This window comes from Musa acuminata, chromosome BXJ2-3, assembly GCF_036884655.1.
Source record: "Musa acuminata AAA Group cultivar baxijiao chromosome BXJ2-3, Cavendish_Baxijiao_AAA, whole genome shotgun sequence".
Taxonomy (NCBI): domain Eukaryota; kingdom Viridiplantae; phylum Streptophyta; class Magnoliopsida; order Zingiberales; family Musaceae; genus Musa; species Musa acuminata.
Genome location: NC_088340.1, coordinates 27,642,947 through 27,713,992, shown reverse-complemented (window position 1 = coordinate 27,713,992; position 71,046 = coordinate 27,642,947). Strand labels below are relative to the sequence as shown.

At 44.5% G+C, this 71,046-nt stretch overlaps 5 protein-coding genes across 13 annotated transcripts; 3 read left to right on the top strand and 2 right to left on the bottom strand.

Moving 5' to 3' along the window:
• Positions 1-419: 419 nt before the first annotated feature.
• LOC135583180 (histone deacetylase 1-like) lies at positions 420-6,403 on the bottom strand. Of its 8 annotated transcripts, none has more exons than XR_010485205.1 (5): positions 5,714-6,403; positions 4,148-4,588; positions 3,362-3,625; positions 855-1,036; positions 420-768 (listed from the first exon to the last, which is right to left on the bottom strand). XR_010485205.1 is itself a non-coding variant. In XM_065099458.1 (5 exons), the coding sequence occupies exons 1-4, from the start codon at positions 6,242-6,244 to the stop codon at positions 962-964; spliced, it is 1,311 nt and encodes a 436-aa protein (XP_064955530.1). In that variant the 5' UTR covers positions 6,245-6,403; the 3' UTR covers positions 420-768; positions 951-961. The 8 variants fall into 8 exon arrangements, 5 of the variants coding, with proteins under 5 accessions (XP_064955530.1, XP_064955532.1, XP_064955533.1 ...); XR_010485206.1 differs by having other exon boundaries at positions 420-718; XR_010485207.1 differs by having other exon boundaries at positions 3,395-3,625.
• Positions 6,404-18,271: 11,868 nt separating this feature from the next.
• On the top strand, positions 18,272-24,187 carry LOC135607524 (protein IQ-DOMAIN 31-like). Its single transcript, XM_065099456.1, has 7 exons — positions 18,272-18,423; positions 18,880-19,006; positions 20,234-20,503; positions 20,708-20,911; positions 21,794-21,853; positions 22,461-23,451; positions 23,893-24,187. Exons 2-7 carry the CDS (start codon positions 18,920-18,922, stop codon positions 23,922-23,924), a joined length of 1,644 nt encoding a protein of 547 aa, XP_064955528.1. The 5' UTR covers positions 18,272-18,423; positions 18,880-18,919; the 3' UTR covers positions 23,925-24,187.
• A 425-nt stretch (positions 24,188-24,612) lies between these two features.
• LOC103972937 (uncharacterized) lies at positions 24,613-25,788 on the bottom strand. Of its 2 annotated transcripts, XM_018821200.2 has the most exons (4): positions 25,639-25,786; positions 25,201-25,537; positions 24,922-25,101; positions 24,613-24,841 (listed from the first exon to the last, which is right to left on the bottom strand). In XM_018821200.2, exons 1-4 carry the CDS (start codon positions 25,753-25,755, stop codon positions 24,702-24,704), a joined length of 774 nt encoding a protein of 257 aa, XP_018676745.2. In that variant the 5' UTR covers positions 25,756-25,786; the 3' UTR covers positions 24,613-24,701. The 2 variants fall into 2 exon arrangements, with proteins under 2 accessions (XP_018676745.2, XP_018676742.2); XM_018821197.2 differs by having other exon boundaries at positions 24,613-25,101; positions 25,639-25,788.
• Positions 25,789-31,745: 5,957 nt separating this feature from the next.
• Positions 31,746-33,005, top strand: LOC135607557 (uncharacterized). Its single transcript, XM_065099497.1, has 2 exons — positions 31,746-32,374; positions 32,459-33,005. Exons 1-2 carry the CDS (start codon positions 31,746-31,748, stop codon positions 33,003-33,005), a joined length of 1,176 nt encoding a protein of 391 aa, XP_064955569.1.
• A 9,575-nt stretch (positions 33,006-42,580) lies between these two features.
• Positions 42,581-44,044, top strand: LOC135606501 (transcription repressor OFP14-like). Its single transcript, XM_065097528.1, has one exon. The coding sequence runs from the start codon at positions 42,992-42,994 to the stop codon at positions 43,712-43,714; it is 723 nt and encodes a 240-aa protein (XP_064953600.1). The 5' UTR covers positions 42,581-42,991; the 3' UTR covers positions 43,715-44,044.
• The last annotated feature ends 27,002 nt before the right edge of the window (positions 44,045-71,046 follow it).

The window sequence follows — 71,046 nt, the reverse complement described above, 5'->3', positions numbered from 1 at the left end:
CTACTCTACAACTCCTCCTCAAGTCTCTCTCTACAGGAACACGAATACCACCGGCTAAAGATGAAATAAGAGGAGGAAAAAACACCCCATAAATTAACATTTTTTTTTCTGTAACAAATTCTATTACTTTTTTTTTTTTTTACTGAAATTCTACGTTTAGTTTTAAGTTTTTATGACTTACTGGGAGATTAAGTAGGTCAGTAATATGGCTTTATTAACACCTACACAAAACATACCTCTAGAATCTACGAGGAATAACATCCTTGCATCATATAAATGATGAATGAATGAATGAAAGAAAAAAGAATACCTAATGAAACAATTAAAAGCATTGTCGATATGAAAAGTTCAAGAAAATAACTTCTTGTGAGACGGAAGCAAGAACCAAATACTACATAAGAAATTTACATTTGCAATCATAACCATAATAATGATCATAAAGTTTTAATGATAATGCAATTTACACGCATGTTTGCAGCAAAATGTCAGGGAAACAAAAAAAACTTTGTAATCCACGAATTACAACAGTTCATTCAAGCATACGACTACTGCTTTAAACTAAGACTTCACGGGTAAAGCCTTCAAATCAAAAGAATGCACCAACGTTTTAACAGGGTACCTTTTTGCAACACGAATCAGGAGACACAGAAAAGCTCCGCGATGGCTCAAACAGATACTTCCATCATTAAAAAGGTCTTCATCTGTACGTCGGAATGTTCTAAATACATAGAGGTTAAAGCTGAATTACTGATTCTCAATTCCACATCCCTTGAAGAGAAGAAAGAAAGATTGTCATGATGCAAGCCTATTGTTCTAGTAACTTCCAAATTTCAAGACTGCACAAAAGCTCTTACATTTACAATGTTAAGCTGCAACTACTGAATTCTGAATGTTATTTGGAGGTCACCTTCGACTGAAAGTGATCCTATTGCCATAAAGAAGATGATTACCATGGGATTTCTCAAGATTCGGGCCTTTCATCCCTGTCAGAGTTATGATCATTTTTTTCATTTGTATCCTCCTGGTCCTCATTTTCCTGGATGAAAAAAAATAAAAAATAAATAAAATTTGATTAATCATGGATGCTGATAAGGGTTATGCAGTCATCAAACTTGCAAACATCTCTACATTGGGAATACAGCAGAAGAAATATGGTTTCGTTGATTATCGTTTTGCTTCCAAATTTTTTGTGTACAAGTCTGAAAAAGAGCTTACCTAATTTGTCAATATAAGCACCATGATAAATTTTAGCTTTATGTGTAGCTATTTGTCACTACACCTGATACAACATTTGTATAACTTGTTTTTTAATTTATGTATATACAACTTGTTATAAAATTTCCAGCATTTCTCGTTAGCCTCGATGAACCTTTTCCTAGATGTTAGCATTAGACTACCATAATCAACAAGATAATAAGCAAGTTGCAGATGCAATTTGTTGATACATAACAACATTATCTCATCCCTCGAGAAAGTTGGCCAACGCCAAACTAAATAATTTTCTATAAGCCAACTCCTACAAGCCAAAAGCTTATACTGAATTCGGTGCACCAGCTGGTAAAATCTTGTTGCTCCGCTAACAAGCAATTCACACATATTATGTCTTATCTTTGAAGCACTTTCATATAGCTTCCATTTGCTGCTACTTGACCCATATCTTGGTTCCTTGCCTACACTACATGAAGCATATGAAACCAGGTGATGGCAGGTGCATCATCCAACTGGTACTGAATATCAGATTCTGTATGATAATTATAATTAAGTAATTATCTACTCTTAGTGATAATTACTTAATTATAATTAGTTCTCAGAGTTGGGAGTTCCATTTCGTACATGGATCCATTTTAATAAATGACTAATATACTTGTAATAACAAGTATCAATTTATCCATTTATTCCAATGCCATATTTCAGTGATTGCTCACAGTTTCTACGGTTAGAATCAAACAATGATTATCATACCATATTAATGAGACAGCATGTGCTGCAATATGCAGGCTGTCATGCTTATGTCAAGTTTGAAAGTGCCCAGGCGCAATGCTGGTACCCCATTAATAAAGTTTATGCAGACCGGCAAGGGCAGATGACTAATGCCAGAATACTTGTGCCACGCCAGCCAGCATGACCAACTCTTTAGATCTCTATATATACCATGCTGGAGAAAGTGAATTTCAAGCTTAAGAATACCAGTGACAATTAAAACTAGAGACAAGACCACAAAGAATAAAAAGAGGAAAAAGGATTAAGAATGCAAATGAATAAAAAAACATTTTATTGCTCAGAAACTAAACTTCAGATGTAATTTCAGTGGCGCATCATCTAGTTATACCGTTCAACGCTACAAACAAAAAAGTTGCATGTATGTCTTGTTGCTTGCGGAGAGCCCTCAGATGCATGATTCAGTCATACATCACTCAAACAATTTTTAAAAAAAATCCCAAAAAAAAAAATGAAAGCTACTTTTCAAAGACCATACCAATCCTGATTTGTTGAAGATCTAACATGTGGTAGTCCGCACTACTATGTTAAACAAGCTCTGTGATAGCTATAATAAGCCAAAATATCCTTGTAACTTTTAAATTAATGGCACATGCTCCCAAGTGTTCTACAAGACTAGTTCCGAGTTCCAACATAGGCAAAAAGTTGCTTCTTAAAGATCAAAAATTTGACAGAAGGATTATCATAAAGTATTGTAACATACAAATTAAACATCAGTTTTGGTGAACATCCAGTAAAGGAAACAAATTCGAAGTTTAATTTTGTAACTTTTTATGAGTTAATAGTGACTTCTGGACCATCAAAGGAAGCCAGCAAAAAGTTGCCAAAATTAGAGATAGCCACTAGTCTGTGGTTGACACCATCATCATAATAACTGATCCTAAATTTTAGATTGAATTAGTACTAACATGAGACTGCTTTATACGATGTTGTTGACAAACCACAATAATGCGTCAGAAATTTTGCATTTCCTGATTCTCAAATGGATGAAACCTTGATATAAAGATCTCAATGGCATACAAAAATATACATCAATACATCAATCAATTTATGCTTGCAGATTTATTCATAGAAACAGGAAAACTGACAACATAACAATAAGTCTACAATAGCAAAATCAAGTTTAATCGTGGCATAGCGAATTACTTGGTTGGCATGAAATACGTGGGAATCATATCATAATGGTCAAAGAAAGTTGAGAGTTCCAATATTTCAATTAATATTTCACTTTGATCCATTCAGAATAAAGAATGATGAGATACTACAGAACACAAGACTAGTGAAAATCGATCACATCAAATCAACAGTCAATAGGTCTTGGTTATTCCAAGAAAATGTAATTATTTTTTGAGCCCAATCATACCGCAAGCTGGAAACATTGGGAGAAGAACAGTACCTCCTCGAGATCCATATCAGTCGGTCGTTCCTGAAACTGAACACCTGGAACATGTTGGAGCTTTGAAAGATATTCTAGTAGTTTTACCTTTATGTCATCCAACGACTTGCGTGAATTCTTGTTTTCCATGTTACTTGTTGCAACATGGATATTATAGTCTGGGGCGAAATACCCAATGTATTCATGATCAGGCACCTTATCCTCCACTTCAACACCAAGGGCAACTCCTGTCTGCTCCAAAGTTGAAAAACTAAATGTGATTAGAAATTAGTCAGAAGAATTTATTGAGTTGGGAAGACACTGCATGTTACATTCACAGAATTTTTTTTTAACACTTTCAAAAGTAAAAGAGGTTAAACATTAGCTAACCAGACCTTTCTAAATAGTTTTAACAAGGGCGATGCAGACAGGCAACGGCACAATGAGTGAAGGTTATGCTCATTAAATTAGAAAACGTAACAATATCCAAAAGAAGAAGTATTCATCAAATGTCAAGCATGACATGAAACTAATGACAGAATTAACTAAAACATCGACATTCTCAGCAACAAGCATACCATGACAAGAAATTTAAAACATGACTGCTTCAGATGCAAACAACAAACCGATCCACTTTAGGGACACATGGAAGATAGCTATCAGAATTATAAAAGTCTGTGACGGAAGGCTGCACAAGGCACCTGGTAAAAGCTATGATTGATGAATATGCAAGGAAACTAAGTAGTTAAACGGCACAAGATACATCCTTTATACCTCGTAGCACCAGCAGCGAGCAACATTACGTATTGTATACCCACCACCACCAAGCAGCATCAGTGGCACATTAAAAGATCTCATATATCTTACACACTCTCCATGGCCTCTGACAGAAAGGTTGAAACAACCCAACCTGTCTCCAGATAAGGAGTCAGCACCACACTGAAGTACCACAGCATCAGGCCTGAAAACTTCCATGACCTTTGCCATGATAGGTTTGAAAAGATAATGGTAGCTTTCATCATCAATTCCATCATCCAAAGGGACATTTAATGCATAATATTTTCCTTTACCATATCCAATATCACGTATATCCCCAGTCCCAGGAAAATAATCACCAAATTTATGGAATGAGACCGTCATTACTCTATCTGTTGTGTAAAAGGCCTCCTCTACCCCATCTCCATGGTGAATATCAATGTCTACATAGAGAACACGCTGCAACCAGATAAGAAATGAACATGTCACTGAAGAAGAGTGGAATAAAAGAAGACGGAGTACACTAAGATAGAACTCGAAATGAACATGAGCAACTGCAGCTTGTCAATCAAATGCACCATATCAAACCATCAATAAACTCATCCCAGATCATATTGATCCAAATATATAACAATGGTGAACTGGGTTTTGTGATTACTGATTATTTTGTGAGGCTCCTTCCTCGGTAACTGTTATGTAATCTGCACTACTCAAAAAGGGCTGGGATTTCACAAACATTTAATTTATTTAAGATGAATAAACTCATCTTGGATCATATCGATCCAAATATATGTTAACGGTGAACTGGGTTTTGTGTTACTGATTATTTTGTTAGACTCCTTGGTAACTGCTAAGTAAGCAGCACCATTCACAAAGGACTGGGGATTTAACAAACACATTTTATGTAAGAGGAAGCTGCTTATGGTGTCTAAAAGGCCAGAAGGATTTCACGATGTACTTGTCTGTCATTTGGTCAAACGTGTGCAATTGCAGCTCCAGGATTGGTACGAGTTAAATCTGGCAAAAATTCCTAAGCAGCAATTCGAGAATATAAGTGCATATATTTCTTCAAACGCTTGTGTTGTACGAGAACCCTAATCTCAAGAGCAAACAAAGCAATTCAAGAAAATCTTCTCAAGTCAATAGCGCGATTTAGGGAAGGTAATAATGTCAAAAATATCAGAACTGAATCTAGATGCAAAAACAGAGGAACCTCTCAAAGGATTGCTGATTGAAACAAGGAAAGCAACATCACCTCGATCTAATCCCAAGATCAAAGGAAGAAAAATCTTTGCATGATACGAGAATGTGAAAAAAAACCAAGTCAAGCCAGAAGCAGTAAGTCCCTTGGGGGTCATTGTTCTTAGTAGACGGTATGTCGATGAAGCCATCGTTACGGTCATATTTTGTTGACAACATCTATTTGCTCAAAGGAAAATAGAGAAGATATTGGATTGAGGCAGCACAAAAAGGTGCGATCATTCAAAGGTAAGAAGAAAACCAGTAAATAGAAAAAGGAAGGTGAGGAAAAGGAAAAGGTGCTCGACGGATGGATCGAGAGCGAGGAGAGAAGCAGGGGCTCACGTCGTGGTGCTCGAGGAGAGTGAGGATGGCGAGGACGATATCGTTAACATAGCAGAAGCCGGAAGCCTCGCAGCGCTTGGCGTGGTGGAGGCCACCGGACCAGTTGATGGCGATGTCGGCGTGGCCGCGGTTGAGCTCCTTGGCGGCGCCTACGGAGGCGCCAGCATAGACCTGGCAGAACTCGTACAGGCGGTCGAAGACCGGGCAGTCGTCGCAGACGTTGAAGCGGCGGAGGGCGCCGGGGTCGCTCAGGGCCTCAGGGTTGGCGGAGCGGAGGAAGGCGACGTAGTCGTCGGCGTGGAAGCGACGGAGGATGCGGTCGTCAGCAGGGGAGGGGCGGAGGACCCGCATGCCCCCGAGGAGGCCGTAGCGCTCGAGGAGGGCATGGGTCATCCGGATCCGGTGGGGCTTCATCGGGTGACCCTGCCCGTAGTAGTAGTTGCCCACCTCCGAGTCGTAGAAGTAGCACACCCTCCGCTTCGTCGCGGCCGCCCCCGCGACCGAGGGCAGCGAGTTGCCACCGCCGTCCATGTGCCCGCTGGCCAGCTTCGATGCTTCGGACCCCCACCCGCTAGAAGAGGAGGGGGGAGAAGGGCCGGGTTTCAGTTAGTATCCTCGTGGAGGAGACGGGAGAATGACAGGGGCGGAGGCGAGTCGAGGAGAGAGAGAGAGAGAGGGAGCGAGAGAGAGAGGGAGACACGTCTGTTTATTTATAGAGAATGGAGGGTTTTAGTTTAATTTTGCTTCATAAACAATTAGCAATTGGATGTTCGGAGGATGGAATGGGGGTTCGGTAAAAGGCTTCGTCTTGGGAAAACCTGTGGTTTCCAAACGGCGTATTCTGAAACTAATAACAATATAAAATATAAAGGGTAATAAAATGAGAACTTATTAGTCTTGCAGTGTCTGTCAGTATTCCTAAGCACATCGGAGGGAGTTCATAGTTTCAAATACGACGGAATAATTCTCAATAAAAGAGGCAAAAAAGAAATATATATCTATTTTCATCATCCCTGCCTCCATTGCCATCTACGGTGCCAATACAGTTTTAAGTTGCACACGAGTCTGAGTCTCTCGCACGTGTGGATTGGCTCGCACGTCAAAAAATTGACGATGCCAAAAAGGTGTCACGCAAACACGCGCGGCTGCGAATGCTGCAGTCGCAGAATCAGATACATTGAAAGGACGTTCGGATTTGGGCCCTTTTCCACACGCTAATGATCGAGACCAATCTTCCTCCACTCACCACGCGGGCTTGGCCCGCACTACAATCTCAATTGCCCGTTTTGCTTCTAACAGGTTTGTGTTGTTTCCTCCGCGGCATGATTGACACGAGCGAGATAAACCCTATTCTCTTACGAAAATTTATAATTACAAAAATAAGCACCACTTTTCCCGAAACACAACCCAATCTGATTTCTATCGCATTTTCTTTCAAGCCATGATTCTTTAATAAAAACCAAAACTTAGCTTTAACTTTTTTTAGATATATTAGACCATCAAAATCTATAATAATGTAATGCAACAAGTAATTAAAATTATAGAATCAGGGAATCGCATCCACGCCGCTATTATACTCCCTACTCTTCCGCATGGCACTCGCCGTAATGCTATGAGGTTAGACAAACTGATAACCAAAAACTTTCTGAGATCCGGCAACATGACGTGGTGGGACCCTTTGTCATCTTTTGCGGGGGTTGGTACCGAACAGTAAGACGATGTGGGCTCGGCCCCGTGCCACCCCAATCCGTTAATCCTCGTCTATGGGCTCTTTTCCATTGCAAATAGGTGGTGGTGGCTTCGTTTGCAATCGGAGTTGGTCCTCGTCATGTTTGCTCAATTTACAACATCAATTACCGACTCATCATGTACAGTATCATTGTGGTCTTAGTGTTGAAGATGGAGTGATCATCTGTGATCAACTCTCTCCCCAAAAATACTCTCCCCCAAAATCCATCAATCTTAGTCGGTCCTATGAAAGGATAGGAAGAGAGGAGAAAGGATCTACTCCTTGCATATTCCACAGCGATCTTGGATTAAAGACGCTTGCAGCGATCTTAGATTAAAGACGGTGCTTGGATCAAAGACGGTACTTAGCAGATCAAATGGGATCTCTGAACAGATGGCATCGAAAGGTACGCATCGTAATAATTAGATCTATGCATTTAATTCTGATCCTAGCATAAAAGTTATTTTCGTATTTTTGATATGACATAATTATAGATTTTATGCTTATATTTGGTATCAAAGCCCGATTTTTTAGATCAAATGCATTAGATCTGTAAATTTATTACGATGCATAAATTACTTTCATCTTCCAAGAATTGCTAAGCAGCAATGGTCACCATCGATCTCGCTGCGAATCTGCGACTACGCCGGATAGCATGCGCATCACAGAACTCGTCCCGTACACGGGCATCACAGAACCCGTCCATGCCATGGTCGACTACGTAGGCTGGAAATGCCATAGGCAGCCGCGCACAGGCAGCGGCCGCACGCAGGCAGAGAACCCCAGCGGCGGCTGTGCATGCGGGAAGGCCGCGCCCATGCAACGACAGCACGCAAGTAGTGGTAGCCCCGCGACAATAGCGTTGTGGCGGCAACGGCCGTGTGCAGGCTAGAACTGCCGCCGGCAGCCGTGTATAAGCGACAGCCCGCAGAGGCGACAGTCGCGCACAGGCGACTGTGCCACAGGCACCAGTGGCAGCGCCGCACGCGCTAGGGTTCTTTGCATAATTATGGTTTTGCCCTCGAGGCTAGGGTTTTATAAAATTATAGTTTTGTCCTTTGTAAATTTCATAATTTTAGTTGATGTGCTGTCAATATATTTATGGTTTTGCCCTCGCGTCTAATTTCTATCAAATTACAGTTCTGCCATTCGCATATTTCCGATTTATATCCTTTCAAATATTTACGATTTTTTCAAAATTGAGAAATTTAGTTTATATTCTCAATTATAAAATTAATAAATATGATTTATTATAATTATGATTAATTTTAATCATGATTATATTTTTGATTATTTGATTGGATTTAATTTTATAAAAAAACTATAAATTATGGTTCACTTTATAGTTTTCTCATATGAATTATTGATTATACATGTGGTAAATAAAATTAAAATCTAATTATTATTTTTAGAATTTTATTTACTTATTCACATGTATATATATATATATATATAATTATGAAATAATATATACCTTTCACATGAATGCATGATTTATATGAATTATTGATTATATATATAGTAAATAAAATTAAAAAATCTAATTATTATTTTTAGAATTTTATTTACTTATTCACATATATATATATATATATATATATATATGAAATTATGAAATAATATTTACCTTTCACATGAAGGCATGATTTATATGTTATCATGATTATCATATGAGTTTTCTTATTGATTAATATTTAATAATTATTATTGTTATTTATTATTGAATTATTTAGCATTAATGTTTAATAATAATTATTATTATTTATTATTGAACTACTTAACATTAATGTTTAATAATTATTATTATTATTTATTATTAAATTACTTAGCATTAATGTTTAATAATAATTATTATTATTTATTATTAAATTACTTACATTAATATTCAATAATTATTATTGTTATTTATTATTAAACTGCTTAGCATTAATATTCAATAATTATTATGGTTATTTTATTATTGAATTGCTTAACAAAAATTAAAGAAATTGATGAATATTATTTGTAATTCATCTCCCTAAGTTTTATCTGACAAGTAGCTGCCAAAGTGGCCTAGAATGATAGACTTTTGTGATATGAATTACAATAAAAGTTTTATCATTTATAGGATATTTTATATTTTATTTTATATTATTGTATTAATCTTGTAGCCACCAAAGTGACTTAGACTAATGACTTATAAAATAATATTAAGGAATTAGTCCTAAATAATATTAAGGAAATAATATTCATAATGACACATATAATTAGAAGATTTAGATAATCCCAAAGAAGAATCTAATTCAAATAATTATGTGATGGGGTAGGATGATGCTGTTTTTGGATATCCTTGCAATTTAGGGTTATATACCCAAAGGTAACAACACTATTCCATAATGATGGTATCAGTCCTCCATAAATATTCTTGAGTGAATACTAGATATGTCAATATTTCACCCAAAGGTGTAATATAGATGATATCAATAGTTCATCAATTTTTGATAAACTCAAAGCATTAATGTTGTTCTATATTTTTTGCAGTGGTATTTCCGCATATACATTCTTATGCATCTAGTGTCCCTGTACTATCTAGATCAAATTATTCAGAATGGTTAGAGCATGTGCAATTCACACTGGGTGTATTAGATCTTGATTTAGCATTACTTATTGAAAAGCCTACAGATTTGACTGATGAAAGTACTGTAGAATAAGTTAATGAAATGAAGACTTGGGAAAGATATGATAGGCTTAGTTTAATATTCATAAGAATTACAATTGCAAATAACATAAAGACTTCATTACCGATTGCAACTAACGCAAAGGAATATTTAAAAGTTATTGAAGATAGATTTAAATCTGTTGATAAGTCATTGGCTGGCACATTAATGAAAGAACTGACTATGGCTCAGTATGATGGTACTCGATGAATTCAGGATCACATCCTCAATATGGCTGACAAAGCTACAAAACTTAAAACATTAGGCAAGAATGTTGATGAGTCTTTCCTCATATAATTTATTCTCAATTATCTTCATTCTCAATATGATGGTACTCGATGAATTCAGGATCACATCCTCAATATGGCTGACAAAGCTACAAAACTTAAAACATTAGGCAAGAATGTTGATGAGTCTTTCCTCATATAATTTATTCTCAATTATCTTCATTCTCAATTTGGCCCATTCAAGATTCACTATAATACAAATAAGGATAAGTGGGACTTGAATAAGTTGACTAGCATGTGTGTTCAGGAAGAATTGAGATTAAGACAGGAAAGTTCATATAATATTATGGCTACTACTCAAGGAGCTGGTAATAAGAAAAGAAAATTGAAGCATTATCAATCAAAGAAACTTATTGGGTCTGGAAATATTAAACGGACTAATGAAAAGAAGGCCTTTATTGTAAACCGCTTCTTTTGTGGCAAGAAAGGACATGTGAAGAAGGATTGCATTAAACGTAAGACTTGGTTCCAAAAGAAAGGTATTAACTCGACCTTTGTATATTTCGAATCAAACATTACAAAAGTTCCTTCTAACACTTGGTAGATTGATTCTGGTACTTTAACTCATGTTACAAATAACATGCAGGGATTTCTTTCAATTCGAAAACCAAAAGACAATGAAAGATTCATCATTATGGGAAATCATCTTAAAGCGAAAGTGATATCAATGGGAATTTATCGTCTACGCTTAGAGACGGTTCACTTGATGGATCTTGTTGACACATATTATGTCCTTACAATTTCTAAAAATTTGGTTTCTCTTTATAGAATTGATGAGTTAGGATATTGTCTTTCTTTTGGTAGTGACAAACTCAGTATATTTTATGATTCAATAAAAGTTGGTTATGAAATTCTATGTGATGGTTTGTACAGAATTAATTTGGATCTTGAGTTTGCGAAGACATTAATGACCTTGCAATCAAGTGCTGGATTGAAACATAGTTTTAATAATAAAAGATCTTCTATATTGTGGCATAAACGATTGGGGCATATCTCCAAGGAAAGAATGAAGGATAATATTTTGGAACATTTAGACTTCACTGATTTTGATGTTTGTATAGATTGCATTAAGATAAAGCAAACTAAACATATAAAGAAAAATACCATAAGAAGTAAAGAACTCATTGAGATTATTCATACTGATATCTGCGAACCACTCCATATTCTTTATTTTAGTGGAGAAAAATATTTCATCACATTTATAGATGATCTGTCTAGAAATGACTATGTTTATCTAATACATAAAAAGTCTCATGCTGTTGATACTCTTGAAGTGTACATAAATGAGGTTGAGAGACAATTAGATAGAAAAGTTAAAATTGTCAAATTTAACAGAGGTGATGAATTTTCTGGCAGATATGATGGATCTGGTCAGAATATTGGCCCTTTTGCTAGATTCCTAGAACAACGGGGTATTTGTGCTCAATATATATTACCAGGTGTGCCATAGCAGAATGGTGTTGTTGAAAGGCGAAATCATACTCTAATGGACATGGTTAAGAGCATAATGAATTATTCCTCTGTACCTGAGTCGATGTGGGGTGAAGCTCTTAGGACAACTATGTACATTTTGAACATGGTTCCTAGTAAATTAGTTTTATCGACTCCATTTGAGTTATGGACTGATAGGAAGCCCAGTCTAAGACATTTACATATTTGGGGGTGTCTACAGAGATAAGAGTATTCAATCCATATGAAAAGAAATAGGATCCAAGAACTATTTCAGGATATTTTAATAGTTATCCAGAAAAATCCAAGGGATACAGATTTTATTGCCCTAATCATAGTATGAGAATAGTAGAATCTGGTAATGCAAAATTCCTAGAAAATGGTGAAATCAATGGGAGTGAAAAATCTCGAAAGATTAATTTTGATATCGAGGAGATTCAAGTTAATTCTCCCATATCATCCCCTATTCGAGAAATTATTATTTCTCAAATCAATGAGAGTATTGATGAGGGTGAACAATAAAATAACATCGAAGAAGTCTCACATAATGTTGATGTCATCGCTGATGATCTTGTAGAACAATCACAATTGACAGATTTGAGAATATCTCAAAGAAAAAGGAAACATGTTATTTCTGATGATTATGTGGTATATCTACAAGAATCATATTATGATATAAGAATAAAAAGAGGACCCTTATCGTTTTCATAAGCCATAAAAAGTAATGATTCTGAAAAATGATATGATGCAATGAAAGAAGAGTTAAAATCAATAGTCCAGAATGGTGTTTGAGATCTCGTTGAATTGCCCAATGATTGTAAAAGAGTTGGTTATAAATGGGTCTTTAAGATAAAACGTGACTCAACGGGTAATATCGAACGATATAAAGCCAGACTTATGGCCAAAGGTTTTTCTCAAAAGGAAGGCATCGACTATAATGAGACTTTTTCTCCAGTTTCAAGAAAGGACTCATTAAGAATCATCATGATATTAGTAGCTCATTATGATATTGAGTTGCATCAGATAGACATGAAAACAGCATTTTTGAATGGGGATCTGGATGAGGAAATCTATATGGAACAACCTGAAGGATTCATGGAAAAGAGAAAAGAAAATTGGGCTTGTAAACTTAAGAAATCCATTTATAGCCTTAAATAAGCTTCCAGACAATGGTATATAAAATTTTATAATACCATTACTTCCTTCAAATTTAAGGAAAATACTATTGATCAGTGTATATACCTGAAGGTAAGTGGGAGCAAGTTTATTATATTGGTTTTATATGTGGGTGATATTTTACTTGCCAGTAGTGATCTTGGTTTATTACATAAAACCAAGATATTTCTCAACAAGAACTTTAAGATGGTTGATATGAATGAGGCAGCCTATGTTATTAGCATTGAGATATTCAGGGATAGATCTCAAGGATTATTATGATTATCTCAGAAATGATATATTGATTGTATCTTGGAGAGATTTAATATACAGCTTTGCTCAGCCAATGATGTACCTATTGCTAGAGGTGAATAATTCAGTTAAAACCAGTGCCCAAGAAATGACTTAGAAAAGAATCAAATAAAGAATATTCCTTATGGGTGTGTAGTTGGAAGTCTATTATATGCTCAAACCTGTACAAGACCAAACATCAGTTTTGTAGTTGCAATATTGGGAAGATACCAAAGCAACCCAGGAATGGAACATTGGAAAGTAACAAAGAAAGTAATAAGATATCTGCAAAAGACGAAATTGTTGAATCTCGTATTTTGATGATGAAACCACTTGATATATGTTTATGATTTAATCTGTGTTTTGAGTGACGCATGATGCTTCGATTAGGATGAAACAATTAAAACAGGAAAATCATGTTGTGAGGAACATGTTAGAAGATTGGACGTCAGGCCGGTGGATCGGTCGACGTATCGACAGAAGGCTTCGGGCCGTGGACTCGGGCTTCGGGCCGTGGACTCGGGCATCGGGCCAAGAAGAGCAGGTATTGTGCCAAGGATATCGGAGTTGCGGAGTCAACTGGCTGATTGGGCAATAGGCTGCAGGAGAGGACGATGCGTCGAAGAATCAGACGAAGCGTCGAGGGACCAATGACATGCCGGACAACTTGGTTAATTACTTAGGATTAATTGTCTCTATCGAAGTTTTGTTTTAAGTGTGCAGGATTAACTACGATAAAAGTAAGACATACAGCAGGAGTTGCGTCGGAGTCAAGACAATGATCACATTGGGAGTTCGAGAGTTCGACGGAAGTTCGGACAGTCGTCGGAGGTTTTGCAGGAATAGATCCGAGAAGTCCATAAGCTTGCCAAAGAAGCTCGTCGGAACTCGCCAAGTGGATCGTCGCAAGTCTAGGAGTTTGCCGGAAGTCCGCAGGAGCATCACCGAGGGTTCATCGGATGATCGACGGAAGTTCGCCGGAAGCTCGCCGGAAGAAGCGATTGACGCACCGGAGCAAGTTGCAGTAAATGTCTTAGGGAATATCGTAGTTAGCACAATGATTAAGTTGGAAATGGGAGGTGATCCCATTAACTTAATCTTGGGACAATTGGGCCCTTGAAAAACCCAAATTGGGCCGAATGGAACAACCCATTCGGACCCTGATTTCTACCAGGCGGTTGAACCGCCCAAGGCAGGAGGTTGCACCGCCTGAGCTCAGTTTCCGAGCGAGACTGGGAGGTGCAACTGCTCCAGCCAGGAGGTGACACCGCCTGGGCTCAGTCTCCGAGCGAGACTGGGCGGTGCAACCTCCCTTGATAGGAGGTGGCATCGCTTGAGCTCGGTGTTCGAGCTCTGCTAGGCGGTGCAACCGCCTCAGTCAGGAGGTGCAACCGCCTGAGCTCGGTCTTCGAGCTCTGGCAGGAGGTGCAACCGCCCCTGATAGGAGGTGGCATCGCCCAGAGGCTCAGTCTTCGAGCTCTGCCAGGCCGTGCAACCGCTCCAGTCAGGAGGTGCAACTGCCTGATCCCGGAATTTCGGGAATTGACAGTTTTGAGCTCCAAATTTGAACTGGGTTGGGGCCTATAAATACCCCACCCCTTCAGCACTGAAAGGGCATGAACTTACACCGAAATCTTGATCTTTTTATATGATTCTTAGAGCTCAAAATTGTTATAAAGGCCAAAAGTTTTTCTCCCTCTTTTCTTCCAAGTTCTGAGTTGTAAAGAGAGGAGAGAAAATTCTGTAAGGGTTGTCTCCTAAGCCCATCAAAAGGAGTGAAACTGTAAAAGGGTGGTTGGACTTCGCCTATTGAAGGAAGGCCTCTAGTTGACGTCGGTGACCTCGTCGGTGGAGGAAGCCAAAAGTGGAGTAGGTCAAGATTGACCGAACCACTCTAAATCTCGGTTTGCATTTACTTTAAGCATATTATCTTTACTGCAAACCTCCTCTAAAGCTTACTGCTTTCTGCGCATATACGATCGGGTTTCAAGCTTTGCACTTTCCGAATCAGCATTTAGACGTAAATCTGTTTTTTCGTACGATCATCATATTTCAGTTTGCGTTTACGTTTTGATTTCTATCATAACTGCAAACTGCCTTTATATCCTTACTTAAACTGCATCTCGCCTAATCAAGTGATTTACGAATCAGCATTTAGACATAAATCAGTTTTTTCGTACGAACGTCGTATTTCAGTTTGCGTTTATATTCTGGTTTTCATCATAACTGCAAACTGCCTTCATAGATTGACTTTAACATCATCTCGTTTGATCTTAAGTTAAAGTCATCTTAGAATCGCCTTTCACACCGAAATCGTTTTTATCGTTGGAACGTTTTTTATCGTTGAAAGATTTCCGCTGTACTAATTCACGCCCTCTTAGTGCTCTTGATCCTAACAGAAAGATTATATGCTCACATACAGGAGATCAGATCAGCTTGAAGTGATAGGATATTCAGATGCTGATATTGCAAATTGCCTCGACAGTAGGAAGTCCACTTCAGGATTTGTATTTATATTAGTCGGTGGGGTAATTTCTTGGAAAAGTATAAAGTAATCGCTTATTATATCATCAACAATGGAAGCTGAATTTGTGGCATGCTTTGAGGCCACAAATCAAGCTTTATGGCTGTAAAATTTCATCTCGGGACTTGGTGTGGTCGACTCAATTGTCAAGCCGTTGAAGATATTTTGTGATAACACCGCAGCAGTTTTCTTCTCTAATAATGACAAGTACTCTAGTGGTTCTAAGCACATTGAGATAAAGTACTTGGTGGTTAGAGAAAAAGTCAAAAAACAACAAGTGTCAATTGAGAACTTGAGCACCACTATGATGATTGTTGATCCATTGACAAAAGCCTTATAGTGTAAAATATTCAAAGAACATGTTCTTAGAATGAGGCTTATGAGCAAGTCATAAAGGATATGGTGATATATGTTTACGTGGATTATATTATTGACATTCTTCTTGCTTAATTAAAGTTATCTGTTTCTGTTATCCTGTTTATATTTATATTTATGCATATTATGGTTAAATGTAATAACAGGATTTATAGGAGTCATTATGGACTATATTAAGAAAGACTAACAATGTTGTGGTAAATAAAAGGGAGTATGTCATTGATGAAATATAACTGCTATGACCCGCATTGATAGTTGGACTTAATATAGTATTATTATGTTTATTGGACTTATTGGCTTATTTTAAAATATGACCATGTATAAAATATTTTTCAAAATTCTTTGAAATCTAATTAGGTAAAATTATTTTCAAACAAATTTTGTTTTGTTTATTTTGATTTTGAATATCTTTTTTATATCTTATCAGGCCAAGTGGGAGAATGTTAGGTTTTTGTGGTCAAGTGGGTCCTGTAAAAGGATAGGAAGAGAGGAGAAAGGAGAAAGGATATACTCTTTGCATATTCCATAGTGATCTTAGATTAAAGACGGTGTTTGCAACGATTTTGGATTAAAGACGGTGTTTGAATCAAAGACGATGCTTAGCAAATCAAATGGGATCTCTAAACAGATCTATGCATTTGATTCCGATTCTAGCATAAAAGTTATTTTTATATTTTTGATATGATATAATTATAGATTTTATGCTTATAATAATACCAACATCAACCTAATGCAGCTAATGATGAGGCAAAAAGGGACATCACTCGAGGCCTATATCTTCATCTTCTTCAACGAGAACCAGAATCCAGGGCCACCCTTCAAGCACAATTATAACCCTTTTTAAGCCCTACGACACCCCAACCTACCAAATTATATATATCGACCTACCAACTTGTCATTTATTCTTGTAGAAAGAATTTATCCAATTAGAAAGATGAAGAATGGATGATAAAATCTCATGCAGTAACAACGGTGATAATAGGACGAAAGATAACCCAGACGAGGAGGATGATAGGGCTTCTTGAGATGGCAACGCGATCGAATGACGATGAGGAAGGGGGATAGATAGGACAACGAGATGGTGGTGGGGGAGGGGAATGGTGGGGCCTTTTTGAGTGGAGGCGGCTAGGCAAGGAAATATAATAGAAACTCAAGTTTTTTTAGTTTGCTAAAAGTATTTATTATTTTTTTGTGTTTCCGTTTTAGCCGCCAAATACTGATGAGAACGAGTTGCCGAGTTTGTTATTACCCTTAATAATGAATGAGCTACTAGCTATTTTGATGGGTCTTTAGAACGAGTCGTAATGTTTTGCAAGATAGCAATCAACGTGGTGAGTAGCCAAAGTTGTTCAGAGCCAGGCTGCACCACTATTGGGGAACCACATCAACAACCACCTTAATGACATATATATATATATATATATATATATATAGCTGACATTAACGGCCTTTATATCCCTATACACGCATATATCATTATTGTTAGCTGGGTCTTCACGCACGAAAACGACACTTCACTTGGTACTGCCGTGCTGACCTGTCGTTGCAGCAAGTGACAAATCATTCTTCTCTTCTGGCATCGCCCCACTCGCCCTAAACGCCACACCGGGATGGAAGTGGGATCCACCCCACCACCGCGTCGACTGCGTGGCGAAGAGTCTGCCACGTGGACGGGTCGAGTTAGGAGTGTGGGTCCCACTCGAAGTAGTTACCGCTGTGTTTGGCCAGTGGGAAGGGCTGTCCGTCGGCAATACGTTAGGCTCAGCCGTCTTTGATCGACCACCAAACTGCTCTAATTATTCCCTTTCGGGCCAAGTGTTCGTGGGACCCAACTACAAAAACCAATAATTGTCCGACATGTCACCCGATAAGATATTTCCTGCCTGAGTGGAAGTAGCATGGAAGTGTGCTTCCGTTTCTTCGCTGTCATACCCTTTTTTTTTTTTATCTTTGTTAATTTTTTTGGCTCTCCTTAAATAAGAAAAAGAGTGTGTTTTGTTTTAACGTGAGGAATTACAAGCTATCCACCAAATCTTATCCGATCCAACGGTTCTTTTCAGTCTGCACCATGTCTCCCTCTTTTCCTTTTTTTTAAGTTGCCTTTTCGTTCCCCTCTTTGCTCTTGGGATGGTAGAGGAGCGAAGGTAGTAGAAAGAGAACTGAGGTGGGTGCTCCTGCTGCCCTCGTCGCAGGAGATTTCTCCGGTGAGTCCTGCCAGATCCGTCGGAGATTTTTTATCCCTTTCGATCCGCGTGCCTTTTGTTGTCGGACGGCTTGCGGCTTCTCGGTGAATGTTGCTCGGTTTCTAGGCTGAATACTTTACCGCTGACATCGAGATTAGGGTTGGGTTTAAGTTCCTCTTCTTTTTATTTTCCTCGAAATAGCCTCCGTGCTTGCTGGCTTTCAATTGAATCTGGGTTTCCCTATATGGGAAGCTTCGTGGACGCAATGCGGCCAGTCTGAGTGCTGGGCAGAGATCTGCTTGGGTCACTTGATCGACTACTTATGCTCGACTCTTTGAGCTTTCTCGTGTTTCGAATTTTGTCGTCAGATCTCGCTAGTTTTTCCCGTTCCAAGTAAAATCGCCTATTACCTCGGAGCATTTTGGAAATTTTCATCAATGATATCACTCTAGCGCACTGATCTGGGTTCATGCACAGGGTGTCCGCGATCTAAGGTCAGGATCTTGGGTCTTGGACCATGGGGAAATCTCCTGGAAGGTGGATCAAAACACTTCTCTTTGGAAAGAAAACCAGATCCCAATCTACCAAAGGCTGGGATGCTTCGGTACGCTTATATTACCCGCATTCATTTTGACTGTGTGTGAATCGTTCTCTCTTTTGTTTCTTTTATATGAAGGTGTTTGAGGATGGCATGATGAGGATCTCTGAATAGTATATAATAGAAGAAAGAAAGAAAGAAAGTATAATTATCTTCATAGTTAACAGTGTAAAAGTCCTCCACTAAGAAGTGCCAGGACAATCTTGTGATTATGAACTTTGCATTTCTCATTGCCGATTCTTAACTACGATGGCTTATGCTTAGAACATAAATATCAATAAATCCAACAGTAATTTCCTTGTACCCAGTGACTTGGGCATAAACCTTACCCAACTTTTTAAATTAACCAAGACCAGTCAATTGAGAACTGGCCACTGCATTATCAGAAAGACTAACCACACTGATCTTGCAGTAAAGTGGCCCAATGGGGAATTGTCTCTCTTGTGTTATTGATTAATGATTTTGTCAGTATAATCTCTAATTGGTAAAAGATATTGCCATCTATACCTCTTAATTATCTCTGCCTATCTGGTAGTCGATGTTGGCAGCATCAGAAGCGCATTTCTCATCAGTCACACCATCTTGTTAAATTCATGGATATTACCAGCATGCCTAATACTTAGTTCTTTTGAAAGTTTACTGTTTGTGGTCCACCAGAAAGAGCCCATAAATTATTTGTGCAGTTAATCTTCTTTTTCTGGTTGCTAATTGCCAATATCGAATGCTACTTTAAATGTATAATGCAACCTCGTAGAAAAAGTAGGTATGGTTCTTTTCGGAAAACCTTACTCTTATCTTTGCAATTAAAGCATATATGCTCATCATTTTGCTATAAGTTCTCCCTGGACTTTTCATAAATATAAAAAGGAACAAGAATCCAATGCCATGGCCGAAGAGAGAAGGGGCAAAAGAAAGATGTTAACATTGTTTTGTTATATATATCCGTTTTGTCTTATATTCATATTAAGTTTCATTTTTCACCAAGGCCTTGGCCTAGCGGATGTTTCCCTTCTTCATATTGAAGAGGTGCCTAAATATTATGCCTAGATTATTCTTTAAACCCACCATTCTCAGAAAAAGTAAGTAATTATTTTTGTTCTCAGTTTCCTTCTGTAATTGTATTGTGTAAAGGCTCATTTTTTAAAACAGGGGGTGTATCAAGCTTCAGCTTACTTCTCCTATTTTACTTTTCAAGTATAGAAACCTAAATGACATTCAATTTGCTACCTGCAGAAGGCTGCTAATGAGAAAGGCTTCGATGGTGGAAAAGGAGAAACTATATTAGCTGTGCATTCCCCAGTGATCTCTGAACCAATATCAATAAGTGGAGTTATCTCAACATCAGATAAAGGAGAATCATCAAATATAGGTGGTAATGCACCGGTTATTTCACATGTTAGTCAAGGAGTCATGGGACTCAGCACACTGAGTGATGCAAATGCAAACAATGGCATAGAAGAGCAGGCAGCAATAAAGGCACAAGCAGCCTTCCGTGGTTATCTGGTAACCTTTTGTAACTTTTATATCTTAGTACATGTTTGCATATTATTGGATAGACGCACTGTGATTTGTTCAGCACTGCTTGACACTACTATAAAAATAATTGCCAACAGAATCTTAGGGCTTTTACATTCCTTAATATAGATGACATTTCCCAAATGAATAGCCTACTTCACGATAGATGATTATAGCGTCTATTTGGTGCAGGCACGCAGGGCTTTTCGTGCATTGAAGGGTATTATTAGGTTGCAGGCGCTAATACGTGGGCATCTGGTGAGAAGACAAGCTGTTGCAACTCTACATGCTATGGAGGGAATTGTCAAGTTACAAGCGGTAGCTCGTGGAAGAAGAGTTAGACGTTCCATTAACAACCTTAAAGTCACTTCAAAATTTAGTCAGTTGAAGACTGCAGTAATTGCCATACCCATTGGCTGTTTTTTCACTGAGCATATCCTGGCTTTCTAATTATTCTTGCATTGTTATCTCCATTTAGCTAAAATTCCTTGTTTATCTTGGTTCTCTGTGGATAGAAAATATACTGTTTTTCGTAGTGAGTCAAACTAGAAGTTCTTTGCTGAATATGCAATGCATAAACTGCTGAAACAGATGCCAATTTTAATAATGAAGACAGATTCTGATTCTTTTTTCTGGTTTCTTATCATTTAGGAGGTACTAGTGCTCTAATGTGTGAGAATAAGGTATGAGTGTTAGATGCAAATCGAATCTGAGCATGTTCAAAAATTGATCTTGAATCTGGTAGTAAATGTTCTGAAATTCATATTAGAATTCTGCCAGTGAGTCTTAGTTTAAACACAGATTCCAAGACAGATGTCCATGAGGTCTCACTAATTTTTAGAATTCTTGTTCTTGAAAATTTGCTCTGATCCATAATGGAACAATTTTATACTGAGATAACCATTGCTAGAATTACCAATATTCTTATTTGTTGAATCTTTTTCATGAGGTTGATATGTCCTTTCTTGTCTAAATTGTTGGTTATTATTATCCAAGTATGATGGTTCCAGCGTAAATTCGAAGTACAACTTTTAAATTATTGGTTATTATTATCCAACTTTGATGGTTTCTGTTTGAAATTTAACTTTTTCTGTGTTCTTTTATTTTTGCAAACTTGCAGTCTGTATTTGATGATCTTTGTGTGAGATTCTCAGGCTACCAAAAGTACTTAATTCCTTAAAACATAGATATGGAATCTTGTTCTTCACATCATTTCCATATGTTCTTGTTCAGTAACTTCTCACTTGATATTAAGAATGCTTGCTCAACTTTTTTCAGGGTCCTATCACACAGGATGATTGGAAAATGAAATATTCGTCAAATGCATTTATTGCAAAGGTATGTTTGTTCTTTCTAACTTCTCTAGAGCAATTTTTACCAATGGATCTTTGTTTGGCTCAACCATAGCCTTCATCATATTAATTATGGATATGGCATTTTGACTACTCGTGTTTGTTGAGTAAGACACGTGACTGTTTTGTGCAAGGCCTCTGCCGCCCTGTCCCATATACTAGGGTGGTGACTGATGCATTGGGCAAAACATACACCCATAAGGACTGTTCAGTTTAGTTTGCAAAATTCCTGTATGTACCGGTGCAGTTTCACCAGGATTATACATTTCTAATAAAATCTCTTAGAAGTATCGTTGCTAATGTATAACGCGTAAGCCATGACTTTAGTTATTCTCTTAGAGTCTACCTATTTCTTGCTACTTATAACTCAAATGAGTATAATGGCATCCTGTCCACATGAAGTACTATTACCTATTTATAATTTGAACATAAATATATAGGAGATAACTACCTGGTTGTATATTTGGAATGGCAATATTTGCACAGCTATATGCATAGTATGTTAGCTAACATTGGATTCAGTTTCTTGTATTTCTGTTAGAAGTTCAGCTACCAAAATACTTCTGTACTTATGCTTCTTTCATCTTCTCTAGCTTCTCGCATCATCACTGCTTGCAAAGCCTCTGCAAATTCAGTATGATAAAGGAGACCCCAATTCAGTCTTCAGTTGGTTAGGGAGATGGTCATCCACCAGTTTTTGGCAGCCAAATTCCAAGTCAAAAAAGGCTATTGTTCCGAAAGGACAGACAAAACGGGGCAACTGCACTATGGATACTGAATCTGGGAAAACAAGGCACAGCATTCGTACAAGTCCTGCTTCTAATGTTGGAGCTGGTCAAACAAATCCCAGCTATGAACCTGAGAAAACAAAACGGAACCTAAAGAAGGTGCCCACTTCTGCTGAATCAGTTCAGGAACATCTACAGTCTGAGCTTGAAAGGGTAAAACACAACTTAAGAAAGATATCTACTGCAGTAAATGATACTTCTGAGCTACCAGATGTTGAAACTCAGAAATCAAATCTAAGTTCTAAAAAGGTGGATGCTGGTTTATCTGAGAATCTAGGCCATGGAAGTGAAGAATCCATTGAAAAACCAAAGAAAGATAATTCTCCAACTCCAACTTTGGAGACTTTTGTTGAAACTGCTCTAGAGACTGTCATAGCAGGACCAGTTGATTTGCTGCTTGATGACAAGTCTACAAATGAGTTACAATTGTTGCAGCAGATTGATAACGTAGAGAACCATGTAGCCGTGGGTGGGGAGCTAAGCTTAAAGGAAGAACAATTCTGCCATGAAAACCAGAAAATCAGCAAGCGGAGGTCTTCCTTCTCTACCAAATCAGAGTATGCAGAAAACGGAATGTCAAATACTCCTGTGCTTCCAAGCTATATGGCAGCTACTGAATCTGCTAAGGCGAAACTGCGGGGACAGATATCACAGAGGTTTGTATCAGAGTCAATTGACAAAAATGGCTTTACCCGTCGTCATTCTCTGCCATCTGCCGATGGCAAGATGAGTTCGCCTAGGACAAAGCGACTAATCCAGACTGGTGGCAAGGGGGGGATCGGTAGAGATGTAAATGGTATGAAATTAAGCCCTTATCTTTTAGTTAGTGTATTGTTTAGAACTCATTAACTTGTCATTTCTTTTCAAAACAAGAAAAAGGAAAAAGAAGTCAAAACGAGAATGACTTGAATGATACGTAAATGGTATGATAAAAAGGAATGATATGTAATAAGTCATGCGAAGAGGCCATGTGACTTGAATTAAAATTTGAAACTCTACTTTCAGCTTGAACAACGAAGTATAATCTAAAGTCAAAGTGAGAATAAATACCTGCAACTCCACATAGGACTCGATCATTTTTTATGGTCATGGGGACTATTTATACGATAGATCATCTTTCTTGAATTCATTTCTATCGTTGCGAATCTCATGAATTTTTTTGCTCTAGTTCATTAATTATAATTTTTTGCTCTATTTCATTTCATTTCATTGTTTTTGTAATATTTGATGAATGCAGAGAGGGCAATTCAGGTGGGGTGGAGGCGGTGATCATCTTGTGGGATTTCAAATAGACCAACGAGACATAAATTTGTAGCTTATGTAGATTTTCTTCTTTGAACTGTTCCATCGTGTTATAAAAACCCTGGTGTGTTGTAAACCTGTGCACGGTCTGTTTGGATGCAGCCATGTCATTTGTTGTGTATATCCAACGCATGCCGGATTTGGTTTCTTCCAGCTCTGAACTTTGTTGTTGTATTAGACGTGTCAATCATGTTTGTGTGATTGTTCATTTGATAGGAATAATTGCTCTATATGGTTGTCTAATGCATGAACTAAATGGGTCATTCGTTTGGTCTGATCAAGCTCGTCTGGTGACTTGTTAGACGGTCACAAATTGTTCAAGAGATGTTCCATATTTGCTAGCAGTCTTTGGGTCCTCAGGTAACATCCACCACCATCATTTTCTTATCATCAAACTTTGCAAGGAATTGGTACGAAAGTAATGTTAAATCAACTTGTGCGATACTTTTTTCTTTTATTCTTATTTGTTACCTTTATTGGTTTCTTAAATCTGTGTCACCCCTCTGTTGTCAATAAATTTGTCTGCAACAACTAAACCTGGTGCTTCAGCCTGACCCCCTTTCTTGGTTCGGGGTGGAGCTCCTTCCTCGTGGCAGCCAGGAGAGAGAAAGATGAACTACTGTCACCTAATCAACTAAGGGAAAACTCGATCAAATTCATAACTGTCTCAATGTAATATTTTCCTTTTTTTTAATTGTCTGAATATTCAGGCTAAACGATGATGGAACTGAAAAAGTAGAGCCATCACCGGAAGTCTGGGTGTACCTCCTCCTCCGCTAACAGCCTCTGGATATCACCTTCTTCCAGGTACTCGCTCGATTTTGACGAACCACTCTTCCCCTGCAGCGCCGCCGCGACCTTCCCACCTCCCATCTCGGTACTCTCTGCATCGGTGGGATCTGATGAATTAGACCTTCCTCAATAAACTCGAGTATCGCAATCGACAAGTCAGATGCCTCCTTGCCTTCAAGAGCAGCTTGCAATCGTTTCCTCTTCGCGAGTGATGGCTTGAAGCCGAAGCAATTGTCGGTTCCCGCAGCGGATAATTGGGCCCGTCGGGTGCAATTAGGGATCGAGGAACGCCTCGACTTCTCTGGAGGCAGTTCCGTCGCTAGCGCCGATTCGAGCGGAAGAAAACGTTGTTCTTGAAAAAGGGGGGAAAACAAAAAAAGAAAAGAAAAGAGGAGAAACCAGACACAGCGCGAGAGTTATATAGCAAAGAGATTCATTCACGAGTACCAACCTCCTCCTCCTTTTGCATCGTCATCATCTGTCTCCTCGTGGGTTGGATCCAAGTATTTGGACCAATCCGTCCTCTTCTTCGCCGTGGAGAAGGGAGAACCGTGGGCGACGGCTTCCCGAGCGTCCGGCGCGGCGGACAAAGCGCGGGGGCCGTCCGATCGGGGTGGGACGGGATCGGAGCCGTGGGATCCGATGTCCGCCCGGGCCATGTTGAAGGCCTGGACGAAGCTGCGGAGGTCGCTGGCGACGTGGCCGCGCGCGTGGATCCGCCGCACCGACTGCCTCTGGTTGCAGACGGAGCACACCCAGTTGTTGCCGCTCTTCTTCTGCTGCTTCACCTGCTCCGACCGGCGGCGGCACAGAACGATACAATGATCCGAACACAGGCACGTACAGAGAGAAGAGAGTGAAAAGAGGAGGAGGGCTCGTACTCTCCTACCTGCATCGTGGAGCACCGGCAGCATTGGACGGCGATGAAGAGCGTCGCCATGTGGGTTGTTGGGTAGGAGGGACGCCGTTGAATCCGCCGGAAGAAAGGCACGAAATCTGAATCCATTTTCAAATTTTGGCGCCCGCTAACTTAGTTTTACCCTTTAATTGACTCAGGGCATCAATTTTTTTATACTATTATTATTATTATTATTATTATTATTATTATTGATAGGGGTAAAAATAAATAGGACATGACACATCGGATTTGACGTAGCACCGCCCAACGTCAGCCACCCCTGGGCGGCACACTGCCCCAGGGGGCGAGCATTAATACCAACGTAACGTGCACCCTCGCTCACCATATCCAGACGACCTCATCATCTGACCCCGCACGACCGGACGAGGCAGAGGAAGGCGTCGACTAAGGCTCGCCATACCCTGCTGACACGGACTTAGCTGGTTTTGCCTAAGTCGTGCGGCACCCTCGCGCGTCCGTCCGCAAAGGTCAGCCTCCCCGAAGCCTCTCATTGTCCCTTAGGACCAACAAAAGAGAGAACGGGTTAAAGAGAACACCTCAATCGAGATCCACAAGCAAACATGTCCGAAAAACACTTCATTGACAATGCAAATTACAAACAGACTTTACAAGCTCTGAACAGTGGCACAACAAAGGGTAAAATGGTCCATTACAGACCGAAAAGCTCTCGCACGTGTCCACATGACACAACCTTTATTTACAAGCCTAAAGAGGCCACCAACCCAACTAAAATGAGACTATTATGCCTTCGGCCGCCCCTCTACATGTTGTACAGGGCATGAACATGCCAAAAGACACGGACATACATAAGCATTACATCAAACACCCTGTTTCGAAGTTTGTTCGTGACATTCTCCCCCACTTATCCCTTCGACGTCCTCGTCGAAGCCTTTGTGAACACTGCAACTCTTCGCCTTTGTTGAGTCTTCAATCTTCTGCTCTAGCTGCAATACGCCTCCTGGCTCCCAGCTGCTCTCCGCTGCTGTTTTTGAGTAGTTGAACCTTTGATCCGCCATGCTGCTTCAACTCGCCAATGACTCTGACTCTGGTGTGGGGTTGGCTGAGTTGTGTTGATCCTCGTTGATTCCTGCGGATCCACCAAATGAAGGAAAAGACCATTCATACTGCGCCAGTTTCTCAAAATTTCCACATGCTGCTTTAACTAGGTGGATGCTTGTTGGAGCTTTAACGAGCATCGCCTCGCAAACTTCTGAAGTTTTGGGTCCTTCCTCCACAAAATCTGCTCATTGACTCTTCTTTCAGTTAGTTGTCACATCCAAGTAGGTTCGCATCACTTCCGCTTTCGATTGGCATTTCGTTGGGAAATGAAGCGGACAATCTACTCTCAATAGCACTGATCACCGTTGGTGAGGATTTGACAACTATTGTCTTCCATTATCCTCGAAGGGTCTTTGAACTTGTGCAGAGCTCCTCTGCTGGATAGATAAGAGAATTGGGGTACTCGGTTTCGCCCATTCTCTTAAGAGTTGAGAAGGCAAAGGTTACTTGACTTCGCCCGCCTCCTCGAGGTTGTACTTCATGCATCGAGCTGGTTACTAGCCTTCGCCTGCTCTTTGCTCACACTTCTGAAGCACTTGAAGTGTTTGCACTCCTTGCGTTGAGTTAGCTACTGTGATTCACCTTCTTAATGCCATCGAACTTCTGGAATGTGGGAAGTTTTCACCCCAACTTGGAGTAATTCTCTGATAGATGAGGTCGCCTCTGGGATTGTACCGTCTTCTCCATCAACTCTGCCGCCTACTCCACTGAGTAGCAAAGGTACAGCACCGCGTACTGCCTGCTTCGTTCCTTGGTCGTGCACTCTTGCATGACCCGAAGTCCTTCACTTACGGCTATCTTGATGAGAAACTTGTTGACACCGGTCTTACGAAGTTCCTCGGCCTCTGCCCTTCAGCCTTGTCTTAGTACTTGGAGATTGCCTCTGCATGCTCCACCTCCTCGGCCCCTTTCACGACCAAGCGCTCTCCCTCCATGAGAGCAAGGGATCAATGACTTTCACGGAAGTCCCGCCTCTACGGTACCATGGCACTGCCATGCCCATGGCACTACTATCCGTCGCCTCGCCTCTGAATCCCTTTTCTTCACGATCAGTAGATATGTCTCCGTGGCACTCCTCTAAGTCCACCTCCATTATAACTAATCCTTGATTTTTGGGTAGCTAAGTCCCTTTGGACTCGTCGTCGCTTCCTCGCCCCTTTCGACCCCCCCTGCTTCAACACCTCTGTGTTCTCCAAGCAGTCTGTTTGGTCGATGGAGAGACAGACTGCAACTCCCATGCATGGCCTCTGCCATCACATTGTAGGGTTTGCACCGATTCTGTTCTCCTTAGCTTCCTTGGTAGCAACGTTCGCTTACTCGACCTTGTCCCCTGACTTGTCGGGCTCCCTTGAGCGAATATGAGCTCTGGAGCAGTCCAACTCTCCAGCTGCTTCGATCATACCTCTGCATGATCAAATTCCTCCCATGGAACTCACTAGTACTTGCATTCGAACTTTTCCCTTGGTGGAACCCAGCCCCCATATGCTGATGACCAAGGCTTTCATCCGAAGCAAAATTCGATGCACGCACGGAAGACCCGCCTCTACGGTACCATGGCCTTCACTCCTTGAATCCATAGCCCTTCTTGCCGTCGTGTTGTTCACCGAAGTGGAGCTTCCAGTAGCTCCCGATCATACCTCCATATGATCCCGTCCCTCCCGGGACTATGTCATGTGTGTCGCATTGCCACGAACTGTTCCACCACGATCCGCTGCACCATGTCGCCTCCTGGTGACATCTCTATTGCATTCTGATCCTTGTGGAATAAACTTGAATTGTGAACCCTCCATGTGTGGCCTCTGCCAATACATCGCAGGGTCTCCTCCACATTCGATTTTGTTCGCTCCTTTGGCAATCGACTTTCATCCACCCACTCTTGGGTCACACCTAGATGAAGCACCGCTCTAGGACAGTCGACGCTCCCGAAGTCCACCGACTTCACTGTAATTTATGCACCATTGTCTGGATCCTGGGCCTCTGCCCCTACCAGCACAATCTCCGCTGCACACCGCTTCCTTCATAGCAACTCAAATGGCAACACTATGGCATATTCTTCAAGAGTACCCGCCTCTGCGTCCTCTTGCCCCGTGCTAAGACCTTCTGAACTCAACTTCGCCTCCGCAAATTGAGTCGCCTTAGTTCCTTCATCAAATGCTCCTCCGAGATAAGGTGCATGTGCCCCGAAGCTCCCTTCGTCTTTGGCACCATGCAAGATGAGTCCGCTCCGTCAGAATGAAAGACCCATGGAACAACATGATCCTAGTCTTGCCTCTACAAGAGTTCATGTCCTTGACCTCTGTCTAAGGAAAGCACTGTGCCTCTGCTCCATGTTCCAACTTCTATGCTGGCTCCCTTCATGCGGCTTGGGTACTTTGCCAAGTTACACCCAAGTTGCTCCGCTCCTTGTTTTTTGCATTGAGTCGATGGTGGCCCTCGCGCCCACCATTCCACGGGTCAGCCCTCCCTTGAGTCCGATCTCCATATCGACTCTAAGTGTGCCTTCATTTAAGTTGCTTCAGGTCGCTCCCCCACTTAATCTCGCAATGCATCCACCAATGCATTCTCTCGAGCGAGATCATGCGACAACTCCTCGCTGCTTGCTCGGTCCATTGAGCTTCGTGGAGTTGTTGTTTGTGAGGTACTCCTCCTCAACATGTGAGGTCCGTCTCACATGATTCTCCCTCTGAAGAGCCGAGACTTATCCCTCCTGGATAACTGTCCCGTTGGAGCAACATCTCTCTTCGTTTCTGAGACCACCATCCCATTGGACTACTCCGATCTGCTGAACAAACTGTGCATTGTTCTGCCTCTTGCAAACGCACTTGCTAGATTACGCCTCCACGTCAATACAGCCACCACTGCACCCCTCAAGGCCTAGCAACATGCTGAACTCGTTGCACACTTCAGCCTCCTCCGGACGTATCCTTTGCATGCCGAAGAGAGTTTCAATGCTCCATGGCGCCGAGTTTCAGTCGCCTTGGGATGGCCACGAACAGTCCGTCGTCCACATACAAGCCCATGCATGAGTACCGAATTCTTCGAGTTAGCAATTCCCCTCACCTTTGTGAGCTTTGCAAAACTCTTTCGGTCGCTGAGCAACTCATTCCACCTTGCCTAGTCTCTTCCTTTGCCAAGCGCCTCGCTTGCCTTGAGCACCATCAAGTATAGTTGTCAACGTTGAGCCGTAGCTCAAACTCAGCCATCCCAACCTTTGTGCGCTCCACATTCTTCCAAGCTTGCATGTTCTCGTGGTGCCTCTTGCGCGAAGGGTTGGCCATTCCTCTGAATGCCAAACTCAGATGCCCGCTCCTCTGAGCGACTCCTTTTCCCTACATCTCCATGCCTGTTTTCCCCCAAACGGTCGCGCGTGTGCTGACTGCCCTCAACGCAGCCCCGCTAGGTCCCCCACGTTTGCATACTAAGTGTTTTTTATGAGTGCTTGTCCTGCTCTGATACCATATGACACGAACTTAGCTGGTTTTGCCTAAGTCGTGCGGCACCCTCGCGCATCCGTCCGCAAAGGTCAGCCTCCCCGAAGCCTCCCATTGTCCCTTAGGACCAACAAAAGAGAGAACGGGTTAAAGAGAACGCCTCAATCGAGATCCACAAGCAAACATGTCCGAAAAACACTTCATTGACAATGCAAATTACAAACAGACTTTACAAGCTCTGAATAGTGGCACAACAAAGGGTAAAATGGTCCATTACAGACCGAAAAGCTCTCGCACGTGTTCACATGACACAACCTTTATTTACAAGCCTAAAGAGGCCACCAACCCAACTAAAATGGGACTATTATGCCTTCAGCCGCCCCTCTACATGTTGTACAGGGCATGAACATGCCAAAAGACACGGACATACATAAGCATTACATCAAACACCCTGTTTCGAAGTTTGTCCGTGACACTGCGGCAGCTCAGCCTTCCACGCAACGCCCACGACGACGACGGACGCGATCAGGTGCACGGCCCTGCCCCGGCAGGATGGCGCATCAGATAACATCGAACTCACCTATAAATACCCTTGGGCTCCAAACGAGCAAGGTAAGCACAAAAAGGCACGATTTCACCCAAAGTTCCTCTCCTCATCACTGACTTGATCGTTGGAGGGGTCGGGCCGAATCGCCGACCCGACCTGTGCGCAAGTACTCGATCAAAGCCGATCCGACTCGACGGCGCAAAGCATTCTAGGTAGATCCCCCGTAATTGACCACCCCAAGACCCCGAGAGGAGCCTCGCCTGATCCTGGTCGTTCGGACCCCTGAACCAGCCGCGTCGACCCCAAGGCGACGGCTAAAAAAGTTACTTACCGTAACATATTTGCGCTAGAAGGAGGGCGATCGAATGTCGAGCGATCAGCGAACCCGCTTGGGCGAGCCCTCGGTCGTCGGGCTCCCCACCCCGGGGGAACACCCCCCGCACGATGAAACTCGCGACGAGCGCCCCGCAGCGGCGTCAGAACGTTACTGGCAATTGTTCAATGACCCAGGCCTGTCACCTCCCAACGGCGTACCCACTGGCCCGTCGCCGGTGTCCCCCGAGGCCTTTCACGACCTCGCTCATCAAGTCCGAGCCCTGACGAGCATGGTGCAGACCATCATCTCGATCGTCTCCCAGCGGACCCCTCCGCATACAACTCGGCCTTCGCAGCAACAGGAAACCCTCGTCCAACCTCACGTACCCCTTCCCGAACTCCCTGGCACGCCTCGGAACCCGATAACTCGGCCCGGGAGCCGGGAGGCGGAAGACACGGCCAGCCGCCCCGAGCGCGGGGTTCCGTCTGCCGACTCTACAAACGCCCTACAAGCTCAGCTGCGCCTCATCAATCAAAGACTCGACGAAGTACAATAGGAAGTCCATAAGTCGAAAGGAGAGCTCGGGGTAGACGGACAGCAAGGATCCCCCTTCACCCCCGAGATCCAAGATCAGGCGATCCCGTCACACTTCCGCCTCCCCTCGCTGGACGCATATGACGGCGCCGCGGACCCAGCAGACCATGTGGCCGCTTTCCACGCTCAGATGGCGCTATACGGGACTTTCGATGCCTTGATGTGCAGGGCGTTCCCGACAACACTGCGGGGTCCGGCCCGCGCGTGGTACAGCAGTATGAAGGCCGGGACCGTCGCCTCCTTCGACCAACTCGCTAAGGATTTCGAGCTTAACTTCTTGGCTTACGCCCGACCAAAGCCGTCCATGGCATTGCTCCTCGGGCTCAACCAGAAGGAGGACGAACCCCTCTCCCATTTTGTGAACCGCTTTACGACGCAAATCCGCGGACTGTCGGATGCTCACCCCTCTCTCTTGATGCAGGCATTCATGACAGGCCTGCGGCTCTCTAGGTTCTTCTGGTCGCTCGTGGAGCGGCCCCCCGCTGCGATCCCAGAAATGCTCCAGCGTGCCGGTCAATTCATCGCCGCGGAGACTTGGATGGCTGGGAAGCGAGAGGAGCACAAAAAGGTCAAATCGGAGCCGCCCCGACAGCAACAACCCGCCGCCTCCCGGCGAAGGTTGGACAGACCCGACCCAAGGTCTCCTCTTTCCGCCTTGATTTCATCCCGAACTGAAATATTCCTACACGAGAAGGGGAAGGGGCTACTCAAGGACCCTCACCCGATGAGGAGCCCGTGGGAGCTCGCAGACCGTTCGAGGTATTGCCGATTCCATCGGCAGCACGGACACGACACCGAGTAGTGCCGCGAGTTAAAGAGGCAAATCGAGGAGCTCATCCTCAGAGGTCACCTCGGCCAGTACCTCCGACCGAACAAAGAGCAGTCGCCTCGCCCGGAGGGACCCGTCGAGCGACACATCGATGTGATAGCCGGGGGTCCCGCATCAGGGGGAGGCTCCACGTCGGGCAAAAAGGCGTATGCCCGAGCCGCTCCCGACGAAGCCTCGGGACACGAGCCCGAGCCCGAGATTACCTTCCCAACCGGAGCTGCCAAGCGACCCGACCACAACGACGCCCTAGTGATATCGGCCAGGGTAGCCAACGCGCAGGTGAGAAGGATCATGGTCGACACGGGGAGCTCGGCCGATATACTTTACTTCGACGCCTTCCAGAAGCTGGGCTTGGCCAGGGAGAACCTGAGCCCGATGTGCTCAGCGCTCACCGGGTTCACGGGAGATTCAATATCATCCCTGGGGGCTATTACTCTACCCTTGACTCTGGGGACCCCACCGAGGTCGAAGACGGTGATGACCACTTTCACAACGCCATACTCGGTCGACCGACCCTCAATAAGGCCAGAGCCGTCGTCTCAACCTACTACCAAACCATGAAGTTCCCGACTCGTGCTGGAGTCGGAGAAGTTACGGGAAGCCCCCGAGAGTCCAGGCGGTGCTACCTGACCGCCGTTTCTTTGCACAAGAGGGCCAGGACCGAGCCACCACTGGAAGATCCGCGGGAAGCAAAAAAGATGGCTCCTCATCCCGAGCCGAGCGAGTCCACCGTTGACATTCCTTTGCAAATTGCTCGGCAAGACCAGACAGTCAAGATCGGATCAGAACTGCCCGAGCGGGAACAGGAGCAGCTCGTTGGTCTCCTACGGGAAAATGCCGACGTCTTCGCCTGGTCCCCATCAGACATGACGGGCGTCGACCCAGAGGTCGCAGAACATCATCTCAACATCCCACCTGACGCTCGCCCCGTGAAGCAAAAACCCAGGCGCCAGGCCCCTGACCGACAATGCGCCATACAAGAGGAGGTGGGCCGACTCTTAGCAGCAGGCTTCGTAGAAGAAGCCAAATATCCACAATGGCTGTCCAATGTAGTCCTCGTGAAAAATCACAATGGAAGCTGGAGGATGTGCGTTGACTACACCAGCCTCAACGATGCATGCCCTAAAGACTGCTACCCCCTCCCAAAAATCGACCAACTGGTCGACGCCACAGCCGGGCACGCACGCCTCTCTTTTATGGACGCCTATTTGGGATACAACCAGATCAGGATAGCGCCCGAAGACAGAGAACATACGGCTTTCCTCACCGACCAAGGGGTATACTTCTACAAAGTCATGCCATTCGGGCTGAAAAATGCTGGGGCCACATACCAAAGAACGGTGAACAAGATGTTCGCCCATCAGATCGGGAGGAACATGGAAGTCTACGTGGACGATATGATTGTGAAAAGCCAAGGGGCTGGAACGCACCTTGCCGACCTGGCCGAGGCGTTCGCCACACTACGCAAGTTTGGCATGCGACTCAACCCCACAAAATGCGCTTTCGGCGTCACCTCCGACAAATTCCTTGGGTTCATCGTACACGAAAGAGGAATCGACACCAATCCCGAGAAGATGCAGGCGATAATCAACATGCAGTCCCCCCGGACGATTAAAGACCTGCAACAACTTAACGGAAGGCTTGTCGCCCTGTCTCGCTTCCTCGCTCGATCGGGCGATCGCTGCCTCCCATTCTTCAAGGCGCTCAAAAACCCGAAGAACTTCCGATGGACATTAGAATGCGAGGAGGCTTTCAAGCAAGTAAAGCAACACCTGGCCAGCCTCCCCCGGCTCGCCTCTATCTCCCCCGGCGAGAAGCTGGGCCTCTATTTGGAGGCCTCACCGCACGCAGTCAGCTCTGTCCTGATCAAGAAAAGCTCCGGCCAACAACTCCCGGTCTACTATGTCAGCCATGTCCTGGGTGGACCCGAGGAGCGTTACCCGCCGATAGAAAAACTCGCGCTCGCCCTGGTGCTCTCGGCTCGGAAGACGGCTCCTCAAATGGGCGGTGGAGCTTGGCGAGCATGATATAAGATACGTGCCCAGGACCGCCATCAAGGCCCAAGCAGTAGCCGACTTCATCGCGGAGTTAACTCAGACGGAGGACAGAAGTCTCGAGCAAACCCCCGAAGCTTGGACCCTACACGTGGACGGCTCGGCCAACTCAAGGGGTGCCGGCGCGGGACTGGTTCTCCTCGCCCCTGACGGACACTCGTTCGAGCGCTCCCTCCGCTTCGGGTTTAAAGCCACCAACAACGAGGCGGAGTACGAGGCACTCCTAGTAGGACTAAGGCTGGCCCTCGAGATGCAGGTGGCCGCAATACGCGTCCTCACCGACTCGCAGCTCGTGGCCAAGCAGCTCAGCGGAGGATACGAAGCTTGGGACGCAACCATGGCGAAATACCTGGCATGGGTAAGGGACCTAACCGCCAAGTTCCCTTACTTCACGTTGTCTAATATTCCGAGGGAGGAGAACGAGCGAGCCGATGCGCTAGCTAAGTTGGCGTCAAAGCCGACCTCCGAAGCATGGCCAGAGGTTGAGGAGCTTCCTGCTTGCGCCATTGAAGTGGCGGCTACGACCCCAGGCAGTGCGCTGATCACGTGGGTACAGGAGCTGCTGCGCTTCAAGCGGGATGGAACCCTTCCCCTCGACGAAGTCGCGGCTCGGCGCTTGCGCCGTACGCACGCGTGGTACACCGAGGAGAGCGGGTGGCTTTACAGACGGTCCTTCACCTATCCCCTCCTACGGTGCTTGGAGCCTGACGAAGCCCAGACGGTCCTGGCCGAAACCCACGAGGGGGTTTGCGGCGAACACATTGGCGGGCGGACCTTGGCACACAAAACACTTCGCCAAGGCTACTACCGGCCGACCATGTGCCGGGACGCGAAAGCTTACGTATAGCGGTGCGGTTCGTGCCAGCAACACGCCCGCGCACCCCGACAGCCCGCGGTCCCACTCAGACCCATCGATTGCGCGTGGCCGTTCGCGCAGTGGGGCTTGGACCTGCTCGGACCCTTCCCACCGGCTTCGGGGCAGCGTAAATACATAATCGTAGGAGTAGACTACTTCACGAAGTGGGTCGAGGCCGAGCCGCTGGCGACAATCACGGAACATCAGATGGAAAAGTTCGTGTGGAAAAACCTGGTGACTCGGTTCGGGTTGCCCAAGGCCATTATTACGGACAACGGACCTCAGTTCGCCGGTAGAAGATTCCGGGAGTTCTGTGCCGGTCATGGCATCCAACTAAGGTTCAGTTCGGTGGCCCACCCTCAAACGAACGGGCTGGCGGAGGTAACCAACCGATCCATCTTGGACGGACTCAAAAGAAGAGTGTCCGCAGCCCGATCGGCCTGGACGGACGAGCTCCCCAGCGTACTGTGGTCACTGCGCACCACTCCCAAGGCCGCGACCGGAGAGTCCCCGTACAGCTTGACGTTCGAGACCGAAGCTGTCTTGCCGCCCGAGATGGCTGTCGCCACCCTTCGGACAAGGAGCTATGACGAGGAAATCTCGAACGAGGGACTTTGTGCCAGCCTCGACGTGCTCGAGGAGCGACGCGCCGACGCGCACCTAAAAGCCCTCTCTTACCAGAGAGCCGTCGCGAGGGTCTATAATAGAAAGGTACGACCCCGACCGATCAAGTTAGGTGATCTAGTCCTGCGAAAGGCCGAGGTTAGTGAGCCGACCCGAGCGAGGGGCAAGCTAGCCCCCAAGTGGGAGGGACCTTATCGAGTCACCGAAATGGTCCGACCTGGTACTTACCGGCTCACGACAATGAACGACTCTTCCCTTACCGAGAACCTGGAATGTCTGGAACCTTAAGAAGTTTTTTGTTTGAAGTAAAGAAACCTTTTTCGGAGGAAGCGTTTCGCCCGGAAGAGAAGAAGGCAGTAGTCGGGAGAAGAAAAAAGTTTTCTTTTGCATAGAGAGCAAGCCCCCTTACGAGACTCGACTTGCAAAAAATCAAGAAGTTTTGCGTCTGAAACAAAGAAGCCTTTTTCGTTTAAAAAAGGGAGAATTTTTTCCGAAGGAAAGAACCTTTTTGCTTAGGAAAAGAAGGAGACAAAACGAAAGAAGTCTTTCCTTTTATTGAAGAAAGCAAGTCAACTTACAGGACCCGACTTACAAAAACAGACCGGCAAAAACAAAGTACAAGGACCCCCTCTTCTCACTGGGAGGCTCAGGGCTCCTCCAGGCGATCGTCGAAGGGGACCTCCTCGGGCATGTCCACCCCCTGGTCCTCGGGGTGAGGAGCGAAGGGATTCTCCTCCACCTCGAGACCAGGGTGGCGAGCGCGGAAGCGGGACGTGGCGACTCGGTATCCATATTCGAAGGATACCCATCCCGTTCGCGTCAGCCCGAGCTCGAACCCCTCCGACCTCTTGTATGCCTCGAGGAGCTCCTTGTCTTTTGCGGGCCGAAGTCGGGCCTCCTCCACCAACGCCTCCGAGGCCGTCCTGGCTTCAGCCTTCGCCTCCTCCAGCTTTTTGCTGAGGGTGCTCACCTCTGCCTTCACCAGGCGAAGCTCGGTCCGCTCCACCCTTATCGTCTTTTAGAGCCCCTCGTTCGCCTTCTTGGAGGCCTCGAGCTCCGACCGAAGGCGCGCCACCTCCGCTTCAAGATCCGCCGCCCGCTGCTCGGCAGCCGCCACGGCCTCCGGACCTCCTCGACCTAGCGATGGAGCTCAGCTTTGCGGTTGACAAGGCCCCCAATGACGCGGCCGGCGTCGCGCACCCTGTCCATCAGGGCCATCGCATAATGAAGCACCTGTGATGGGAAAGAACGGGTTAAAAAGGGGGGCAGCATCAGGCAAACAAGACTAGCCAAAACAAAAGGAGAAGTACTTACCCAGATCAAGGACTGGGCGGACTTGTTAAGCAACGCCTCCGAGGGCAGCACATATAAATCCCGAGCCATGTCAGGATGAAGCGCGCCTCGGAGGAACGTCGCGGTGGGGTCCCCTCCGGCCCACACCCTGTCCCCCCGGGACAAACCGCCCCAGCGGGCGACTAGGGGGTCGTTGGGTCTCCCGGGCAAAGCCTCCCCCACTAGTCGAGTCAGGAACGGCTCCCCGTCCCCGGCTGGTAGCTGACACAAATCACGTACGGAGGTCGACCGCGAATCCTTCCCAGCCGCACGCCGGCTAGGTCCAGGCTCGCCCCGACGGGGTCCTTCCTCAGCCCCTTTGAAGGCGCCGCCTTCGCCTTCTTCCGAGGGCGCCCGACCTCGACCTCCAGAGGTGCGTCCTTCGTGCCGAGCTGCAAGTTGGTCGGCAACGCTGGAAGAGAAGCCTGCGAGTCGGCCGGGGGTGCTGAAGGAGGGGCTTGCGGCACGTCGCTTCCGAGGAGAGACCGGAGGTTCACCATTTCTGCGAAGGATGAGAAAAGCGTCAGCAGCTAGGAAGAACCACACGAATACCCGAACCAAACGACAGCTAACGTACCCAGAGGCATCGGGCTGAGGCCCGCCTCGACCAGCCACTCCTCGGTCATGTTCCGGAGGGCCTGAGACCTGGGGAGAATCTCCCTGAGCCTCCCCAGGTCGAGGCACTCTGCTTCGCCCAAACATGGGGTGGTGTTGTCGATCGTCCTCGCGGACCAACGAACTCCGAAACCCCAGTCCTGCGCACGGCTGACGTAAAAGAACCTCCCCTTCCACCCTTTATTATTAGAAGGGGCCCCCCCAACTCGGAAGCCCTTCCGGGCAGACAAAAAATAACCCCCCGAACCCTTGGTGAGGCGATAACAGGAGAGAAAAAGATGGAGGGTGGGGGCGATATTGGAATAGTGGCATTCCCCCAAGAACACCACCAAGTAACGCCAGGAGTTTGACGCCACTTGGGATGGCGAAATCCGCCAGAAGGACAAACAGGACACAATAGGGGGATGCAGGGGGAGGCGCAGACCCGCCTCCAGGGCATCTAGGGTTAAGGCGAAGCCCTTCGAGACCGGGTCATACGCCCGTTGTCCCAGCTCAGGCGCACCAAGAACGTAGTCCCCCGGGATGCCATAGCGCTCCCGGAGTCCGACCAGCGACGACGCACTCATAGAGGAGTCCTGATCATGCGGCCACATTAAGGCCTCAAGGGCCCGTACAACCTCCCCATCAGAGGACTCAACAAGGGGCGGGAGAGGACTTCCCTCCCTAACTCCGGAGGAATGGACAGAAGAGGAGGAGGGAGAGGACACCATCCTAACTGACCTTAACTGGGGAGGGTGCTACAGGAGGGTAAAGCGACGCTGGAGGCGAGGAGGGCGACCGGAAGAAAGACGGCGAGACCGGAAGAAGATACTCAGCAATGAAAGACGGAGGTGAAGCCAGGCGCCCGCTATTTGAAGGGGACGTCCCGCCGGAACTAGCGACCCTTCGCCTCGCGAGAAGTGGGCGGCGGCCCACTCGCATGCGCGCGTAACCGTCGCGTCGCATCGGAAAATGCCCAAAAGCGCTCCGCCTTAATGAAGGCCTGACGTGGCAACCCCGCCAAAATAGCAGCGTCCAGATGCCTCGAGACCGGCACCCCAAGACGTGCGGCGGAAGCAATCGACTCCCCCTCAGGAGAGAAATTAAACGCGCAGCTCATCGACCCCCGCCGCCGTTGAACTGGAGTGCACGCCCCCCGAGACCACACCTGCGCGGTAACCCGCCTGTGTCGTGCTCCTCGGCCCTCGGCTGCACGCCTCCCGAGACCATGCCTGCGCGGTAACCCGCCTGCGTCGTGCTCCTCGGCCCTCGGCTGCACGCCTCCCGAGACCACGCCTGCTCGGTAACCCGCCTGCGTCGTGCTCCTCGACCCTCGGCTGCACGCCTCCCGAGACCACGCCTGCGCGTTAACCCACCTGTGTCGTGCTCCTCGGCCCTCGGTTGCACGCCCCCCGAGACCACACCTGCGCGGTAACCCGCCTGCGTCGTGCTCCTCGGCCCTCGGCTGCACGCCTCCCGAGACCACTCCTGCGCGGTAACCCGCCTGCGTCGTGCTCCTCGGCCCTCGGTTGCACGCCCCCCGAGACCACACCTGCGCGGTAACCCGCCTGCGTCGTGCTCCTCGGCCCTCGGCTGCACGCCTCCCGAGACCACGCCTGCGCGGTAACCCGCTTGCATCGTGCTCCTCGGCCCTCGGTTGCACGCCCCCTGATACCACACCTGCGCGGTAACCCGCCTGCGTCGTGCTCCTCGGCCCTCGGCTGCACGCCTCCCGAGACCACGCCTGTGCGGTAACCCGCCTGCGTCGTGCTCCTCGGCCCTCGGCTGCACGCCCCCCGAGACCACACCTGCGCGGTAACTCGCCTGCGTCGTGCTCCTCGGCCCTCGGCTGTACGCCTCCCGAGATCACGCCTGCGCGGTAACCCGCCTGCATCGTGCTCCTCGGCCCTCGGCTACACGCCCCCCGAGACCACACCTGCGCGGTAACCCGCCTGCGTCGTGCTCCTCGGCCCTCGGCTGCATGCCTCCCGAGACCACGTCTGCGTGGTAACCCGTCTGCATCGTGCTCCTCGGCCCTCGGCTGCACGCCCCCTGAGACCACACCTACGCGGTAACCTGCCTGCATCGTGCTCCTCGGCCCTCGGCTGCACGCCTCCCGAGACCACGCCTGCGTGGTAACCCGCCTACGTCGTGCTCCTCGGTCCTCGGCTGCACGCCTCCCGAGACCACGCTTGCGCGGTAACCCGCCTGCGTCGTGCTCCTCGGCCCTCGGCTGCACGCCCCCCGAGACCACACCTGCGCGGTAACCCGCCTGCGTCGTGCTCCTCGGCCCTCGGCTGCACGCCTCCCGAGACCACACCTGCACGGTAACCCACCTGCGTCGTGCTCCTCGGCCCTTGTCGGCTCTGTGATCGCCGAGTTCGACTCCGCCCGACCGGCCCATCGACGACATACCCCTCGAGCCCGCGTGGCCAATTCACCAGAAGGCAGCAGCCATGCATCGGACCCCCTACATGCAAAAACCGACGCATAGCTCCTTTCGGGGGGGGGGGAATATGATAGGGGTAAAAATAAATAGGACATGACACACCGTATTTGACGTAGCACCGCCCAACGTCTGTCACCCCTGGGCGGCACACTGCCCCAGGGGGCGAGCATTAATACCAACGTAACGTGCACCCTCGCTCACCATACCCAGACGACCTCATCATCTGACCCCGCACGACCGGACGAGGCAGAGGAAGGCGTCGACCAAGGCTCGCCATACCCTGCGGCAGCTCGGCCTTCCACGCAACGCCCACGACGACGACGGACGCGATCAGGTGCACGGCCCTGCCCCGGCAGGATGGCGCATCAGATAACATCGAACTCACTTATAAATACCCTTGGGCTCCAAACGAGCAAGGTAAGCACAAAAAGGCACGATTTCACCCAAAGTTCCTCTCCTCATCACTGACTTGATCGTTGGAGGGGTCGGGCCGAATCGCCGACCTGACCTGTGCGTAGGTACTCGATCGAAGCCGATCCGACCCAACGGCGCGAAGCATTCCAGGCAGATCCCCCGTAATCGACCACCCCAAGACCCCGAGAGGAGCCTCGCCTGATCCTGGCCGTTCGGACCCCTGAACCAGCCGTGTCGACCCCAAGGCGACAGCTAAAAAAGTTACTTACCGTAACAATTATTATTATTAAAATTAAAAAGAAAGGAAAGGAGGATTAGTTGGAATCAGTTTGCTCTAATTTATTATTTGACACAAATGACATAATAAAAGATCAAAGATGTATTTATTTATTTATTTTAAAAAAAAATTCTCCTGAGTTGTTGAGATAAATAAACCAAGTCCAAATTCATGCTCATTCATTTAAATTACTTTAATGTGGAAAATATTGATGCAATAATAGTGGGCGGATCCAAATTCATGCTTGTTCGTTCTGTGATGACCACAACAGTAGCACCCGCTTAACATTGATTATTATCTATCTGTATTTGCCAGGATGAAAAAGGCCAAAGAAATAATAATAATAATAATAATAATAATAATAATAATAATAATAATAATAATAATAAACGCTTGATCGATTGGTACACCAACTAGCAAGCAAGAGAGGAGAAAGAGACAGGTCCAGTGTTGGGCTGAAGTTGGCAGCCACGTCCGTCACATGACCGATGGAACCAGAAGCTCGCTCGTGCGACGTCCACTACGAAACGCGAATGGTACTGGTAGTGGCACGGGAGGACATGGAAAGGAAGCTTTGTTTGGCAGGGCGTGCATGCGAAGACATAGACGGGATCCTGCTTTAATCACAGCAAATCCGGACGAGAAGTGGGAAGACTGGCCTTCCGCATTCTAAAACCGGGCCGTTCGCAGGAAAGCCCTGTCATTCCCACGGGTTCCATATTGGCGCGTTCCCACGCCACAAAGGAGAACTGACTGGATTCACATCCTTCTCGTTTGAGGTTGGACAGGAGAAGTGGAAGGTGGAGGTGATGGGGGGTCACATGCTTTGCTTCGACCTGCCGGCATGGGGCCTCGGAGCCCATCGTCGGCCACGGGAATGGGCCGGCAGGTCCTTCGAGCCGAGTCGAGGCTGCATCATCCGAGCGGAGAAGACGACGCTCCGATCACATCTCACCCTCGTCCTCGGACGCGTGATTGATTGGAGTCGCGGCCAATCTCAAGCGAAACCAACAAAAGAGTTCTTTGTACAGTAAATATTTCAGTTTTGTTTGTAGAGAGAGTAACCTTAACCTCCTAACAAGGTGTGTAAAATTATCAAGATTTGTTTTCTAGAAAGATGGACAGAAGAGTTCATATTTGGTATGTATAATGTATAATGTATAATGTATATGATGAATATAATCAACTTATGGAGATGATGATGACTCAACACTTGAAAAAGGATTATCCTCTACCATTTGACTAAAATGATAGTTGGAAGCAGTCGACATCAGTGCGGATGGTTATATTGGCACTACAACAACATTTAATGCGGACTTTCAATTCGATGACGATCGAATATTTATTACTACACCTCACCGTTTTTTATTTATAAAATATAATATATAATATATATATAATATAAATGTTTTTTTTTAAATTTAAATTCTCCGAATCTCCTACTAACTATTGATTTAAGCATCAAAAAGAATATTTTTGGGACATATATATATATATATATCTATCTCCAACATATTTCTTACAAATTCCTCCCCTTTCAATACTCATCCTTATGGGCAAGCTTGAAAATTAAAATTCCTCACGAATCATACAATCATAATCCAATTTTAAAACATCTTTTGCCCGTTGTTCCTTTACGCACTCTCTCCATGGTGATGCACCGACCACATCTCAGCCTTGGCATATAACCTCTTTACGTTAAATCTACACCAATGAATGAATGAATTGCCGTCGGCCGCCTCACCACCTTTCAACCCCTAATACTTCACCTACACCGTCCCATTCCGCTTCTGCACTCCGTCAAATTTTTCTCTGCCAGCATGTGCCACTGCTTCATCTCCCTACCATATATATACCAGCTATCAGTTGCACCCTCTCTCTCTCTCTCTCTCTCTCTCTCTGCCCCGTCCCTACTTACCAAACCCCATAATCCAATATTCAAGAGCGATGGGGAAGAACGGCCTTCAGAAATCTCTCCAAACCTATCTGTCCAAGCTCAGCAAGGTTCCGTCTCATCTACACACTCCGAATTCCCCAAAACCGGCCGCCGCCAGTTGGCTGCTGTCAGCGTGCAAGTATCCCAGGACCCCTTCCTTCGCCGTCGACCGCGACCTCCCCGACCACAGCGCCCGCGATCCCTCCGCCACCCTATCCGACGACGACTGCTTCCAATACGAGAAGTTCCACTCCCTCTACTCGCGCGAGGACGCGGGTGACGACTTCACCTCCGAGTCGCCGAGGTACGACGAGGACCCTGCCCCCACCGCGTTCCGCCCGACGGAGCGCTTCTTCGTATCACCCGCCACGTCCAACTCCCTTCTCCGAGATCCTAGACCAAGCGCCGCCGCCTCGTCTTCCTCGCCGTCGTGCTCCTTCTCCTCCTGTACGTCGGATCCCAGGCCGGCGATCCCGGGCGGCGGGGTGGCGGTAATGACGTACTCCAAGGACCCCTACGACGACTTCCGTCGGTCCATGCAGGACATGGTGGAGGCGCGGCACCTGGACCCCAACCGGGCGTCGGACTGGGATTTCATGGAGGAGCTCCTCTTCTGCTACCTGGAACTCAACGACCGAAACGTGCACAAGGACATCCTGAGGGCCTTCACTGATGTCATCGTCAGCGTCCGCCGGCGGGACATGGCGTTGCGTCGAAGAGCACCGGGGGGGTAACAAGGGGAGGGGGAATAGTAGATCAGGCGAGGGGATGGCGCCACGTTATTCTCCGGCAGTCGGTTGATGCACATGGGAATTAATACGTCAGAGAGAGGATGGCCTTAAACGGCGGCGTAGAAAATGGTGAAGCCATAAATTTCCGGCGGTAGATAGAATATGTTATCATCAACCGCGGGTTGCCTAAGCTTCAGACCGTGGAGGAGGGGGACATTGCAACGCAACTTACGTGAGGCTCACATGCACAAGTAAGATGTATACCTTCTGTCCTGCGTTTATTATGGTCACAAAGGAGTTGGTGGGGGCGGCTTCTGGGATTTGATTTGAGAAGCGAGCTCGAGTCTTTCCGAGGAGGGGAGGGGAGGGGAGGGGAAGGGGGGTGGAGGTCACGTCATGCATGATGGTCATTAACTTGGTGTGCGGAGACATTTCGACGTTTCATCCCCGGAGGCATCCCTTTTGCAAATTGAAGATGCTCCACCCCAAAGGTTGATGGGAGATGGCCAAAGAGAGTAAAAGGGTGGGGGCGACGAGAGAAAGGGGGAAAATGGGAGCTTTGAGTCGATCAACGGAAGCGAAATGATCGATGGAAGTTAAATGGAAGACGAACACCGAAAACAACCGGCGAGAGTAAGGGGCAAGCCAAGCCAAGCCAAGCCGGGGACACGAACAGGGTAGGGTAGGGTGCATTTGCAATACTTAAGCCAAGCCGGGGACAGGAACAGGGTATTTGGTGTTTGGTGCAAGAGTTAATTAAGTGTGTGTGTATTCTATTCATTCCGAGAAATATGAAAAGTTGAGGGCAAAACATAAATAAAATCAATCAATCCATATCATCGATGGTAGTCATATTGTGTTGTGTTGTGTTTGACGGGAGACCCCAGAAAAAAATTACAAATACCACTTGATATGGTATATTTTGGCAACCTGAACACATCACAGCCAACACAGCACGCCAAGTCAAAACCCTACGTCACACGTCCCGTCCCGGGAGCTTATACCAAGAAGATATGCCACATCTCTCGTCCCGGGAGCTCGGGGCGGTGTCGTCTGACACCGCTCTGCACATCCCAGAACGATGACCGGTCAGAAGGGTCGTCCCATCTCTTGGGGGTCAGCGACGACGCTGAATCGACGCACCATCAACCCTCGCACCATAGTATAAAACCCTTGGTCGGGGCCGCAGAAAACAAAAATGGAAAAAGAAAAGCAATCCCTCTCGTTACTAACTTGCTCGTCGGAGGGGCCACAGCCAGGAACCACCCGGCGGAGGCCATTTTTGCAGGAGGGCGACCACTTGTTGACGGCGAGGGACTCGGCACGGGAGCGCCAGCCACCCGGCAATGTGGAGTTGTTAATCGGCCCCAATCTCGACCAACGCCAACAACACTCCTTCCCGAGGGCCCTACCACCTCATCATCCAGATCACCCCGCAGTAGGCTCCCGACATTGACCCACGGACCTAGCCGTGCTGACTCACCGACCACGGCATATTTGTTCGCTAACATTTTGGCGCTAGAAGGAGGGCGATGCCGCTAGAGCATATGGCTAGAGCTCTCCCCGAGGGAGAACCGCATGCCGACCTCCCTTCCGTCGAACCTGAAAGTCAGGTCCTCCCCGCTCCCAGAGATGGCAGAATTCCGACCTCAATGCTAGATCGCTACTGGCGCCTGTTCAATGACCCGGGGTTGTCGCCCCCCGGATTCGTCACAGGACCCTCGACTGTGACACCCGAGGCATTCCTCGGCCTGTCCAAGCAAGTGCAAGCCATGGCGGGCATGATGCAGACGCTCGCTCCGCTCATTCCTTAGATCGTGCGGCTAGTGACTCCCCCGACTGACTCGACCCGACAGAGGTCGAGCGAGGAGCAGGTCGGGACTGGAGAAGCTCGAGAGCAAGTGACGGACCCGAGAGGTCCGCCTGGATAGAACATACCTGCAACCTACCGAGTCACCCTACCCCACCTCAAGCCTGACACCATATCGTCCGATTCGGCGGATGACTCGCTTAGGGCCCAACTGTCCCAGGTTAATCAACGCTTGGACGAGTTCCAGCGTGATTTCCGAAAGTTGCAGAGCGAGTCCAACGAAGACGGCTCAGGCGGGTCCCCTTTCACTCAGGAAGTACAAGACAAGCCAGTACCCCTCAACTTCAGGCTACCGGCATTAGAGACATATGACGGCGGCTCCGACCCCGCGAAGCATGTCTCTGCATTCCGAGCTCAGATGACCCTCTATGGCACCTCCGATGCATTAATGTGCCGGGCATTCCCGACCATCTTGAGGGGACCGGCGCGAGTGTGGTTCAACCGGCTACGTCAATCCTCGGTCTCATCCTTCAACCAGCTTGCCAAGGAGTTCAAATAGAACTTCCTCGCTAGCGTGCGACCTAGGCCTTCCATGGCCACCCTGCTTGCGTTATCCCAGCACGAAGATGAGCCGCTTTCTCAATTCATGGCACGTTTTGCCATTGAGATCCGGGGATTCCCGGACGCTCACCCTTCTCTAATCATGCAGGCGTTTCTGATGGATTTGAAGCCTTCGAGGTTCTTCTGGTCGCTGATCGAGAAGCCGTTGGTGATCGTCTCCGAAATGCTCCAGCACGCCAACCAATACGTCGCCGCCGAAGCATTGGTGGCGGGGAAGCATATGGAAGGCAAGAGGCCAAGGGTGGAACATGTTAGGATCAAGAGCACTAAGAGGGGGGGGGGGGGGGGTGAATTAGTGCAGCGAAAATTTTTTCGCGATTAAAACGAAAGCTGTGTTCGTTCGATAAAAATGATTTCGATGTGAAAGCCGATTCTAAGATTACTTTAACTTAAGATTAAGCGAGATGACGTTAAAGTAGATCTACGAAGGCAGTTTGCAGTTTATGATGGAAAGCAGAATACAAGCGCAAACTAAAGTGCGACGTTCGTACGATAAAAGCCGATTTACGTCTAAACGCATATTTAGAAAGTTATGAACTTAGAAACTTATTCGTAAGATCGCAGAAGGCAGTAAACAATTATGATTGAAATCAAAAGGTAAACGTAAACTGAAATATGATGATCGTACGAGAAAAGCCGATTTACGTCTAAACGTAGATTCGGAAAATTCTGAACTTAGAAACTCGTTCGTAAAATCGCAGAAGGCAGTAAGCTATTGAGAAGTTTGCAGTGAAGGTAAAATGCTCAAAGGAAATGCAAACCGAGATTTAGAGTGGTTCGGTCAATCTTGACCTACTCCACTTTTGGCTTCCTCCACCGACGAGGTCACCGACGTCAACTAGAGGCCTTCCTTCAATAGGCGAAGGCCAACCACCCTTTTACAGATTCACTCCTTTTGACGGGCTTAGGAGACAACTCTTACAGAAGTTTTCTCTCCTCTCTTTACAACTCAAACTTTAAAGAATAGAAGGAGAACTTTTGGTCTTTACAACAGTTTTGAGCTCTAAGAATCACAAAAAGATATCAAGATTTCGAGTGTTAGTTCTGTGTACTATCTGTGCTGAATGGTTGGGGTATTTATAGGCCCCAACCCAATTCAAATTTGGAGCTCAAAACTGTCAATTCCCGGAATTCCGGGATCAGGCGGTTGCACCTCCTGACTGGAGCGGTTGCACCGCCTGGCAGAGCTCGAAGACTGAGCCTCTAGGCGGTGCCACCTCTTGTTAGGGGCGGTTGCACCGCCTGCCAGAGCTCGAAGACTGAGCTCAGGCGGTGCTACCTCCTGACTGAGGCGGTTGCACCGCTTAGCCAGAGTTTGGAGACCGAGCCCAGGCAGTGCAACCTCTGTCAGGGGCGGTTGCACCGCCCAGTCTCGCTTGGAGACTGAGCCCAGGCGGTTGCACCTCCTGGCTGGGGCGGTTGCACCGCCCAGTCTCCTTGGGAGACTTAGCCAAGGCGGTGCTACCTGCTGGCTTGGGCGGTTGCACCTCCCACAGCAACCAGGGTCCGAATGGGTTGATCCATTCGGCCCAATTTAGGTTTTTCAAGGGCCCAATTGCCCCAAGATTAAGCTAATGGGATCACCTCCCATTTTTAACTTAATCATTCGTGCTAACTACGATAAATCCTAAGACAATTTCTGCAGCTTGCTCCGGTGCGTCAATCGCTTCTTCCGGCGAGTTTTCGGTGAACTTCCGTCGATCATCCGATGAACCCTCGGTGATGCTCCTGCAGACTTCTGGCAAACTCCTAGACTTGCGACGATCCACTTGGCAAGTTCCGACGAGCTTCTTTGGTAAGCTTTTGGACTTCTCGGATTTGTTCCCGCAGAACCTCCGACGACTGTCCGAACTTCCGTAGAACTCTCAAACTCCCAACGTGATCATTGTCTTGACTCCGGGGCAACTCCTGCTGCATGTCTTTCTTCCATCGTAGTTAATCCTGCACACTCAAAACAAAAACTTCGATCGAGACAATTAATCCTAAGCAATTAACCAAGTTGTCCAGCATGTCATTGGTCCCTCGACGCTTCGTCCGATTCTTCGGCGCATCGTCCTTTCCTGCAGCCTATTGCCCAATCGGCCAGTTGGCTCCGCAACTCCGATATCCTTGGCACAATACCCGCTCTTCTTGGCCCGATGCCCGAGTCCACGACCCGAAGCCTTCTGTCGATACGTCGACCGATCCACCGGCCCGACGTCCAATCTTCTGACATGTTCTTCCGGCACAACATGATTTTCCTGCTTTAATTGTCTCATCCAGATCGAAGCATCCCGCGTCACTCAAAACGCAGATTAAATCATAAACATATATCAAGTAGTTTCATCATCAAAATACGAGATTCAACAATCTCCCCCTTTTTGATGATGACAACTACTTGATGACGGAGTTAACCTTAACTCCCGGAGTTTAAACAAACTCCCCCTATCAATATGCCATATTGATAGAAACTCTTAAATTCTAAGCAACATGTCATCATAATCTTATGCATAACATGTCATGTCATCAACATACTTCTCCCCCTTTGTCATCAACAAAAAGGAGAAGTACCACAATCAAGTGTTTGTGATATAAGTTTAACTCATTGCATGAAAAACATAATATCTATTGTTATCATCATGCAAGTTTGCTATCATCAAATGGTAAGATATCAACATGTAAAATTGCGATTCAAGTTCTTGATATCTTAACATGATATGACATTCATAGCACCTATTCATATGAATGCTGCTTTTGATATCTCATCATAATATGACATGCATAACATTTATTTATATTCTTCAAATATGGCACTCATAGTATCAATTTATATATTTCTCCCCCTTTGTCATCAACAAAAAGCATGGTAGATGTGATACCAGGAGAACAATATAAGCAAGTTATCAAGCATATAAAGGAAGACATGATAAGTACAATGCTTTGAATACTTCTTCTCCTTGTATGTTATAATCCTTTATGCATGAAGGAGGAAAGTCATTTTATCAAATCCATTTCGAAAAATATTTTTCATAAAAGTGTGTTTGATTTTTGTCATTCCAGCTGTTAAGCAAGTCCGAAAATGAGATGAATTCTTTCATGCATTCGGACAAGATTATGCTACAAAAACCAAAACATTTCAACACATGGCAATCAAGTGATTTGATCATTCAATAAAGTCCGAAAAGTAATTTTAAGTATTCGGACACATCAACATTCCTAATTCTCTTCTTATAAAATCAAATTGTTCTTCACTTAGAGGTTTTGTAAAAATATCGGCTAGTTGATGTTTAGTATCAATGATAATGACTTATCAACTGCATTGGTATATCACTTTTTCAAACTATATTTATCATGTAAATCAAAGCACAAGGTTTTCAAAACTTTTAGTTTCAATATAAAATCCGAGATAACCATTTAGTTTATATTTACCTCAAGGCACAAGGCATATATTTACCACGATAGATGTTTACAACTCTACATATGCTCAAAATATATCAGGTAACCGTATCAAGTCAAAGTACATCATGGTTAGTAACATAAGAAGTTTACAATAACAACAGATGATTGTGTTCATACAAGCTCATTCATGAGGTGGAAAATTAAAGTGCCTAAATAAGGAGTCAAATTGACGATGAATTTGCTGCATCTCAGATAGGATTTGATCTTGTCGTTGTTCAAGCCGTTCTTGTCTTTGTTCGAATCGGTCCATCCGAATCCCAATATCTTCGACAGATGATGTATGAGTTTGCTCAAATGGATGTGTTTCCTCAAAGGGACAGATCGGAGGAGATTGGGTACCCCTAAATACTGGTGTTTCCGGTTCTGGTTCAGGTTGAGGGGGATCAGTTCTTCTTGGCATTCTAACCCAGTTACCGTTTCTATAAAAACATCTTAATCGGTGAAGTAGATTATGCTAAATCTATCTACTTTTATTACTTCTTCTTCCGATGGTATTAGAAGAAGTTCTAACATGTCTTTCTTATTCTAGTTATTATACCACCATATGGGAGAATCATGTCTTTCTTAGATAGTTCTAACATGTTTTGTTGGATAAGATAACCAAGACAGATGTCATGTCCTTTCATGATCAAATACATAGTTCCTAATTCTAATTGGCTTACTTATCATGATGGTATTGTTTAGGGAGAATGATGCTAGTTAGGATATGATGAAGTACCTTAGTGTTTAGAGGCAGTAGATGTTCACAACTTTTAGGAACAAATGCTAAGTTGGGATTGGCAAAAATTGTTCCTAGGGCTTCAACGTATGTTGTTCCAACAGTTTCATCATCCCATGATCCTCTAAAGTAAAGTCCTCTACTTTTCATGGGAATGCCTATCATGTCGCAAATGAATTTATCCGTAATTGAGATGTGTTGTCCTAAAAGATAGGTGGACATTCTTTCTTCTTCATCTACTTGTATGTTGTTGTAAAACAATCTAACAAGTCTTGGATAGATAGGTTTGTTAATTTGTAAAATTGGAAGTAGATCTAAGTTTGTAAACCATTGGATTGTCTCTAAGTCTCTTAGTTCATTTAAGTCTACGTATTTTCCCTTATTGACACTCCTAAGTTCGAAAGAGGAAAATTTTTCAGCATGATATTTTGAATCGAAAAGGGTGAGATCAAAATCTTCTACTAATCTCCTCTTTCCTTTGTCCCTTGAGGATCTTCTAGATCCCATAACTACTGCTGTTTAGAACAATAGTGATGAGCAAGAGTAAATGAATCAAAAAACAGAGTTTAAGGGCTTCTTAGAGAGTACCTTAGTGAGATCTTCAAGAGAGGGAAGGATTGTTGATGCTTTGCTTCGAAATGAGGGGCATTTGGGATGCTAAGATGAGAGAAATGGGGATGGAGGAGGCATGGAAGAGTAGAGGAGGGAAGGAAGTGAGTTGGGGTCGGTTTCACCGTCGGCCCTAGCTTGGGTTAAAAAGGGCAGAGTTGCGGGCGGTTGCACCTCTGGCTGGAGCGGTGCAACCGCTTGCAACACGTGACGGCTGGAGGTGCTACCTCCAGCTGGGGCGGTGTCACCGCCTGTAGGCGATGAGCACTTGTTCTGATTAGTGTGATCTGATCTGAGAATTTTTCTGTCTTGAGGAGAATTTTCATTCAGAGCAATCAACTTTACTTACGTAATTACGTAAGAATTTTCATTTTAAGACAAGGACTTTTGCACGATTAAGATAGATTTTTAACGTGCATACTCTCAATGTCGTACACATGTTTGTGATAGTTTCTTCAAATTGATAAGACTTGCAAGTTCATGACAGACTTAGTCACTTCATGATACAGAGTTAGATTCGAATGTTATGAACGGATGAAATTGATGGGTTCGAAAATCCAGGGGATATGTGAATTTGGGAATCATACGTTTCTAATTCTGAAAAGTCAAATAAGGTTGTATCTAAGTCGCATTTGTGATTTAAATTTATAATCTCCGTCTGTAATTTAGGCTAGAGAGCATTGCGAGTTCCTTTTTGGATCTTGGGTTACGAATATCGAGAATCAAGGAGCATAATATTATTTCTTGCTCTAGCCCAAAATTTTTATGTTTTTACAAGAAGGGATGATTTTTAGGTACCCATTTGCTTTTGGGTGCCTCACAAATAGATCTATATTGTCTATCATGTTGCATAGAATTTATCATGGTTCCTTTAGGAACCCAAATCAATTTGTTTGGACTAATTTTCTTGAATAGACAATAGTGCGTATTGTGTCCAAGTTTGCAACAAAAGTTGCATTTGGTTTGGTGTTGAACATGTAAGATGGGGCCTTTTATGAAGGTGGTTGGATTTTGGTGAGAACTTCTCACAAATCCAATTTCACTCCTTTTTGGAACGTGACCCTTGTTTGCAAGGATCATGTTTAGTGACTTGCTACCAACCTCGAATTTCTTCAAGGTGTCTTTAAGTAGCAAGTTTTCTTTTTGGAGAGTTTTTAGATCATGGCATTTGATGCATGGATCTAAACTATCATGATATTCATTTTTTAACTTATCAAAATCACAAGTAAGACTATTATGCTCCTTTTTTAGCAATTTATATTTTCTATTGATAATCTTGCATTCATCAAATAAGTCATGGAAGGCATTTAATAATTCATCGAAAGATAAATATGCATCTATTAAATTCGTTACCTCCTCTCCGATGGCCATTAAGGCATAATGAGCAACTTGCTCGGTGTTGGACTCCTCTTCTTCAGACGCGCTCGAATCATCCCATGTTGCTTTGAGCACCTTCTTCTTTGATGTTCTCTTTTTGACTTGGGGACAATCACTCTTGTAGTGTCCCGGCTTTTTGCACTCATAGCAAATAACTTGGTCCTTCTTGGGTTCAAGTTTGTTTTTTGTGTCATTCTTAAACTTGTTTCTTTTAATGAACTTTTTAAATTTTCTTGTTAGAAGTGCCAAGTCATCGTCACAGTCCTCATCACTTGAGTTTTCTCTCAAGTGGTCTTCTGAAGTTTTAAGTGCCATATCCTTCCTGTTCTTTGGAAGGATGTCTTCTTGCTCTTCATGAGCTTTACAAGTCATCTCGTAGGTCATTAATGACCCGATTAGTTCTTTAAGAGGGAAGTTGTTTAGATCTTTCGCCTCTTGAATAGCAGTGACTTTAGGATCCCAACTCTTAGGAAGGGATCTTAGAATCTTATTTACGAGCTCAAAATCCGAAAAATTTTTTCCGAGTCCTTTTAGACCGTTGACGACATCCGTGAAACGGGTAAACATGTCGCCAATAGTCTCACTCGGTTTCATCCGGAAAAGTTTGAAAGAGTGTAACAAAAGATTGATTTTTGACTCTTTCACTCTACTTGTGCCTTCATGAGTCACTTCGAGTGTGTGCCAAATATCAAATGCGGTTTCACAAATCGAAACACGATTAAACTCGTTTTTATCAAGTGCACAAAATAAGACATTCATAGCCTTTGCATTAAGAGCGAAAGCCTTCTTCTCCAAATCATTCCAATCGATCATTGGAAGAGAAGACTTTGAAAACCCATTTTCGACAAGATTCCAAAGTTCAAAATCCAAGGAAATAAGAAAGATCCTCATTCGGGTCTTCCAATAGGTGTAGTCCGTCCCATTGAACATGGGTGGACGTGTACTAGAATGACCCTCTTGGTTTCCGGCGTAAGCCATCTCTCTAGGGTTTTAATCCGTTTGAGAGTTAACCGAGCTCTGATACCAATTGTTAGGATCAAGAGCACTAAGAGGGGGGGGGGGGTGAATTAGTGCAGCGAAAATTTTTCAGCGATTAAAACGAAAGATGCGTTCGTTCGATAAAAACGATTTCGATGTGAAAGCCGATTCTAAGATTACTTTAACTTAAGATTAAGCGAGATGACGTTAAAGTAGATCTACGAAGGCAGTTTGCAGTTTATGATGGAAAGCAGAATACAAGCGCAAACTAAAGTGCGACGTTCGTACGATAAAAACCGATTTACGTCTAAACACAGATTTAGAAAGTTATGAACTTAGAAACTTATTCGTAAGATCACAGAAGGCAGTAAACAGTTATGATTGAAATCAAAACATAAACGTAAATTGAAATATGATGATCGTACGAGAAAAGCCGATTTACGTCTAAACGCAGATTCGGAAAATTCTGAACTTAGAAACTCGTTCGTAAAATCATAGAAGGCAGTAAGCTATTGAGAAGTTTGCAGTGAAGGTAAAATGCTCAAAGGAAATGCAAACCGAGATTTAGAGTGGTTCGGTCAATCTTGACCTACTCCACTTTTGGCTTCCTCCACCGACGAGGTCACCGACGTCAACTAGAGGCCTTCCTTCAATAGGCGAAGGCCAACCACCCTTTTACAGATTCACTCCTTTTGACGGGCTTAGGAGACAACCCTTACAGAAGTTTTCTCTCCTCTCTTTACAACTCAAACTTTGAAGAACAGAAGGAGGAGAACTTTTGGTCTTTACAACAGTTTTGAGCTCTAAGAATCACAGAAAGATATCAAGATTTCGAGTGTTAGTTCTGTGTACTATCTGTGCTGAATGGGTGGGGTATTTATAGGCCCCAACCCAATTCAAATTTGGAGCTCAAAATTGTCAATTCCCAAAATTCCGGGATCAGGCAGTTGCACCTCCTGACTGGAGCGGTTGCATCGCCTGGTAGAGCTCGAAGACTGAGCCTCTGGGCGGTGCCACCTCTTGTCAGGGGCGGTTGCATCGCCTGCCAGAGCTCGAAGACTGAGCTCAGGCGGTGCTACCTCCTGACTGAGGCGGTTGCACCGCTTAGCCAGAGCTTGGAGACCGAGCCCAGGCAGTGCAACCTCTGTCAGGGGCGGTTGCACCGCCCAGTCTCGCTTGGAGACTGAGCCCAGGCGGTTGCACCTCCTGGCTGGGGCGGTTGCACCGCCCAGTCTCCTTGGGAGACTTAGCCAAGGCGGTGCTACCTACTGGCTTGGGCGGTTGCACCTCCCACAGCAACCAGGGTCCGAATGGGTTGATCCATTCGGTCCAATTTGGGTTTATCAAGGGCCCAATTGCCCCAAGATTAAGCTAATGGGATCACCTCCCATTTTCAACTTAATCATTCATGCTAACTACGATAAATCCTAAGATAATTTCTGCAGCTTGCTCCGGTGCATCAATCGCTTCTTCCGGTGAGTTTCCGGCGAACTTCCGTCGATCATCCGATGAACCCTCGGTGATGCTCCTGCGGACTTCCGGCAAACTCCTGGACTTGTGACGATCCACTTGGCAAGTTCCGACGAGTTTCTTTGGCAAGCTTCTGGACTTCTCGAATTTGTTCCCGCAGAACCTCCGACGACTGTCCGAACTTCCGTAGAACTCTCGAACTCCCAACGTGATCATTGTTTTGACTCCGGCGCAACTCCTGCTGCATGTCTTTCTTCCATCGTAGTTAATCCTGCACACTCAAAACAAAAACTTCGATCGAGACAATTAATCCTAAGCAATTAACCAAGTTGTCCAGCATGTCATTGGTCCCTCGACGCTTTGTCCGATTCTTCGGCGCATCGTCCTTTCCTACGGCCTATTGCCCAATCGGCCAGTTGGCTCCACAACTCCGATATCCTTGGCACAATACCCGCTCTTCTTGGCCCGATGCCCGAGTCCATGACCCGAAGCCTTCTGTCGATACGTCGACCGATCCACCGGCCCGACGTCCAATCTTCTGACATGTTCTTCCGGCACAACATGATTTTCCTGCTTTAATTGTCTCATCCAGATCGAAGCATCCTGTGTCACTCAAAACGCAGATTAAATCATAAACATATATCAAGTAGTTTCATCATCAAAATATGAGATTCAACAGAACAATCTCGGGGAACAACCTCAGCAACCCTAGCGCCACCCTGCCGGGGGCCTGATCGATAAGAGCTACTCCCGAGGCCCCCGCCTCTTCCCTTGAAAACCTCCTGCACTGAGATCTTCTTCCAAATTAGGGAAAAAGGTCTCTTGCGACATCCACGTCCCATGAGGGCCACTCACAAGGATCGGTCTAAATATTGCAGATTCCACCGAGACTACGACCATGATACGGAGGACTGCCACGACCTCCAGAATCAAATAGAGGGACTGATCTGCAGAGGCCACCTCGGACGCTAACTCAGGGAACCCCGGGAAGCGACTCCGCGCCCCAAGGAACCCATCGAAAGACAAATCGACGTTATCTTCGGGGGACCTGCGGTCGACGGCAACAGCTCCGCGACGAGAAAAGCCTACGCCCGCAGCACGGTCGAGAAATGTCCCCGGCTTGAGCTTGAGCTTGAAATCACCTTCGGGGCCGAAGAAGTTGAGCGCTCCCACCACGATGACGCGTTGGTGATCTCCATCCAGGTCGCCAACGCTCGAGTAAAAAGGGTGATGGTCGACATCGGGAGCTCCGCCGACGTTCTTTACTTCGATGCCTTCAAAAGGCTCGACTTGACCGAGGGAGACCTCACCCCCATGGCGTCAGCACTCACAGGATTCACGGGGGATTCTATAACCTCGCTCGGGACTACGGCCCTCCCTGTCACCATTGGGGAGGAGCCAAGAGTGAAGACAACGATAACCCCCTTTATGGTGGTCGATCTGCCCTCGGCTTACAACATCATCATCGGTTGACTGATGCTGAACAAGTTAAAGGCAGTTGTTTCCACTTACCACCGGGCCATCAAGTTTCCGACCTCGGCAGGGATCGGGGAGGCCCGAAGCGACCCGGGGGAGTCAAGGCAGTGCTATCTCGCGGCGGTTACTCTCCTGGGAAAATTGCACCCCGCTCAAGTCCCCGACCCCCCATGAAGGACCCATAGCACCAATGCCGTTGGAGCCTCCCGAACAGCTCACCGAGGTACCCCTAAAAAAGAGCCGACCTGACCAGACCGTCAAGGTCGGAACAACACTCCTCGAAGCAGACCAGCTCCACCTCATTGACTTTCTAAGGAGGAACGCCGATATGTTCGCATGGTCCCCCGAGGAGATGCTTGGGATCAGCCCGGAAGTGGCCCAGCACTGGCTCAACATCGACCCCGGGGCTAGGCCGGTGAGACAAAGGCCGAGGAAGTTTGCTATTAATCGATTGAAGACAATCGGTGATGAGGTCGTCCGCCTTAAAAAGGCCAGATTTATTACCGATGTCCAATACCCTCGGTGGCAGTCGAATGTAGTCCTCGTTAAGAAATCTAATAGAAGCTGGAGGATGTGTGTTGATTACACCAATCTCAACCGGGCATGCCCCAAGGACTGCTATCCACTCCCCAGGGTGGATCAATTGGTCGACGCCACTGTGGGCCCCGAGCTCCTTACATTCATGGACGCATTCTTCGGCTACAACCAAATCTGAATGGCGACTCAGGATCAAGAGGACACAACCTTCGTCACCCACATAGGAGTGTACTATTACAAAGTAATGCCCTTCGGCCTGAAAAACACTGACGCGACCTACCAAAGGATGGTCGACAAACTTTTTAAACACCAGCTCGGGAGGAATATGGAAGTATACGTAGACGACATGATCGTAAAGAGCAAGGCCGCAAGTGCACACCTAACCGACTTGGCGGAGACATTCCAGACGCTCCGGCGATTCAACATGCATCTAAATCTTGCGAAGTGCATCTTCAGAGTCAACTCGGGGAGGTTTCTCGGCTTTATCTCACCAAAGGGGAATAGACGCCAACTCGAAAAAGGTGCGGGCCATAGCCGAGATGCATTCCCCCCGCTCGGTCAAGGAGGTACAACGACTTGCTGGGAGGATGACAACGCTCAGCAGGTTTGTGTCGCGATCAGGCGACAAGTGCCTCCCCGTTTTTCGGGCTCTGCGACGGGCTGACAACCTTACGTAGACCTCGGGAGTGCGAGGAGGCATTCCAAAAGCTAAAGGCGTGCCTCACCCGCTTGCCCCAACTTGCCTCGCCCGAACTGGGCGAAACCCTTAGTCTCTACTTGGCGGCCTCACCACAAGCAGTCGGCTCGGTGTTAGTTCGGGAGGTGCCGCCTACTCAGCAACCCATATATTACATCAGCCATATCCTCGTCGGGCTCGAGGCACGGTACCCCCGATCGAGAGGCTGGTTCTCGCCCTCATAAAGACGGCCCGAAAGTTCCGGCCCTACTTCCAAGCCCACACGATCAAAGTGATCACCGACCAGCCGCTGCAACAGATCCTTTCCAACTTCGATGCGGCAGGTCGCATGCTGCGATGGTCGATCGAGCTCAACGAATTCGACATTCAGTACTCCCCTAGGGCCGCCATCAAAGCTCAGGTACTTGCTGATTTTGTTTTCGAGCTAACCCCTGAAGACCTTGACGTGGGGTAGGACAACAACCAGAACACATGGACCCTGCACGTGGATGGCTCGTCCACTACCGGAGCGGCCGGTATCGGACTTATCCTCAAGGACCCGTTAGGAGAAACATACGAGAGGTCGCTCCAATTACAATTTCGAGCTACCAACAACGAGGCCGAGTACGAGGCGTTACTCCACGACCTACGCCTCGCTCTGGAGATGCATGTTAATGACCTTGAGGTTTTCAGCGACCCCCAATTGGTGACGGGACACGTCAATAAGAGCTACGAAGCCCGTGACCCAACGATGACACTATATCTCATGGAGGCGAAGCGACTCGCACACCGCTTCAACCGTTTCTCAATCGATAGAATACCTCGGGCACAGAACGTGCGGGCCGACGCACTAGCCAGGTCGGCCTCCGCCCACGACCCGACGTCGGTCCCAGCGATTGAGTCCATAACAGCACTGACGGTGGCGACTCACAAGGTCACCGAAACAGGTCTACTACCCAACTGGATGGAGGAAATCCTCCACTTCAAGATGGACAGAAGGGAGCCCGACGACCCGACGGTCGTGAGACGGTTGAGGCGAACCCATGCCTGGTACTGCGTCATCGGTGGGAGGCTGTACTGAAGGGCCTTCTCTCAACCTCTCTTACGCTGCCTCACGCCATCATAAGCTGAGACAGTCCTCGCCGAGCTCCATGAGGGGATTTATGGGGAGCACATCGGGGGATGAACCTTGGCCTAAAGATGTTGAATCTCGGATTTTGATGATGAAATCAATTGATAATTGTTTATGTTTTAATCTGTATTTTGAGTGACACGGGATGCTTCGATCAGGATGAGACAATTAAAGCAGGAAAAATCATGTTGTGCCAAGGGAAAACATGTCAGAAGATTGGACGTCGGGCCGGAGGAACGGTCGACGTATCGACAGAAGGCTTCGGGCCGTGGATTTGGGCATCGGGCCAAGAAGAGAGGATATTACGCCAAGGATATTAGAGTTGTGGAGTCAACTGACCGATTGGGCAATAGACCGCAAGAGAGGACGATGTGCCAAAGAATCGGACGAAGCGTCGAGGGACCAATGACATGCCAAACAACTTGATTATTGCTTAGTATTAATTGTCTATATCGAAGTATGTTTTATATGTGCAGGATTAACTACGATAGCAAGGCATGAAGCAAAATGAAGTCCCAGAGTCAAGGACGTGACTTTGTTGGGAGTTCGAGAGTTCGTTGGAAGTCCGGACGTTCGTCGGAAGTTTTGACGGAACCAGCCGAGAAGTCTCGGAGCTTGCTAGAGAAGCTTGTCGGAACTCGCCAAGAAGATCGTCGTGAAGTGCAGGAGCTTGCCGGGAGTCCGCTGGAACATTGCCGAGAGATCGTCGGAAGTTCGCCAGAAGATCGTCGGAAGAATATACATACGGACTTGTTTAGCTTAGCAATTGTCTTAGGATTTCATATTTAGCACGTAATTGGGCTTGGATTTGGGCCAACCCAATTAGGGGCCAGCTAGGCCCATGTAAGGACTGTGTTGGGCCCAATGAGAGGCCCAAACAGTACCCTAAGAAGTCTCACTATCATGGCACAGTCTTCGAGACTATGTCAGGCGGTGGTACCGCTAGTCTAGGCGGTTGTACCGCCCCTAGTAGGGTGCCAGGTGGTGGTACCGCCCAGGGCAGTATCAGTGTCAAACTAACACTAGGTGGTGGTACTACCCAACGCAAGCAATGGTACCGCCTGTGCCTAGGGAACCCGGGATGGGAAAGTTTTAGGCTCCAAGTTTGAATCAACTTGAAGCCTATAAATACCCCTCTCATCCCTGGTTAAAGAACACAAGCACAGAGAGTTCAAAAGTAGAAAAACGCTGCTGCAATCTCTTTAGAAATTCCCTCCTCCACTCTAAGTTTAGAAACCTGTAATAGGAGTGTGAGTGCTTGTAAAGGTTATCTCCTAAACCCGTGAAAAGGAGAAGAGGGGTGTAAAAGGTGATTGACCTTCGCCTATTGAAGGAAGGCCTCTAGTGGACGCCGGTGACCTCGTCGGAGGAGGAAGCCGAAAGTGGATGTAAGTCACGTTGACCGAACCACTCTAAAACTACTGTGTTCTCTAGTTTACATTTTATTCTTGCCATTTACATACTGCAAACTACTTTACTTAGTCACTACGCTTCCATACGCTTCCAAGTTATTAAGCTTCTGAAATCGATTTTCGTCGAAATTCATTTTTATCATACAAAAGTTTTTAAACCGATGTTATTTTACCGCTGCACTAATTCACCCCCCCTTTTAGTGCCGACTCTTGATCCTAACAATTAGTATCAGAGACTTGTTATTTCTCAGTTGATTTAACACCCAAGAGAAATGGCTCTTTTTGGCTTTCAAGAGGGTCACTCTCTTATTCGTCCTCCATTTTTCAATGGGACGGACTACACTTATTGAAAAACTCGAATGAAAGTTTTCTTGCTTTCATTAAATCTCGATTTATGGCACATAGTCGAAAATGGATTTGAAATGTCTTCTCTTCCAATAAACAATTGGAATGATTTGGAGAAGAAGACGTTTTCTCTAAATGCAAAGGCTTTGAATGCTTATTTTGTGCTTGAGACAATAACAAATTTAATCGGGTTTCTATGTGCGAAACAGCCTTCGATATTTGGCATATTCTTGAAATCACACACGAAGGCACGAATAGAGTTAAAGATTCTAAGATTAACCTTTTAATGCACGATTTTGAACTTTTTCATATGAAACCAAGCGAAATCGTTGTTGACATGTGCACCCGTTTTATGGATGTCGTCAATGGTTTAAAAGCTCTTGGTAAAAGTTTTTTGAATTTTGAACTCGTTAACAAGATTTTGTGATCTCTTTCTAAAAATTGGAATTCGAAAGTAATGACAATACAAAAATCAAAATATTTGAACTATTTTCCAATTGAAAAACTAATTGGGTCTTTAATGACCTACGAAATGACTAATGTGACACTTGACGAACATGAGAATCACCTTTCAAAGAACAGGAAGGGTTTTGAACTTAGAACAATTGAAGACCACTCGAGAATAAGCTCAAGTGATGGTGAACTTGAACTACTCACGAAATTCAAAAAGTTAATGAAACAAAAATTAAAGAACAAAATTAAAAAGAACGCAACTACTTGCTTTGAACACAAGAAGAAAAAAGAACTTTGGGATGAATCGAGCTCCTTCGAAGACGACAAAAAAATCAACAAAGGCGAGGTGGCAAACTATGCCTAAATGGCTTTCGACGATGAGGTAATCGAAACCCCCTTAATTTATTTCGAAATTATATGATGCTTTCCATAATATATTTTTTTTATTTAGTTAAAAAAATTATTTTTTGAAAATTACATGTTTAAAAATGTAATGTAAAAATTGGGATCATGCTAGTAATTTCGAAAATGATAATAAAAATTACATGTTTAATAACAAAATGATTTTGTTTGAAAATACCTTATGCCCAATGAAACCATCTTTGATGAATATGCTTTATATTTAATGGTTTCTTTGGCTTGTATGTCTTATCATGATGAATGTTTTGAAAATAAATATTTGTATATAAGGCTTGATGATTTTTTGATGAACCTTGTCTTTGGTTTTCAACATGATGTATGGTTTTGACATAAGAACAAAAATTTGGGCATGCTAATATAAAGTCAATCATATAAATTAAAACTAAAGAAGTTTAGATATCTTTAAGAATCAATTATGTTCAACGAAACCATGCTTGATGTCTTAATGAAAATGTAATGATGATTTAAAAGCATGCTTAACGAATTTATATTTCGAACTTATGCACGATAATTTTATAATCTTTTGAAAGTTCTTTTTGGTGTTAATGAATGATGCATGGATTTGAAAGAAAAAAACATGTATAAAATCAATCAATAAGTTGAAACAAAAGGAGGAAATCATTTTTCTTGAAAATTTCCTTGTTCTCTATCTTATTGATTCTTCACTAAGAGACCAATAAAATTATTTATGTCATTTTGAATCTCTTGAAAGAAATATTGAGATTTTGATGATTTTGACGATTTGAATTTGAATAAGTTTTATCAAAATCATGATCTTGGTTTCTTGAAATTATTTGAGATTTATATGAATCAAAATTTTTCATGATCTCCTAAGAACTCTTTACGTTATTTATTTAAGAGGAGATTTGTTAAAATGAATCATAGTTTCTCTTGATTTCTCGAAATTATAACTTGAGTATTCTTTTTATAAATCAAGATTTTTTACTATGATTCTTTTCACTATTTGAGTTATCTAAAAAGAATCATAATATGTCTCTTAATATTCATAATTTGTCTTCATAATTTGTGCATCTCATCACCAATTTTTGTTGTTAATTTTCATGTGATGATATGAAATCATGCAATACTCATGATATTATACAAATGAGAAGTTATGATCATGATAGGATATAATGACATTTAGATATCATCATGATTTAAAATACTATGATTTGTTGCTAAAATGATATATTATGAATGTTTTAGTATCATGTATGATATGCTCAAAATAATGATGAATATTTTAAAAATAAATATTTATATCATGTTTGATGATTTTACATTTTAATAATGTGCATGATGAGGTGTAGTGATGATTGATTTATTTTTAATATCATGAATGAAAAATGAAATGTAAGGTTTTGAAATTGTGCATGTTTTAATTTGAAAATATAATGATGCATAAATAAGATTGATACTTACCTTTGTCATAATCTGAAAATTGATATAAAGGGTCTTCCCTTCTTTTTGACAATGACAAAGGGGGAGATAAAAGATGCTAGCTCGCATAATTCAAGAAGAAAACAAAAATTACATTTCTCAAAAGAGAAGAAAGAACTTGCTTCTTGAACAACTCAAATTGTTAGCTTCTATGTTGTAAAATAATGTAACATCTTGTTAGCTTGCATTTTTGCAAAGGAAGAACAAATAATTACACTTCTCAAAAGAGAAGAAATTGCTATCTTGAACATCACCAAGAATTGCTAGCTTGAAATCTCAAGAAGATGCAAAAATATGCCAACTTGCATATTTTTAAATTTGCTAGCTTGTATGTTGTACTACCTTGCATATCTACAACTTAATAGCTTGAATGTTCTAAGCATGATGTAACACTTGCTAAATTTTCTAACTACAAATTACATGATGATAAAACTTGATATTATGTTTTTTCATGCAACGATTTGAACTTGTATGTTTAAACACTTAATAGTGGTACTTCTCCTTTTTGTTAATGACAAAGGGGGAGAAGTATGTTGATGTTATACATGATTTTAACCATGAAATGTTTGCTTGGATTTTTGAATCCAAGAGTTACATGCCATATTAATAGGGGGAGTTTGTTTAAACTCCGGGAGTTAAGATTACCTCCGTCATCGATTGGTTGTCATCATCAAAAAGGGGGAGATTGTTGAATCTCAAATTTTGATGATGAAACCAATTGATAATTGTTTATGTTTTAATCTGCGTTTTGAGTGACACAGGATGCTATGATCAGGATGAGACTGTTAGGATCAAGAGCACTAAGAGGGAGGCGTGAATTAGTGCAGCGGAAAACTTTCGACGATTAAAACTGCGTCCGTACGTTGAAATCCAATTCCGACGTAAAAGTCGTTTCATGCAGATAATAATTTTGAAAGCTTATGGAAATGTATTTGAAGTAAAGTAAGGAAGACAGTTTGCAGATAGAAATCAGAATGTAAGCTTTCATGCATTTGGACAAGACTATACTATAGATTTTCAAATACAATCATGAAGACAAAACATGCTCATTGTTATGGAAATTTTTGTATTAATTTCCAACATATTATTTTAGGCATGTAATGACAATCAAGTGATTTGATCATTCAATCGATAAAGTCTAAAAAATGATTTTAATAAGTTTATGCATTCGGACACATTAACATTCCTAATTATCTTCTATTGAAATCAAATTGTTCTTCGCTTAGAGGTTTTGTAAAAATATCAGTTAGTTGATGCTTAGTATCAATGAACTCTATGATTACATTATGATTAGTGACATGATCTCATATGAAGTGATGTCTAATATCAATATGTTTTGTTCTTGAGTGTTGAATGTGATTCTTTGTTAAACATATTACACTTATGTTATCACATTTAATGAGAATGTTTTTAAGATGGACTTTATAATCTTCTAAGGTATTTTTCATCCACACAACTTGTGCACAACATGCACTAACTGCAATATACTCAGCTTCGGTTGTTGATAGTGCAACCGAGTTTTGTTTCTTAGATGACTAGGAAACAAGGGAATGTCTAAACAATTGATATGATCCTGATGTGCTTTTTCTATCTAATCTACATACGTAATTAACTCAAAATTCTCGGATTTTGGATACCATAATCCTAGATTTATGGTACCTTTAAGATATCTAAGTATTCTTTTAACCGCTTTAAAATGAGATATCTTAGGGTTTGATTGAAACCTAGCACAAAGTCCTACACTGAACATGATATCTGGTCTAGTTGCAGTGAGGTAAAGTAAACTTCCTATCATGCCCCTATAAGTTTATTGATCGAAGCTTTCTCCATTTTCATCAACTTCTAACTTAGTGGAGGTGCTCATAGGAGTGTTCATAGCTTTTGAGCTATTCATATTAAATCTTTTTAGCATATCTAAGGCATATTTAGTTTGACTAATAAAGATGCCATTACTTAGTTGCTTAATTTGCAAGCCTAAGAAAAAGGGTTAATTCTCCCATTAAACTCATTTCAAATTCGAGACTCATGGTTTCAGCAAAAGATTCACAAAGAGATTCATTCATAGAACCGAAGATAATGTCATCAACATAAATCTGAACTGACAAAATTATTTTCAAAATTTTTGATAAACAATGTAGTATCGACCTTGCTTTTTGTGAAATTATTTTCAATAAGAAAAGTACTAAGTCTATCATACCAAGCCCTTGGGGCTTGTTTTAAACCATAGAGAATTTTAGTTAATTTAAATACATGATTAGGGAGGCTATTATTTTCAAATCCGGGAGCTTGTTCAACATAAACTTCTTCAGAAATAAAAACATTAAGAAAAGCGCTTTTGACATCCATTTGTAACAACTTAAAATTATTATTACTAGCATAGGCAAAGAGCATCCTTATGGCTTCTAATCTAGCCACAGGAGCGAAGATTTCTTCGTAATCGATACCTTCTTCTTGGTTGAAACCTTTGGCCACTAATCTAGCCTTGTTTCTAACCACGATATCATATTCATCTTGCTTGTTTCTAAAGACCCATTTAGTACCAATAACTAAATGGTCATTTGGCCTAGAAACAAGCTTTCACAACTCATTTCTCTCAAATTGATTTAACTCATCTTGCATTGTGATAATCCATGAATCATCTTTCATGGCTTCGTCAATACATTTAGGTTCAATTTGGGAGAGAAAAGCGGCGTTGGCACAAAAATTTTTAAGAGAAGAACATGTTTGAACCCCCTTAGATGTGTCTCCTAGGATTAGCTCCTTAGGATGAGCATCTACATACTTCCAATCCTTTGGCAAGGGTGTTTCAGAAGTGGATGCATCCAAGTTATTAGTTGGAGAAGGGGTTTCATTTAAATTCAAAGAATTGAAATTTACATCATCATCAAAATCATTTTTCTTGATTTCGAAAATCTTATTGAAAACAACATGAATGGATTCTTCTATAATTAAAGTTCTTTTATTGAAGATACGAAAAGCTTTAGAAACCGAAGAATAACCAAGAAAAATTCCTTCATCGGATTTAACATCAAATTTTCCTAAGGCATTTTTTCATTCAAGATAAAACACTTACACCCAAAAACTTTAAAATATGAAACATTGGGTTTTTTATTATTCCACAACTCATAGGGAGTTTTGGTGAGTAAGGGTCTTACTAGAACTCTATTAAAAATATAGCATGCAGTGTTTATGGCTTCGGCCAAAAAGTAATTGGGTAGGCTATGTTCATTCAACATGGTTCTTGTCATTTCTTGTAAATTTCTATTCTTTCTTTCTACTACTCCATTTTGTTGAGGATTTCTCGGAGTAGAGAAGTTGTGGTTGTATCCATTAGATTCACAAAATTCTTGGAAATCATGATTTTGAAATTCACCACCATGATCACTTCGAATTGATGAAATCATAAAACCCTTTTCATTTTGAACAAGTTTACAAAACTTGATGAAATATCTAAAGTATTCATTTTTATGTTTCAAGAAATAAGTCTATATGTATCTATTATAGTCATCTACAATGACGAATGCGTATTTGCTACCTCCTAGGCTTGATGTAGAGATTGGTCCGAACAAGTCCATATGGATTAATTGTAAGGGCCTAGAGATGCTTATTTGATTCTTAGATTTGAAACTACCCTTAATTTATTTTCCTAATTGACAAGCATCACACACATTATCTTTGATGAACTTGATATGAGAAATTCCTCGTACAAGTTCTTTGGATGATATTTGAGTGATTAGTTTCATGCTAGCATGACCTAATCTCCTATGCCAAAGCCAAGCATCCTCATTCAAAACCGAGAAACACATTTCATTGCAAAGATAATTGATGTCAATGGTGTATACGTTATTTTGTTTTAATGCAATCATAGATGTGTTTTTGTGTAGTTTTTCAATGATGCAAGCATTAGATTCGAATTTGATGATATATCCTTTATCACATAATTGACTAATGCTCAAGAGGTTATGTTTTAAACCATCAACTAACAAAACATCTTCAATAAAGAAGTTGGATTTGTTACCTTTGGTTTCTTTGCCAATGATTTTACCCTTGTTGTTGTCTTCGAAGGTGTGACATAGCCTTCGTCTATGCTAGTGAGCTTAGAGAATTGAGATGAATCTCCGGTCATATGCCTTGAGCATCCACTATCAAGGTACCATCTCTTGCTCCTAGCTTGTGATGGTCTATGTCTCTACAAGAAAGGATAATTTTTCGGTACCCATTTGCTTTTGGGTGCCTCAAAAACTGATCTACATTGTTTATCATGTTGCATAGAGTTTATCATGGTTCCTTTAGGAACCCAAATTAATTTTTTCGGACTAATTTTCTTGAATGGACACTTATGCGTTTTGTGTCTATATTTGCAACAAAAGTTGCATTTGCTTTGGTGTCGAACATGTAAGATGGGGCCTTTTATGAAGGTGGTTGGATTTTGGTGAGGACTTCTCACAAATCCGATTCCACTTCTTTTAGGAACGTGATTCTTATTTGTAAGGATCATGTTTAAAGACTTGCTACCAACCTCGAATTTCTTCAAGGTGTCCTTAAGTAGCAAGTTTTCTTTTTGGAGAGTTTCTAGATCATGACATTTTTCACATTGAGCTAAACTATCATGATATTCAGTTTTTAATTTATCAAAATTGCTAACAAGATTATCATGCTTATTTTTCAACAATTTATATTTTCTACTAATTGTTTTACATTCATCAAATAAGTCATGGAAGACATTTAATAATTTATCAAATGATAAATCTGCATCAATTAAATTTGTTATCTCTTCTCTGATGGCCATTAAGGCGTAATGAGCAACTTGCTCAGTGTTGGATTCCTCTTCTTCGAACGCGCTCGAGTCATCCCATGTTGCTTTGAGCGCCTTCTTCTTTGATGTTCTCTTCTTAGCTTGGGGACAATCACTTTTGTAGTGTCCCGGCTTTTTACACTCATAGCAAATAACTTGGTCCTTTTTGGGTTCAAGTTTATTTTTTGTGTCACTTTTAAACTTGTTTTTCTTAATGAATTTTTTGAATTTCCTTGTTAGAAGTGCCAAGTCATCGTCACAGTCCTCATCACTTGAGTTTTCTCTCAAGTGGTCATCTAAAGTTCTAAGTGTCATATCCTTCCTATTCTTTGGAATGATATCTTCTTGCTCTTCATGAGCCTTGTAAGTCATTTCATAGGTCATGATTGACCCGATTAGTTCTTCAAGAGGGAAGTTGTTTAAATCTTTAGCCTCTTGAATAGCAATGACTTTAGGGTCCCAACTCTTAGGAAGAGATCGTAGAATCTTATTTACGAGCTCAAAATATGAAAAACTTTTGCCGAGTTCTTTTAGACTATTGACGACATCCGTGAAACGGGTGTACATGTCGCCAATAGTCTCGCTCGGTTTCATTCGGAAAAGTTCAAAAGAATGTATCAAAAGATTAATTTTTGACTCTTTCACTCTACTTGTGCCTTCGTGAGTCACTTCGAGTGTATGCCAAATATCAAACATGGTTTCACAAATCGAAACACGATTGAACTCATTTTTATCAAGCGCACAAAATAAGGCATTCATAGCCTTTGCATTAAGAGCGAAAGTCTTCTTCTCCAATTCATTCCAATCGATCATTGGAAGAGAAGACTTCGAAAATCCATTTTCGACAAGATTCTAAAGTTCAAAATCCATTGAAATAAGGAAGATCCTCATTCGGGTCTTCCAATAGGTGTAGTCCGTCCCATTGAACATGGGTGGACATGCAATAGAGTGGCCCTCTTGGTTTCCGACGTATGCCATCTCTCTTGGGTTTTAATCCGTTTGAGAGTTAACCCTGCTCTGATACCAATTGTTAGGATCAAGAGCATTAAGAGGGGGGGGGGGGGGGTGAATTAGTGCAACGGAAAACTTTCGACGATTAAAACTGCGTTCGTACGTTGAAATCCGATTCCGACGTAAAAGTCGATTCGTGCAGATAATAACTTTGAAAGCTTACGGAAACGTATTTGAAGTAAAGTAAGGAAGGCAGTTTGCATTAAAGATAGAAATCAGAATGTAAGCGTAAACTGAAATATGATGTTCGTACGATAAAACCGATTTCCGTCTTAACGCCGATTCGGAAAATACTTAACTATGAAACACGTTCGTAAATGAGCAGAAGGCAGTAAGCTACTGAGGAGGTTTGCAGTAAAGATAAGATGCTCAAAGTAAATGCAAACTGAGATTTAGAGTGATTCGGTCAATCTTGACCTACATCCACTTTTGGCTTCTCCACCAACGAGGTCACCGACGTCCACTAGAGGTCTTCCTTCAATAGGCGAAGGCCAACCACCCTTTTATAGTTTCACTCATTTTGACGGGCTTAGGAGACAACCCTTACAAACTTTTCTCTCCTCTCTTGAAAGATCAAAACTTGGAAAAAGAGGGAGGAGAACTTCTAGCCTTTACAACACTTTTGAGCTCTAAAATTCACAGAGTAAGATTGGATTTTCGGTGCCCTTTCATACAGGAAAGGGTGGGGTATATATAGGCCCCAAACTAGTTTGAATTTGGAGCTCAAAAATGTCTTTTCCCGGATTTCCGGGGTCCTGGTGGTACCACCTCCTAACTGGGGCGGTACTGCTTGGCAGCTAGGAGACTGAGCCTCTGGGCGGTGCCACCGCCTGACAGGGGTGGTTGCACCGCCCAGTCTCGCTCGGAGACTGAGCCCTGGTGGTGCCACCGCTTGACTGGGGCGGTTGCACCACTTGGCAAAGCTCGGAGACCGAGCTCAAGCGGTTCCACCGATGTCAAGGGCGGTTGCACCGCCCAATCTCACTTGGAGACTGAGCCCAGGCGATGCCACCGCCTGCCTGGGGCGGTTGCACCACCCAGCTTTCCTGGGAGACCCTCTCCTGGGTGGTGCCACCGCCTAGCAGGAATTCTGATCCGAATGGGTTGATCAATTCGACCCAATTTGGGTCTGTCAAGGGCCCAATTGCCCCCAGATTAAGTTAATGGGATCACCTCCCATTCCTAACTTAATCTACATGCTAACTACGACATTTCTTAAGACATTTACTATAACTTGCTCTGGTGCGTCAATCGCTTCTTCCAGCGAGCTTCCGGCGAACATCCGACGAACCTTCGACGATGCTCCGACGGACTTCTGGCAAACTCCTGGACTTGCGACGATCCACTTGGCGAGTTCCGACGAGCTTCTTTAGCAAGCTCTTGGACTTCTCGGATTTGTTCCCGCAGAACCTCCGACAACCGTCCGGACTTCCATCGAACTCTCGAACTCCCAACGTGCTCATAGTCTTGACTTTGGCGCAACTCCTACTGCATGTCTTACTTTCATCGTAGTTAATCCTGCACACTTATCTCAACATATGGATTAGATAACAAATGACAATTGACTTTATCATCAAAATCCGAGATTCAACAGAGACAATTAAAGCAGGAAAAATCATATTGTGTCGGGGGAAAACATGTCAGAAGATTGGACGTCGGACCGGAGGAACAGTCGATGTATCGAAAGAAGGCTTCGGGCCATGGATTCGGGCATCGGGCCAAGAAAAGAGGATATTGCGCCAAGGATATCGGAGTTCGGAGTCAACTGGCCGATTGGGCAATAGGCCGTAAGAGAGGACGATGCGCCAAAGAATCGGACGAAGCGTCGAGGGACTAATGACATGCCGGACAACTTGATTAATGCTTAGTATTAATTATCTAGATCGAAGTATGTTTTACATGTTCAGGATTAACTACGATAGCAAGGCATGAAGCAAAATAAAGTCCTAGAGTCAAGGACGTGACTTTGTTGGGAGTTCGAGAGTTCATTGGAACTTCGGACGTTCGTCGGAAGTTCTAACGAAACCAGCCGAGAAGTCTCGGAGCTTGCTAGAGAAGCTCGTCGGAACTTGCCAAGAAGATCATCGTGAAGTCCAGGAGCTTGCCGGGAGTTCGCCGGAACATTGCCGAGAGATCGTCGGAAGTTCACTAGAAAATTGTCGGAAGAATAGACATAGAGACTTGTTTAGCATAGCAAATGTCTTAGGAATTCATAGTTAGTACGTAATTGGGCTTGGATTTGGGCCAACCCAATTAGGGGCCAACTAGGCCCATGTAAGGATTGTGTTGGGCCCAATGAGAGGCCCAAACAGTGCCCCAAGAAGTCTCACCATCATGGCACAGTCTTCGAGATTGTGTCAGGTGGTGGTACCACTAGTCTGGGCGATTGTACCGCCCCTGGTAGGGTGCCAGGTAGTGGTACCGCCCAACACTGCCCCCAGGCAGTAGTACCGCTAGACCTGGGCGGTGGTACCACCCGTGCCTAGGGAACCCGAGATGGGAAAGTTTTAAGCTCCAAGTTTGAATCAACTTGAAGCCTATAAATACCCCTCTCATCCCTGGTTATAAAGAACACAAGCACAAAGAGTTCAAAAGTAGAAAAAAGCTGTTGCAATCT

Coding starts and splice junctions, on each gene's coding strand:
- LOC103972937 (XM_018821197.2), bottom strand. CDS start 25,755: ATGGATTCAGATTTCGTGCCTTTCTTCCGGCGGATTCAACGGCGTCCC. Junction 25,538..25,638: donor GCCGGTGCTCCACGATGCAG/GTAGGAGAGTAC, acceptor CGGTCGGAGCAG/GTGAAGCAGCAGAAGAAGAG. Junction 25,102..25,200: donor CGATGCAAAAGGAGGAGGAG/GTTGGTACTCGT, acceptor CCCTTTTTCAAG/AACAACGTTTTCTTCCGCTC.
- LOC135583180 (XM_065099457.1), bottom strand. CDS start 6,244: ATGGACGGCGGTGGCAACTCGCTGCCCTCGGTCGCGGGGGCGGCCGCG. Junction 4,589..5,713: donor CTCTCCTCGAGCACCACGAC/GTGAGCCCCTGC, acceptor ATCTGGTTGCAG/CGTGTTCTCTATGTAGACAT. Junction 1,037..3,361: donor CCCAATGTTTCCAGCTTGCG/GTATGATTGGGC, acceptor TTTTTCATCCAG/GAAAATGAGGACCAGGAGGA.
- LOC135606501 (XM_065097528.1), top strand. CDS start 42,992: ATGGGGAAGAACGGCCTTCAGAAATCTCTCCAAACCTATCTGTCCAAG.
- LOC135607524 (XM_065099456.1), top strand. CDS start 18,920: ATGGGGAAATCTCCTGGAAGGTGGATCAAAACACTTCTCTTTGGAAAG. Junction 19,007..20,233: donor CCAAAGGCTGGGATGCTTCG/GTACGCTTATAT, acceptor TGCTACCTGCAG/AAGGCTGCTAATGAGAAAGG. Junction 21,854..22,460: donor CAAATGCATTTATTGCAAAG/GTATGTTTGTTC, acceptor CATCTTCTCTAG/CTTCTCGCATCATCACTGCT.
- LOC135607557 (XM_065099497.1), top strand. CDS start 31,746: ATGGCGCTATACGGGACTTTCGATGCCTTGATGTGCAGGGCGTTCCCG. Junction 32,375..32,458: donor GAGCTCGCAGACCGTTCGAG/GTATTGCCGATT, acceptor GCTCATCCTCAG/AGGTCACCTCGGCCAGTACC.